Raw genomic sequence first — 72089 nt, 5'->3', positions numbered from 1 at the left:
GGGAAGTCCAAGTAGGTCATAGGAGTGACCGATACTTGGTACGGAGAGAAAAGTCTAAGTGGGTCTAAGGGATTAACCGGACACTTAGCGGGAGTCCTAGCAGTCAAGGAGTGACCGGATGCTAAGCGCAATGTACCAACAGTCAAGATTGACCGGATGTTGGTTTGGACTTGGTTTGGGCAAAACCAAGCTCGATCGATCGATGGATCGATCCGATAGTTGGTATCTCGATCGGTCCGGTGACCGATCGGGCGTGCTAAAATGCTGATCTTCGACTGTGGAGACCGATCGAGACGAGCCAACTCTCAGAGAGTTGGCTGATCGGTCCGGGGACCGGTCAGGCTGAGCGGTCTGCAGACCGATCAGAGTACGATCGATGGCTCTGTGAAGATATGGCTGATCGGTCCGGGACCGATCAGACTAGAGCCCGATCGGTCCCATGACCGTCGAGGCTCGACCGATCGGTGGAGCCCGATCGGTCAGTCTTAGCCGCATGCACACAACGGCTAGTTTCGTCTTCTTCTTCACAGTTATAAAAGGAGATCGAGCCTCTGCTTCTAGTTCTTCTACTTCTTCCCGATTACGGCGATTAGAGCTTTCGAGCTCTCATTGTGAAGCTCTGTGAGTTTCCTTGGTTTTCTAGCTGAGTTGGATCCTAGAAGCTGCTGTTTCATCTGGGTTCCAATCGACAACAAGAGGCAAGCAAGTGTTTTTACATTCCTGTTGTTCTTGTGTTCTTGTTCTTCTTGTACTCCTTATTGCTGTTGCAAAGATTGTGGTGAGGTTTCTCCACCCCGAAGGAGTTTATATTAGCCGATTCTCCGGGGACTCATCCACCGACGGATTGATAGGGCTCGTCCACCTTACGGACACGCCGATGAGTAGGAGTATCATCTCCGAACCTCGTACATCGCTGTGTTAAGGTTTGATATTCTTCCTTTCGTTTCTAGTTTAGTTTTCCGCTGCGCTAACGAATTGTAGGAAGAAACGAGCAATTTGGGGCGGCTATTCACACCCCCCTCTCTAGCCGCGATCATCGATCCCAACAATAGGTTCTTGTAACGTTGGCAATGCTCCTAACCCATTTAGAAGCATAAGTAATGAGCGGTATCTAGCAACACATCATTACTACCCAAGTTACAAGAATGTTGAGATCCAACATCACCTTTGTGACTACTAATTGTGACTCTTCACAATATATGATAATGTCCTTCTATCCTTGACATCTAGATTAATCAATTTGAGCCATAGACGGTGTCATCCTCTGACCAATCTAAATCTTGAACTCCAAGTAGACTCACTATAATCAAATGAGCTCAATATCTCATATTGACTCATTTGGGCATGGTCATGCACTTAGTGGTCTCACTCTATCAAAATAACGATGTCACTCCCGTTATATAGGAGGGATAGATCCCATCTACATCACTCACATCCCTCCGCATAATTTGTTACATACCCAGTAATCGCCTTTATAGTCCACACAGTTACAGGTGACGTTTGACGAAGCCAAAGTATGCAACTTCTTATGTAGGGAACCATGGTGACTTCAGGTCCAAGGACTAATAGTCATACTAATAGCTACATGAGAAAGTATATGACACTCATATAACGATCCATGATACTTTCTCATGGCGGGTCATTCAGTATATATTCTCCAATGCATACCCATGTGTCAACTTGATATCTCTATATCCATGACTTGTGAGATCAAGTCATCGAGTTGATCTATATGCTAGTCTTGTCGCATTAACATTGTCCCTGAATGTTAATACTTGACTATGAATGATTAAGAGTAGTGTTCTCTATATCATCTCACTATCGATTCAACCAATCGATTGATATAGATAAGAACCTTCTACTCAATGACGCTATTATACTTAGTTATTTGGCACCAATACAAGTAAGTATAATAACCAAAACAAATGTCTTTATATACATAGGAATATGATACAATGAGTCCATACAACAATCATCATATGATTGGCTCTAGGGCTCTAACTAACAGCGTCTGTCGCTCGGACCGCCACTACCGAGGCGGCAGGAGAGACCGCCCCGTCAGGTACTCAACTGGCCATTCAAACCGAGGAAGCCGGGTCTTCTGGTGATGAACTTCCGTTGTCTGGGCGCAAACACCGCCGAACGGGCACACCTACCCACTCGGCCACCTCAGTTGTGCGTGTGCCCGAGCAAACGGGCGTTCCCCCTCCGTTGGCCCCTGCGACGGTGGAAGCGCTATCTTCCGACCGGACCCCTTCTCAAGGCGATTGTCCTTCTGACCCCATCGTTGTCCAACCCCTTAGCTCACTCCCTCCTGCTCAACAGAAAATCAGACGATCTCTTATCCGTTCCGATCCGGTCAGCCAGTCCTCTGCCCCTTCAGCGTCTGCTCAGTCTACACCAGGCGGGCGCAGGATTATCAAGGTCATACTCCACCTACCGACGGAGGAATATCTGCAGGCGGCCAAACGGCCGGCGATCCCCGAACACCAAATAACCATCCGGGGACCCCTGGCGAAGGTCTGGGAGGACGCTCGGGCGCGCATTGCTCTGATGCCCCCGGGGCTGCTCGGCAACAGCCACATATAACAGGCCACCGGGGTAACTCTCCTCATAACCTTCACTTTTTCATTTCCGTTCGGCACTGACTTTTTCCCCTCTGATCTTGTTGCAGTATTGGGTGGAAAGCATTGCGGTAAGCAACCGCCTGGCGTTTTTAAAGGAGGAGTTCAAGAAGCTCAAGGTTTCTGGTGGGGCTCCCCCTCCAAGACCTTTTATGCCGAGTTGAAGGCGGACCTTGACAAGACCAAGAGACTGCTGGAGGTCGAGCAACACAAATCTTCTGGCCTGCAGACTATGGTGGATCAGCTCGAGACCCAGGTTAAGACATATGACTAAAAGATCAACTTGGCCACCACCAGGAAGAATAAGGCCATCGTCGACCTGGAGACGAAGAATGTCGAGGCTCTAGCGCTAGAGCTGAAGGTCAAGGAGTTGACTGACCTGCTCACCGCCGAGAAGGCTGGCCGCTCGGCGGAGGTGATCGCTCTCCAGGGTGACCTGAAGACCTTTCAGGATGCTCTTGAAGCCTCCCGAGCCACCCTTAAAGAATATCAGGAGGCCGAGCCTAGCCGGTTCGCTGTCATGCGGCAGAACTATATCCGTTGGGAGAAATTCGTAGAGAAAGCCTACGCTCGGCTTGTCCGTGCGTTCGAGTTGGCCGTTACTGCCACGGTTAATTATCTGAAGACAGAGGGTCGTCTCCCTGAAGACTTCACCATTCCTGTCTGTGACCATGCCGGGCTTCTTACCACGATCCCTGATCATATCTTTGATTATCTAAAGTGAAGTAGTTGATATGTACTTGTCGTTCGACCTATTTTAATATATGTACTCGTCGTTCGACCTATTTTGATTAATGAACTCTTTCTAGGCCTTCCATTGTTTGCCTGTTCTCTCGCTGTTTATATCCGAGTGGGTTACCTGTTCCCTCGATCACTACTAAATTCGTGAGAGTCTCGTCTTTTGATCTTTGAGCTGCTGCTCGGCAATCGATTTCAGGATCACCTCCTTTCCAGAGGACCCATGTTAGATTGAAACGATGCAAAGGCGAGATTTATAGTCGCCACTCGACTCTGGGGTTTAACGTCGCCGCTCGACGGTCATTGGGCGGGTAATTTATTGTCGTCGCTCCGGCCCTGGGGTTTAACGTCGCCGCTCGACGGTCTTCGGCGCGAGGTATTTATGGTCACCGCTCCGACCCCGGGGTTTAACGTCGTCGCTCAACGGTCTTCGGGCGGGGTATTTAAGGTCGCCACTCCGACCCTGGGATTTAACGTTGCCGCTCGACGGTCTTCAGCGCGGGGTATTTATAGTCACCTCTCCGACCCTGGGGTTTAACGTCGCCGCTCGACGGTCTTCGGCACAGGGTATTTATGGTCGCCGCTCCGACCCTGGGGTTTAACGTCGTCGCTCGACGGCCTTCGGACGGGATATTTATGGTCGTCGCTCCGACCATGGGGTTTAACGTCGCCGCTCGACGCTCTTCAAGCGGAGTATTTATGGTCGCCGCTCCGACCCTGGGGTTTAACGTCGTCGCTCGACGGTCTTCAGGCGGGGTATTAATGGTCGCCGCTCCGACCCTGGGGTTTAACGTCGTCACTCGACGGTCTTTAGCGCGGGGTATTTATGGTCGCCGATCCTGGGTTTAACGTCGCCGCTCGACGGTCTTCAGGCGGGATATTTATGATCGTCGCTCCGACCCTGGGATTTAACGTCGCCGCTCGATGATCTTCAGGCGGGGTATTTATAGTCGCCGCTTCGACCTTGGGGTTTAACATCGCCGCTCGACGGTCTTCAGGTGGGGTATTTATGATCGTCGCTCCGACCCTGGGGTTTAACGTCGCCGCTCGACGATCTTCGGCGCAGGGTATTTATGGTCGCCGCTCCCGACTTTGGCTTGTCGTTCGGCGAAAACTTTTCCATACTTTGTTTTTTGATTTTACTCCTGTAATTGAAAGCGCAGGAAAAACAGGAAACACACGGCACTGAATGCATTAACTCACCTTTCATCCAGCTCGGCAGGGCTGGAAATGGTTTGCGCTCTAGGGACGCTCCAGTCACCATCCATCCTCATCTTCTAGGTAGTAAGCCCCTGAGCGGAGCTTCTCCATGATTTTGAACGATTCACCCCAAGGAGCCTCCAGCTTACCGACATCGCCGACCGGCTTCACCTTCTTCCATACTAGGTCACCGACCTGAAAGGATAGGGGAATCACTCGCCGATTGTAGCTTTGCCGCATCCTTTGCCGATAGGCCGTCAGTCGAGCGGCAGCCTTGGCGCGTGCCTCGTCCACCAAATCCAGCTCCAACTGTCTCTGCTTGGCGTTGTTCGTGCCGTACTACAGCACCCGGTCAGATTCCATTCCGACCTCGACGGGAACGACTGTCTCACCTCCATACACCAGGTGGAAAGGAGTGACACCCGCCCCCTCTTTCGGCGTCGTTCGGATCACCCACAATACGCCTGGGAGCGTGTCCACCCAGCTGCCCCCGACGTGGTCGAGCCGAGCTCGTAGAATCCGCAGGATCTCCCGATTGGCTACCTCAACTTGCCCATTGCTCTGGGGGTAAGCTATTGAGGTATGGGTCTGCTGGATGTCGTATCCCTTGCACCACTCTCTGAGTTGTTTACCGACGAACTGTCTTCCGTTGTCTGAGATGAGCCGGCGCGAGATGCCGAACCGACAGATAAGGTGCTGTCAGATGAACTTTTTGACCATCTGTTCAGTTATCCTGGCCAGCGGCTCGGCTTCGACCCAATTGGAGAAGTAATCAACGGCAACGAGTAAAAACTTCCGCTGACCAGTTGCCATGGGGAAGGGTCCCACTATGTCTAAGCCCCATTAGTCGAACGTGTAGGATCGTAAAGAATTTAGATATCTAAATTCTTTTCGATCCTAGAATTGGTATCAGAGCGGGGTCGCTTCGAGTTGGTGCAACCACCAATCAAACATTTTTTTTCATGGTATTTTCAATTTTTTTCGGAGTCGACCGGAATTAGTATAATTACTATATTCCGATCTATTTCTCGCTTGAATCAATTTTTGCTCGAAGTTGGTGCAACACCACTCGAGTTCGTTTTTTTTTATATATATCCCGCACTACTAATCCAAGACTCAGTCTTGGAACAGATTTTTGTGTGTGTGTGTGCGTGCAACTTTAAAATGACGCTTCAAGAAGGTTATAGCACCGCTCGACCACCACTTTTCACTGGAGACGATTTCGGGTACTGGAAGAGCCAGATGGAGGCATACTTGCAAACCCAGTTCGAAGTCTGGATGATCACCAAGACAGACCTTGAACTCCCACTTGACGGCTCAGGTAAATTGGTATCATACCAGAACTATGACGCATCCTTAATAAAGAAAGTAGAGGCGAACGCAAAGGCAACCTGCATACTCTAGTGTGGACTGACCAAGGAGGAACTCAACAGAGTTGGATCGTTCTCCAGCGCAAAAGAGCTATGGGAGAAGCTGATTGAACTCCATGAGGGCACCTTCGATACCAAGGTAAGCAAAAGAGATTTGTTATTTAATAAATTATATAATCTAAAAATGCAGGAAGGAGAGACAGCAAGTCAATTCCACGCACACATACAAGATATTCTTAACTCCCTCCATGCAATCGGGTAGAAAGTCAAAAATCGGGACGTCATAAGGTACGTACTCAACTCTTTTCCGAGGAACACATTGTGGGCATCAATGGTAGATGCCTACAAAGTTTCCAAGGATTTATCTAGTATAAAATTAGATGAATTATTTTCTGAATTCGAACTACATGAGCAGACTAATGCACAGCCAACCGAGAAGGGCATTGCTTTGATTGCAGGTACAAGTAGAACACGTGAACCAAGAACACGGCGAAGAACCGAACCAGAGTCAGAAGAAGAACCCAACTCAAACGAAGAAGACGACGAACTGACAACCTAACTCGTGAACCTTGTGAAGAAGCTCTACAAGAAGAAGAAGGGCTTCAGCAAGAGAGACCTAAAGAAGGCAGTACAATCCAAGGAGGTTCAACCTAGTTCAAAAGTCAAGTTCGAGGCGATCTACTACGGGTGCAACTAGAAGGGGCACATCAAGGCCAATTGCCCAAATCAGAAGGATGCAAAGAAGCAGAGGAAGAAGAAAGTGCTGAAAGCGACCTTTGAAGAATCCTCAGAAGAAGATACCCACAACGAGCTTGAACAAACAAGCCTCCTAGCACTAATGGCCCAGGACCAAATCAACATGTCCAAGAGCGAGAGCGAATCAGAAGCAGACTCAGACAGAAGCCACGGATCCGTATCCGTTTCCGAAGGGCTCGATCCCTCTGTAAGTATCTCTCGTTTAAATAATTTAGTTAATTACTTATTACAAAAATTAGCAAAGTCAAACATTCGGGTCAAGTCACTTCTAAAGGAAGTAGCAGTCCTTAAAGAAGTGACTAACTCCAAAACCTTGCCTGACTAAGTTCAGACTGAAAATTCAACTCAAGTCCAAAAACTTGAGTTAGAAAATTCTAGTCTGAAAACTCAGGTCAAGGATTTGGAGAAGACCTTAGAACGGTTTTCTTTGGGGTCCAAGAACCTTAACTTAATTCTTGGGACTCAAAGAGTCGTTTACAATAGAGCAAAGGTGAGTTTTTCTAGACCGGTGTAGCGGGATTCAACATCTTTTAATATATGGCTTAAGAAGTACACAGGCTGTTCCTCGCCGTCCGACCTTACAATTGCCGAGCCAACAGCATGCTCGATGGAGGATAGATAAATCCTCAAGGGCTCACCGGCGACCGGCTTGGCTAACACTGGCAAGGAACTGAGATAAGTTTTGAGCTCTCCGAACGCCCGGTCACATTCCTCATCCCATTAGAACTTTGTGACTCGGCGCAAGATCTTGAAAAAAGGTAGGCTCTGGTCGACAAACTTCGAGATGAACCTTGATAAAGTTGTTATCCATCCGGTCAGATGCTGAGCCTCCTGTAAGTTTCTGGGCAGCTGCATATCCTAGAGCGCTTTGACCTTGCTGGAGTTGGCCTCGATGCCTCGCTCAGTAACAATGTATCCCAAGAAATGCTCACTTTTTGCGCCGAACAGATACTTCTGGGGGTTGAGCTTGATTCCGTACGTCCGTAGTGTCTGGCAGGTCTCCCTTATATCTGCGCAGAGATCAGTGGCTCGGAGGGACTTAATTCATATATCATCTACATATACCTCCATGTTGCGCCCGATTTACCGACGAAACACATTATTCATAAGCCTTTGATAGGTCGCTCCGACGTTCTTCAGGCTAAACGACATTACGTTGTAGCAGTAGGTGTCGTCTATCATGATGAAGCTAGCCTTCTCCTGATCCTCTCTCGCTGGCGGCACCTGGTGGTACCCCTGGTACGCATCTAGCATGCATATCAGCTTGCGCTCGGCGGTTGAGTCCACCATCTGATCGATTCGGGGCAGCGGATAAAAGTCCTTCGGACATGCTTTGTTCAGGTTCCAGAAATCGATGCAGACCCTCCACTTGTTGTTTGGCTTGGAGACGAGCACTACGTTCGCGAGCCAGCTCGGGAACTGAACCTCACGTATATGGCCGGCCTCAAGGAGCTTTTCCACCTCCGCTCGGATAATCTAGTTCTGCTTGGCGCTGAAGTCTCTCTTCCGTTGTTTCACTGGTCGGGCGTCCGATCGGACGTGGAGCTTGTGCTGATCTACGCTTGGGGAAATGCCTGGCAGTTCGTGCGTCGACCATGCGAAGACATCGTGGTTTTGTTGAAGGCATTTGATGAGCTCTTTTTTCTGCTCCCCTTCTAGGTCGGATGCTATGAAGGTGGTGGCCTCCGGTCGACCAGGATGAATCTGCACCTCCTCTTTCTCTTCATAAACTAAAATAGGAGGCTTCTCGGTTATAGCGTTTACCTCGATCCGGGGAGTCTTCTGTGCGACTTTGGATTCGGCTCGCACCATCTCCACGTAGCAGCACCGAGCTGCTAGCTAGTCCCCTCGGACCTCTCCTACCTGGTCATCAACGGGGAATTTTACTTTCTGGCAAAAAGTTGAGACGACCGCTCGAAACTCATTGAGGGCGAAGCGCCCCAGGATTACGTTGTAAGCGGATGGGGCGTCTACCACGATAAAGTTAGTGGTCCGCATCCTCCGGGCTTGGCCTCGTAATGCTGTCGGGCCCCCTCAGCTCGGGGCCCTCTAGGGGGTTGGTGGCTGATAGGTGGCCTCCTTTCAGTCGGCGTGGATGGTTCTAGCGGCACCTCCTTCCTTCTGGCCGCTTGTGCTTCCTCCACGTTGATGTATTCGCTCGCCTTCTTCAGCATATGGTCGTAATCGAGAGGCGGCTTTCGAATGAGCGAACGGAAGAAATTCCCATCGACCAGCCCTTGGGTGAAGGCGTGCATCATGGTCTCGGATGAAACTGTCGAGATGTCCATGGCTGCCTGGTTGAATCGTTGGATGTAGGTTCGGAGAGTTTCTCTGGGCCCCTGCTGCATGGAGAACAGGTGGACGCTAGTCTTCTGGTAGCGCCTGCTGCTTGCGAAGTGGTGGAGGAATGCTGTCCGGAAGTCCTTAAAACTCCAAATCGATCCATCCGGCAACCTCCGGAACCATCGTTGCGCCGAGCCGGATAGGGTAGTGAGGAAAACCCGACACTTAACTCTGTCAGTGTATTAATGTAGAGTAGCGGCGTTATCGAACTTATCGAGATGGTCATCCAGGTCAGTCGAACCACTGTATTCTCTAATCGCCAGGGGGGCATAGTGCCTCGGCAGCGGATCCTGCAGAATCACCTCTGAGAACTGGCGATTGATCCGCTGGGGAGAAGAATCGGTCCGAGGCGCCTTGCCTTTCTTGACGTCCCGCACGGGCGCTTCATCGGCTGACGATCCTTGGTTGGCCTGCGCGGGCGCTTCATCGGCTGACGATCCTTGGTTGGCCTACGCGAGTTCGGAGGGGGTCTGGAATAGGGCTCGATGGAAAGGAATTGGCGCGGGTGGTGCATCTCCTGGCGTGTCGGTCTGCCCTTTGTTCTGCACCCAAGTAGAAAATTGTTCCGGTCGATCTTCCAACACCGCTCGGCCACCCGATGCCGAGGTGGCATGCTGCGCAAGCCGCTCGGCTTGTGTCCTCTGCTGCTGTTCCACTATTTTTGTCGCTCGCGCCTGGATGAGCGCGTCGAGTTCTTCTGGAGAGAGCGTTACGGTGTGTGAGCGTCCATCTTTCTCCATCTTCTCAGCTTGGATTTAGGTGCGTTCCCATAGACGACGCCAATTTGATCCTGTCTGAGTGCTGAGACGACGTTCCCATAGACGGCCCTATGAGTGACGTAAACCTTCGGCGAGAACCTGCAAGCACAAAACCGAGCCGAGAAGGGGTTTTCGGCGACGGCCCTCCGACGCTCAAGTCAGCCTCCAACAGCAAGAAATCGAAGTAGAATGACGAGAACTATAGCTATAGTGATGAATCGCGCATACCTCCATCGAAGTCTTGGGGTCCTTATATAGGGCTCCCTGAAGGCGTGTACACACTTACCAAGACGTGCACGCTTATCAAAGCATACCTGCAATGGGTGTGTCAAAAAAGCACGCCTGACTCCATACCTTAACAGACCGGGTACATCCCTGACGTGATAGTGGAAACTTCCACCGTACGATTCTCTGTCTGACCATGCCGCCAACCATGCCGTTTGTCGGTGACACTTTCCCCGAAGAAGATATACCCTCCTGCTCTTCTTGTCATCTGCGAGGCTGAGCGGGGAGTTTGCTCGGCCGAGCCCCGTACTGCTACTGGAGTGACCGATCCGAGTGGGAGGCCTGCTCGTCCCCTAGTGCTTCCGCCCTGCCGCGCGTGGTCGAGCAATATCTATCGTCCGGCCAAGCGGGGATTTCGCTCGGCCCCTGAGCATCGGAAACCCAGCGTTGAGCTGGGCTATCGCACTGCCGCTCGGGTAGGTACGCCGACTGCACGACCGGGCACTGGATGTTAACCGTGTTGACTCTGATTTCCACGTATCATTGGCTGCTCTACCATCTAGGTCCCACTTTACCATTGAATCATATAGTAAAATAAAAAAGTCTACGATGACTTATATTGGCCCACGGGTTACTCATCTAGTTAACAAAAAATTATTCATGAAGTAAAATAAATTTAACACCTATTAATAAAAAAAAAGAAATATAAGCTAAGAAAGCTTATTACAAATACTTCTACATTGGTGTTCAACATTGAAGTTATAAAATTTAAGTTGTGTTAAAACTAATGTAAAATGGCGTTAAGCCCAATGTGGTATTAAATAGTAATGAACATAAAATGGCGTTAAGTCTGACACGATATTTAACAGCAATGATCGCGTTCAACTCTTTCAACGGTCAACGATATACGTGTTGTTATAATGAGATTTAGAGTTCGAATCTTAATAAAATTATGATAAATACCTTTTCTATATACTAGTCATTATTCCAAAAATTAATAACCGTCCATGATTTATCTCCTCCGTGTTGACCCTGAGATGGATTGACAGGGACATTAGGAACAAGCGTATTCACCTTTTGTCACAGTGTTCAAAGATATACGCATAAACGCACCAAAAGACCATGAGAGGGCCACCTTTTATTAAAAACAATTAAAATTTTAAAATTAAAAATTAAAAATCAATAAATTAAATTAAATTAGTGATATATTTTTATGAGATTAAAATAAAAAAAACTAAACAGCTAGTTAACAGTTAGTAAATTCACATGACTAGTTAATGGTTATTTCAATAAAAAAAAACCATCTATTAATATTTATCATCTTACACAACAGTCACGTAACAATAATGAAGGTGATGAATCCGTACAACCCGTCCAAGGCTCAAATCAACGATTTCATAATTATCTTCTAACAAATTTTAAACTAGGTGACGATCATGTGCATTGGTCCATTAACTTCGCACTGACTTAGTTAAATATATTTGATCACAATATAATAATCATCCTTAAATTAGTACTTTATAGTTTTTTACGTTGAATTTATATATTGGTTTTTAAGTTTATGCAAGTGTGAGTACTCCTTCCTTTCAAATTTATAATAATATTTTAATTTTAAATAAATGACACTCGTAAAATAAGAAAAAAAAATATTTTACATAATAAATATTTTTTAAAATATAATTATTTGTTTTAAATAATAATAATTTAAATTGGGTAAATAAAATTAAAATTATATTTATTTAATATAAAATAAGAATAAAGTTGAACGAGAACCAGACACATAAGTATTAATATTAAAATAAATGTAAAAGAATGAATATATTAATATAATATGTACGTTGCATGTCGCTTCTATAAAAATGAGGGTTAATGTTAAAAATAAATATGAGAGAATGAAGATGTTAATATAATATGTATGTGGTATGTGAACCTCATATTTTTTGATAAGGTGATAGTGTTATAACATCAACCAATATGGATGTCCTAATTATAAATCAATCTATTATTTCCAATTGCAGCAATGCACTATAAAAAAAGTAATTAATTATGCTCTTAGCTCTGATGAACACAAGAAAAGTGCCAAGGAATCTCAACAACTATTCAAGGTGCATGAATGTTTGCTTTAGTATTTCCTCAACTCGCAGATCAATCCAAGTCCGTCACTAGTCAACCTGTGCGGGTCGCAAGCGGCAAGCCTAAGTGGATTGGCCTGCCTTAATCCGCCTTTAAATTAATTGATAATATTTTAACCAAATTCATATAAATTGTTTGACTGAACGGATCAATTCCACAAATCTCATTTAAATAATTAAATTGATGGCTCTATCCATGATGGGCGTACAGACTAACATTTCAATGTTGCTATAACATTTGCACAAGTAAAATCCTATTAAGCTCAGTTAACACTATTTTATAGCAACTATCAATCGTAATTGATATAACATATGCATAAATGAGATTTTATTCCGGTGTGCAACGGCAAGACATTTGCCACAAAATCCAAAATGAGATAAGGGCATATTTTTGGTGGATTTTTTATAATAAAGATCGAATGTTGATGAATTGCCGCTCGCATAGTACCACAATTCAAAATCTAAACGAGATGAGGACAAGGTTTAATGGGAGTTTTCTATAAATATTCCGTATTGATTTTGATATACTCAACTAAGTTAAGTTAAGCTCTACGTATTTGATATTTTACATTTGAATGTGTAAAAATTTAGAAACGTAAAAAGTCGAGTGGAAGATGTGACGGACTAGAATGATGACACGGGAATAGAGTCAACGGATTCAATACATCTGAAGGACGAGAAGCTGTGGGAGAGTACATCGGTAGAGCGAAAACGATGTGTGCGACACTTCCAAGGGACGAAAAGCCGAAGAGGATGTCTGCTCGAGAAGAAAAGACCGGAGTTGGGTTCGAGTAAGCTCAACTCTAGATGATCGAAAAATCACCCAAGCGACCGAAGCGGAAGACCGGACAAAGTTAATCTAAGTTGACCACTTTACCTTGTTCGGGTGCCCGGACCACTTTCTTGCCTAACGGACACCTCGTCGCAGTGGATCAACTTCATGTCCATGTCAATAATAGTTTGGGTGACTGGAGATGGTCTGGGCGCCCAAGAGTGAATAAATACTTATCCCTTTACTGTTGCGAATCTAATTGAGACGACTTACTAGGTGACCAACTGGGAGCACTTGGGTCGCGCCACATCATCAAATGATCACTTCAACCAGTAGTCAGATGCTCAAGATTTCAAACAATACTTTTGTATTTTTAATTTTTTATTCAATTTATATTTTATGTACTTCCAATAATTGTAAGAGACTTCTCTACATATGATGAAAGAAGAATTTTATTATTATTTTCAATATCTTAGATTAAAAACCTCTCCAATTATAATCGAGTAAAATCTTTTAGCCTCTCTATTTCTATGCAATTTATGGCTGTTTTTATAATAAATGTTTTTTAATTTAAACTCGAAAGTTTTGTCAAGCATACGTTTGTTATTATAGGCGATTCATCTCTTTCTTACCTGCCGTCACAGAACCAACATTTTCGACTGTCCAAATAAACAAAAATTAACATTGATATTTTTTTTGTTTTGTTTTTTTTTGAAGGTATAGGTACAATGTGGACTAGAGTACAACAAAGAGAGTCGAACTGCCCGCACCTCTCGGACTCGAGACGTGCATCTTGAGCGGGAATTGGCGGATTGAGCAGAAACTCAGCCGGTAGGGAAGTGCTGGCCATGGAAATTCATACTCTACTTATTAATTAGTCCAGAGTTTTGTTTCTTATATGGTGAAAAATGATTAGTTTGTCTCTAGTATTCTTATTAATTTGTCCCTAAATAAATAGGGAGAAGATAGTGGCTACTAATCATTAATATAGATAGTTAAAGTATGGAGAATGACATATTCAAAAATGTCAAATTTCAATTATAAAATCTCATGTGGCAATAGAATACAGTTGTGCATTTACGTACTAATGAATAAAAGAAACACTTATAAATCATAATTGCTATAATACGTGTCACTTGTCTGAAAGTTGAGAAGATGATTAATTAGGAATGTGACTTTAGTGATTGGAAAAAAACTTCATATTATCCTATAAAATCAAGAGTATTAGTGTCAGATTAGGGAAGAGATCCTCGACGTTGGTCTTCTGATGTTCAAGTTAATCTTCGATTCCATGGAGAATAACAGTAAAAATAAATAGTATCTTAAAGCGTGTAGAATAATAAAGCATCGTATATATCTATCTGCGGATAGAGACATCCTTTTTGCTACCACTGTAGCATTATGTGCACGTATCTCAAAGCATATACACGTTTTTCAAAATGTCATAAGAAAAGACAAGTCGAAAAGTGTCTCTGATATCTTTTCTTAAACAAGCACGTAAATTTCCAGTGTGATAGGTTATAAGCTTCTAAAGTACTATTTGCTTGCTAGACATTATCTGTTGTCGACGGCACAAACTTTCAAAAGAGTACGGTAAAATATATATGTGGTGTTGGGACCTTTACATCCGCTAGAGAGGGTGAATAGCGTCTTACCCAAAACGTCGCTTCCTACAATGGTTAGTAGACATAATGAAATATAAAAACAAAAACTAACAATAGAAAGCAAACATAACACGTTGATTTAACGTGGTTCGGAGATAAAGCTCATACTCCACAGTTGTCCGTAAGGTGGATGATCCCGATCCGTCAGTGGATGATTCCTCTGAGAACTTTCGGCTAGCTCGCATAGCTCGTTCTAGCCTCCTCCATCAGCTTGCATCCCTCGGATATCTCCCCGTTCTTCACGTCTTGCCTTCTGGAGCTTCCATCGGTCTTGTCATTGTTATCGAGTCTTCCTTTGTCAAGAGGTTGTGTCTCCGAGACTTCATCCATTGCTAAGTTACACTTGAACTTACGTTACCAAGACTACATACTTGGACTTACACCGCCAAGGCTCATCCTTGGACTTTCCTCCTTTGCCAAGATCACACTTGGGCTTTCCTTGTTATACCTATATCCTGCACACTCACAATGCATATCAAATACAATAATAAATCTAACTTAAACCTTTGCTCAAACATCAAAACCTAGGACACCTAGATTGCTCCAACATGTGGATCCCATTATAGGCCGACCGGAGACTGTTCGGTCGAGACATCACTAGCTCGACTGTACAAATGGGGTATCAATCTGTTCTTCACTCGACCTTACTATTGTCGGAGAGGCGTATTACGTGCGATCAGGCCTCAGGTCAGATATGCTATTGCAGTCAATCGAATAACTTAGTGTTTGACTCTTAACCTCGGACGTAAGTGTTGAGGACGATTGCTCGGATGATCTGATCGACCTTTTACGTCCAATTAGCTCTGATGGCTCGCTCTACCAACTTTGCCCGATCAACACTCTTCAATCTCATAGTCCACCCAGTTCTATAATTTTGACTATTTAACTTTATCTCCATATCAACCACTGTTTACTATTTTGATTCACTTTGGGACGTCATCTTTATCGATGAGGGATCCTCTGGTCCGTAAATTACGGATCAATGAATGGTCTATTTTTTTAGATCTTTGATTTGGATGTACCCCACCTATTTAAAGGTGGAGTCCATCCAAATCAACGGTTCTCATGCGAGGGACCATCTCCTGATCCATAATTTACGATAGGCGGAGTCCATCCAAATCAACAGTTCTCATACGAGAGATTATCTCTTGATCTATAATTTATGAACTAGAGGATCCCTAGGGATCTTTATCAACGTATCAACCTGGATAAATGATTTATTTTTTATGCATTTGATTAGGCGAGCAGTAATTCGGATAATGTTCAAAATGGAATGAGCGTGTTGTTTTAATTAATAATTAATAATAATAAAAAAAACTCCCATAAAAAGGATGCGTTTTTTATTTATATCCAAATTTCCGTGGAGTTACTAAATATAATAAGTATTTCATTTGATAAGAAATTTGTCGTATTTCAATCATCATTTCAAAATCATGAAAGGGCATTTGTCGTATATATAATTATTATAATATATGCAATCATGTTAAATTTAAATTAATACTAGTTGATAGTATTTTGTAATAGTTATAAAATAGTAATGGCTATAGGTTGGCCAATAGTAATATTATAGTAATTATAAATTATAATAATTATTTTTTTATCAAATAAATTATAATTATTATAATATATAGATAAGTGGCTTAATTTTCATGTATTAGATTGGTCAAGTAAGAATAATTACGAAGAGATGGTTTAGATAAAAAAATTTAAAATTGACAAGTCTAATGTACCAAGTTTTTAATATTTCTGGAGGATCAGATCCTTTAGTCCTCTTATCCTAACCTGTTAATAGGTAGGGGTCCATTATCTCCCACTAATATAAAAATTAGATCATAAATTAATTTAATTTTTACAGATAGGAGGATCCATCCTCATTTCTAAGTAAAAAAGATCTATTATATGTCGTTTTATTTTACTTGATAAAAAAATTTACTTTCGAGAGTTGAATTAAAAAAGGATGGGTTTATTATTCTAATGATTAATAAAAAAAGGAAGCCCCATAAAAACATACACATTAAATACAATAAATAAATAATAAATACACATGAAAAGTCAATAAATAAATACACATGAAAAGTCGTTCTAAATTTGTAATATTTTAATTGTCATTTTACATAATAATAATAATAATAAATATTTATAAATACACATGAAAAGTCAATAAATAAATACACATGAAAAGTCGTTCTAAATTTGTAATATTTTAATTGTCATTTTACATAATAATAATAATAAATATGACCTTTAATAGTTAATTTTAATAAAACATATAAAATTAAATTAGGTTTATGTTTTTTTTTCTTTTCACATTAAAAATAGTTTTAAGATATATTATTAAATTTTTATGATTATATTTTATGTAAAAATATACACTTTTATGGTTCTTTTTAATTTCATATCTTATTATTGATAATATCAAGTTTCTATAAATATATTGGGTAGGTAACATTAAAAAGTATACCTTTCTCATATTTTAACTTTTAGCTAACATCAAATGCAATATATATTATTATCTATTATTATCAGTTTAATATATGATATAAATAATTAAATTAATTTTTTATAAGAGAGTTTATTATAGCAACTTGTTACTGTGGTTCTCAAGTGTCGCCCTTACGTTTCACTACTGCATGGCTTTAGCGTACCCTAACTAAATTCTGGTGGAATGATATACATGACAAAAAGGAAGTACACGGAGATGTGGGATGAGTAGGTAGTGTGCACAAATTGATCAATATACAATTGTAGGATCGAAAAAAATTTAGATATCTCTACGATGATATAATATTATCCACTTTGTGCCTAAGTCATTCATGGTTTTACTCTTGGGCTCTCCCCAAAAGACCTCATGTCAATAGAGATATCTTTTTCTCTAATAAACTCATGATCTTTCCCATGTACGTTTTCAATGTGGGACTATGTTTGCAACCTTACAACTCCAACACAATCAGATATGGGTATCTCTCGGAGACAGACACCATAAACCCCCCTCCGTTTCAATCTTATCATGTCACTCAATCGTAGTGAAAAATTCTTTAGCGACTTCAAATTCCACTTAAGGTTTGAATTTTTTGTGGCGAGCATCCAAAGATATTATTCCCACAATAAAAAATCTTAAAGCTAAGCATGTTCCGTTTGATGGTTTTTGCACTTTATGTAAGTCTCATGATGGGTCCACTAGTCACTGTATTTTTTTTATCCAGTAGTTCGAAGTGTATGGAAATGGACCTAGTTTTGAAGCTATCTTAGCAAGGCTAGTATGACTTCTTTTGTGGATTGTGGCATCTACCTAGCCATGATGGTTTCAAAGGATGAGTTCGGACTATTTGCAAGGATGTGTTGGACAACATGGGGAGAAATATGTAAAAAAAATTATAATTCGAATAGCATATTGACGAAATCAGGGTAGATTGGGTGCTTACGATGTTGAGGTATTCCGAGAGTCTAACTTGCCTGGAGAAATACTATACCCTTTGATAAAAGTAAACTCTGAACGAATTTGGAAATCTCTCGATCCTAACCAAGTTCAGCTAGATGTGGATGCAGGCTATAATGAGGTAAGGAACCTTTTTAGTATTGGAGTATCTAGATGTGGATGCGAGATATGATGATGTTAAGAATCATTTTAGTGTTGTAGCAGCTAGATGTGGATGTGGGCTAATGTTGGAGCAATTGTTCGAGATTGGCATGGACAAGTTTTGGTTGCTAAGGTGAAAGCTATTTGGTACTCGGGGTCGGTGAAGGGTATAGAGTTGACAACGATTTAGTATAGATTCCATGAATTTATGTGCTCACTTGAATATTCAAAATATTTATATCTATTCATATTCCCTACAGTCGATTCAAATTGATCTGGAGGTAAGGTAGGACCCTGCTCCGCAGAAGGTCATTGCCGTGCTGGAGGTCAAAGTCACGGTGGTCACGGGCCTCTTGTCATCGTTTGATCGGGTAACCCACTTGCCCGATCAGAATAAGGAATGTCTGATCCGACATTATCATAGCTCGGCCACACACCGAGCTTCCGACGCTCAGAGAATCAAAGTAACGGCAAAACAGAAGCCGAACGACTATCCCGCTTGGACTTACATCAGGTCTCGAAACCAGCATACGACCTTCAAAGCACGACCTCCTGCTCGTCGCAATAAGGAGCCCGAGCGGCAGAGAGACGGCCGAGCGGCCATTCCGCTCGGCCCGAAGACAGCAGGACGACCAGACGGTCCTCCCGCTCGGCCTAGAACAGACAAATTAGGGATCTTGCGACATCCTTTTGGGAACTCGTGCCACCAACAGACGACATTGTTGGCGCCATGGACAGGTGGAGGATCGTACAGCGGAAGCTTCCATTGTCATGTCAGAGATATGCTCGGGTCATTAAGGTATGATGTTAGAGACGCTTTCCTGACATGTCTTTTTCAGGGGAAACATTGAGAAGCGTGCACGCATCGAGGAGCGTACACGCGCTCCCCCGGAGTCCTATATAAAGGACCCCAAGCTTCAATGAAGGTATGAAATCTTTACTGTAGCTACTGTTACTCTGCTTCTTTGCTTCCTCGCTTACACATCGCCGGAGACTAACTTGAGCGTCGGAGGGTTATCGTCGGGGACCCCCTCTCTGGATCGGCACTGACACTGCTGTGGTTGCAGGTCTCTCTGACTCGAAATTCATCAATAGTCAACAGGAGCACCACGTCCTCCAACATCCATAGTCTCGACTCTCGGATAGGATCACCAACAATACCACAATTCACGGAAATCTAGGTTCAGGTGGTGTGCTTAAAAATTAAATCTTTATTTACTATCCTAAGTTTTATGTTCCTTACTCATATGAGAAAGTCAGCTACTATTAATATTGCTCACTTATTAATTAAAAAAGTTTTCTCTTCTTCTTCGATATTCGAATAGTAGAAAAAATCTTATACTACTTGGTTATGTCTCAAGTTATCTCCTTAACGAATGCCGTTTAGCTAAAAAAGAGTCTATGTGCTAAAATTTATAAAATTACTAAATAGTAAATACAATAAATAATGTCACAATGAAAAGTCCAATTGCTATTAGGAAAACGTCAAGGCCGCATAAACCGCATAAAAGCCATCCAGAATTTTACACGCACACGGAAAACATGCGGGGAAGTTGATGAACGCAGAAAGATCTCGTTTAATTTACGCTCTAAATCGGCGATCATCGGACGGTCAGTACTCACTTCAATTTTTCCACTCATCCCATCCACCACCTTTCAATCGGACGGATAGTATAAGGTTAACGATCCGTTGCATTCCAGGTAGATCGTTCTTATCCGTTAGATCATGAGTAGGTATTACTTGGCCCGGATTCGCTAGGCAGGTCACAGGTGGGTTACAATAGGAAAGTTCCAAAACCAATCGTTATTTCAATTAAACCTCTCTCTTCTGACGTAGTGACGTGCCTGGCCACCGCCACTATTTCTTTCTCCTGTGGAGTGCTCTGGATTAGAAGCAGAGGAGAAGCGGCTTCTTCTGTAGGGTTCCGATCTCTGTCCGGGAGTTGTCGGCGAAGAGGCGGAGGCGATGAACGCGGTAAAGGCCGCCGTCGGGGACGCCCTTATAACGTTCGTCTGGATGTTTTGCATCTCCGCCCTGGGCGTCGCCACCTTCGTCATCAAGGCCGCGTTCCAGATCCACGGCGAGGCTTTCTCCCTACTCGTCACCAGCTCCCTCGTATTCGTCATTGTTTTCGTCTTCAATGCCATTGCCGACGCCTTGGGCGGCGCCAGCTTTAACCCCACCGGCAACGCCGCGTTCTACGCGGCGGGATTCGGAGACGACTCCCTCATCTCCATGGCCATCCGCTTCCCTGCCCAAGTAGTGTTTGATCTCGCGCTCCGTCTCGATTTCGCTGGTGGATCGAGTGCCTTGATGTATTTTGCGTGTTTTTTTCTCAGGCAGCCGGGGCGATCGGTGGGCTCTTGGCCCTCTATGAGGTAATGCCGCCGGAGTACAAGAACATGCTAGTCGGGCCTTATTTGAAGGTGGATTTGCATACGGGGGCCATCGCCGAGGGTGTCCTTACATTCGTCATCTCTGTGGCCGTGCTTTGTATCGTCTTCAAGGGGCCTCGGAGCGCATTAGTGAAGACATTGATGATCACCATCTGCACCCTTGGGGTCATTATTGCCGGCAACGGTTACACTGGGCCGTCCATGAATCCTGCAAATGTAAGCGCCCCTGACTTCTCTGTTACCTCCCTCCTCCTGCCCCTCTCGGAGTGTACTGCTATTCCTAGGTCTTTGAATTTCTCTTAAATCTATATTAAGATATATTTCTACTCAATTCTTACTAAATTACATAGATTTGGACACTGAATCTAGAGGGATATATAATGAAATATACTGTGCTTTTAACAAACCAATCATATAAGGGTAGCATGGAGTATTATTTTGGAAAAGAAAAAGGGGAAAAAAAAAAAAGGGGTGAGGAAGAGGGCATCTTCCATCAAGTGGCCTCCCACATTAAGTGTGATCTTTTCAGCATTCAGCAAAGTAGAACTTTTATTGCCAAAGAATGATCCTTTAAGTATTGGTAGATTAAGGCTTACAACCAATGTACAACTTAGCTTCTTATAGTTTATTCTCAATTTCTCCTATTATTCCTGTTTATGTTATTGATAACATGGGTAAAAAATCATTATGATTCTTCGTATTGTCACAAATCTGCAACCAAATAGTTGCATAATCATTCACAAATCTGCTTTAATGGAATTCACTAAACATAAAGCTAGATTATATACTTGAAGGAGTTTTAGTGATATGTAATTATGACATTATGATTGTTTTCTCAAAGTAATTGGTCTGTGGAAAATTATATATATATATATATATATATATATTTTTAGTTTTCTGTTCCCATAAAACTGAATTTGAAAATTGAAATATAAAATAAAAAACTTTTCCCATCAACTTTTTGGCACCACTGTGTAATATAGTTATATTTCGGCAGAAGATGTTTGATGTTTCTGAAATGAAAAGGAAAATACTATGATAAATGTTGAGAAATGAAAAATGAAAAAAAAAACAATAGATTGTTTCCTTCACCAAACAAAGCTTCAGCTTCAGTGGGTTAGATTGAGTGTAAATGGGAACTGAGTACTCTATCTCAAATCAATATGGTAACTTCTTTTTTCTAATTGACTTTATTTCAGAAATCTTATTGATAAATCTAGATTCCTAGTTTGAGTAAGATTGACTTGTGAATCATCAATTTATTTTAAATTTCTATGAACTATATGTGTGTGAATTTGAGTGATCTAGTGATACCATACTAAAACCTCGGTATAACACTCTGATTATGTTACTTTTTGCAAATCTAATGAGTACATTGGCATCACCATTACAGCTGCAGGCTACCTCTATACCCCCTTCCATTATAAATGCAATGTTTCTATGTCAGTATCTAGCAGTAGTTAAATTGCTGATCAATCATAAAAAAAAAATGATGTTGGAGTTATATCCTCATTGATCATTGGAAGATGATAAAAATATATGGACAAAACCTTTCAGCACTTATGCTTAAATGAAGTAATTAGATACCATCGAGTGGGAACAAAAGGGTGTGGACCCAATGCCACATTGAAAACAAATAAAGATGCTAATACGGGCCTCATCAGAACAGCTGTTAGATTTCTGAACTGGCTGTATGAAACATTGCTCTATTCTATGCATTGGTAAACAAATGTGCTCACCTATTTTGTTTTCGGGAAAAAATACTTCTCGATCCCATTCTACATGACAGTATATGATGATCTTTGTATATGTTCAATTTGGATAACTAGCATTTCTCTTACAAAGATAAATCCATTTACTTACCACTTCTTGCTTGCTATGTATTATAATTTGACTTATGAGGTTCTTCTAATGCACAGGCATTTGGCTGGGCTTATGTCAACAATCGCCATAATACGTGGGAACAATTCTATGTCTACTGGATCTTCCCTTTCATTGGTGCTATTGCTGCAGGTTGGTTATTCAGAATCGTCTTCCCCCCTCGCTCACCAGTGAAGGCTAAAAAGGCATGAAGACTGAAGGGACCAAATTATTTCGGATCATTTAAGATTAAAATAAGTTTCTTAAAACAATAAGTTAGTTGGCGATTCTGCCAATGTTTGGACAGTTTATAATGAAATTAAGGCAGTGGATAGATTGGTCCAACTGTATCGAGAGTTTATTCATTTCAATACATTTATGCCTTTCTTTGTCAAAATTATAGAACTGGCCAATTTTTTAACTGACTAATTATGTGAATGATCGACGATCGAATCCTATAAAAATTTTCTACCGACTATTAAGATAAATTAAAAAATACTAATAAAGACTCACCTTAACCGTATTTTTTAGACCCTCGTTTTTATAGGAGGAAAATCTCCTATATGACATATATATTTTTTATCATCTGCTTTATTTTTTTACTCGCTATTAAGTTTTTTTTGAATAATTGTATTTTAATATTTACTCTAGAAGTGTCAAGGTTATTGGACATTATGCTATATTTTCTAAAGATTATAATTTTAGTATTCTATCAAAATACTCTCTCGTAGTTTCCCACTAAAATATGCTTCTAAAATTTCTTTAATGTCCAATGCTATAAATAATTCTATTTACAGTTAAAATATCACCTATTTTATGCAAACTAAAAGAAATCATTGTAACATTAATAAAATATTTGAAAAGTCTTAAATCTTTTAGCGTGAATTTGATTCAAAGTATACCTTAATTATCTGATTATCATTTGATTATCAGTGGATGCTTTTGGTTAAGAATTATCATTAATAACTTTGGTAGGTTATTAATAATAATTTATTCAGTTTAAGTAATCAATAATTCTCGTGATTTCTGGGTGAACAATATTTTTTTCTTAAAATTATCTTTTGAAGCGAGCAGGTCGTGACAGCGAGCAGCATAGGACGAGACTAATGCTATGTTTACTTGGGAGAGCAAAAAATAAAACTAACGAAAAGTTTCCGTAGTGAAAAAGTTTACGTTATTTACTTCATTAAAATTTTAAGAGGAAAGAGAAATACAATCCATTAGTGGATGAAAAAAATTATACTGCACCGGATGGGAAGCAAAAATCGGATGGGAAGCAACGGATGAAAAAAATGACACATATACCTTTCATTCACAAAATTACACCATATATAAAAAAGTGACATATATATCTTTTTTAACTCACAAAATTACACCATATACCCTAAAATGATGCATGTGCCATTTTTTAGTTATAAAAATTATACTGCACGTATTCACCTTCCTAAACAAGTATGCAGAGAAAAAGATTTCTTTCTCTTTTCATTATCTTCCTATGCCTCTAGGGTTAATTCATCCATGTCCACTCATTTAATTTAATATTCTAAAAATTTATTCTAATTAATATTATTAATTTAATTTATTCTAAAAATTTAATTAAATATCTAATTGAACAAAGGATAATATACTAAATATTAAATTAGATTATAATATTATCTCGATTAAACCAAACAATATTAAAAGTTATATTTTATTTTTTATAACTTTGATTATGAGATTACTTATTAATCATATAATCAAAGTTATATATATATATATATATATATATATATATATATATATATATATATATATATATATATATATATATATATAACTTAACCAAAAGTACCTCAAATGAAGGAGAATAAAATATAAATTGATTTAATCCTTGAAATACTAATTTTGAGAGAAAAAAAATTTAAGAATTTTTGTTGGTTAACCATGAATCATGTAAAATCTTACACTTTCAAGATAATTACTGATCCTGTCCAAAAATCATAGAGATGACAAGTTGGGAATGTGGTCGTTGCGTTAACTGGATGTAGACTCCGCTCTACTTGTAACACAAGAAATATCAGTACCGGGTCAAGGAAAGGGTCTTCGGCGTTGGCCCTTCGATACTCAAGTCAGTCACTGGAAAGAGAAAAAAGGTGGAGCAATAGTAGACACAGGCATGAATAGTGAATAATGCGTACCTCCGCCGGTATATGGATCTCCTTTATATAGTGTCCTTGTGTGCGACGTGCGCACTTCTCTTGCGACGTGGGCACATTCTCCAATTGATCGTGGGCACGTTCTCCAATTTATCCTATGAAAGGATGTGTCAGGAAAGTGCCTCTAACACTATACCTTAACAGAATATGCATATCCCTGATAAGACAGTAGAAGTTTTCGTCATACGATCCGTCTGTTGACTATGTCTTGTGTTAGCGGTGTTATCTTCCCGAAGGATACATCAGTGATCCATTTGCTCGACTTAGCGGGATAGCTGCTCGGCTAAGTACTCCTCCGCTTGGCTAGACTCAGTTGCTCCTCCACATGGTGACAAGTCTCGATAGTTTATTTCCGCCTGACCGAATTAACGCTCTAGTCATACGCATGCTCCTCTGCTTTGTAACGACCGTCTAATGATTTCGGCTGAGCGAACGCTTCACTTGGACCGACACTTTGCCGATCCAGCAAATACATGCCCAATCGGCTACTGCTGGAGCAGCCCTTTGTCGTTGATCTTCTTGACTTTAACCTTCACGTAAGTTGCTACTGTTAGGATCCTTCGTACGGCTAGAGAGGGGGGTGTGAATAGCCGACCCCAATCTTTCTCGTTTCTTCCTACGATTAGGTTAGCGCAGCGGAAAATAAAACAAAGAAACGAAAGCGGAAAGATCAAACCTCAAACTCGTCGATGTAACGAGGTTCGGAGATGAAACTCCTACTCCTCGGCGTGTCCGTAAGGTGGACGAAGCCTATCAATCCGTCGGTGGATGAGTCCCCGGAAAACCGGCTAAATCAAACTCCTTCCGGGTGGAGAAACCTCGCACAATGTCTTCACAACAAGATAAAAGATACAAGAATACAAGAAGAAACCTAAGTACAATACAAGAATGTAATAACCCTAGCTTGCCTTCTTGTCGACTGGATGAAGCAACAGCTCCAAGCGCCTACAACAGCAGGTGACCCAGCCGAAAGCTCACGCGAAGCTTTGGACGAGCTCAACAAAGCTCAAGCACAGCAGCACTTAGCAATCCGAAGGAGGAAGAAGAAGAAGTAGGCTCGCAGCAGCAGCTCTCCTTTTATAACCTGCGCCGCGAAAGAAACACGAAGAAATCTTGAGGAGTAGGAGGGCTAGTGCCCTGATCGGTCCGTGGACCGATCAGTTACCAGACGGTCCACGGACCGATCCATTCCTAACTTTGCTTCTGTTCCGTGATCGGTCCATGGACCGATCAGAAGCCTCGATCGGTCCACGCATCGATCAGGAACCTCCGACGGTCCGTAGACCGATCGCTTTCTCCCGAACTTTGCGCTCGATCGTTGTCCGATCGGTCCGCGCATCGATCAGAACTAATCTGACGGTCACCGATCGATCAAGAATCGAAAGAGCTTCGATCTCGATCGGTCACCGCATCGATCGAGCAAACAGATATCACCGATCGGTCCGGTGACCGATCCAGCTTGGTTTTGCCCAAACCAAGTCCCAAGACTTCCAAACCAATATCCGGTCAACCTTGACCTATTGGTACTTCATCCCTAGCATCGGTCACCTCGACTGCTAGAACTCCTCGCCAAGTGTCCGTCAATCCTTTCGACCTACTTGACTTTCCAACACCAAGTCCGATCATCCCCGATCCATCTGGATTTTCCTTGCCCGCTTCACTCACGGGACTTTCACCGGCTTCACTCACCAGGATTTTACACCGCCTAACATCCAGTTAGGACTTTCTCACTGCCTGGCTTCACTCACGGGACTTTCCATCTGCCTGGTTCACTTACCATTCCACCGCCTCGCTTCACTCACGGGACTTTCCAACCGCCTAACATCCCAGTTAGGACTTTTCCAGGCCAAGTCTCCATACTTGACTTTTCCAGCCAAGTCTCCATACTTGGACTTTTCCCAAGCCCCTGCTTGGACTTTTCCGTGCCAAGTCTCCATACTTGGACTTTTCCAGTGCCAAGTCTCCATACTTGGACTTTTCCCGAATCAGGTCAACCCGGTCAACCTTGACCTACGGTTGCACCAATAATCTCCCAAACATCTATTCTTGTCCCACATCAAGAATAGAACTCTCTCACGAGTGTCAAACATCAACATGCAACACAACTAGGTCAACCTTGACCTAAGGTTGCACCGACAATCTTCCCAAGTCAAACATCAAAATACAACTCGAGTCACGTCAACTCGAGTCGGGTCAACCAGGTCAACCTTGACCTAAGGTTGCACCAACAGCTACCTCCATCGTTTGACCTATACTTAATGACCCCCTTTTTTCACCGTATCAATTATATTCCATATTATATCCCTTATTTATTGATGGAGAAGTCTCCATTACTTAGAAATCATTAATTAAATAAGATTAAATAACATAACTTAGGTAGATAAATTATCAATAATAACCTTAATCAATAAAGATACCACAGATAATCTGAAAATTGCCCTAGGGCCTAGATCGCGTGAATAAGGGGTAGCATGAAAACAATCTGAAACAATAGGGGCATTTTGATGATCTTGAAAGTATGGGGGCATTTTAAAATTTAAGGTAAATCATAGGAAATCCAAAGAAATGAATTTTTTTTAGGTTCCGTCAGAGACCGACCAGAACCTTGAATCGGAGAAATAGCTCCGGCGGGCTTTCTCTGCTCCGCCCAGGCGCCCACGCCTACTTCTGAACTCGGCTCCTTCAGCATGCGCGTCCCCTGGCATGTCCTTCGCCCTCCTTCCCTCCTTGCTCGTTTTAGCCCTGCTTCTTCCTGCCCTCCGTCGGACCCCGTCGCCTCTGCAGTCCACGACCGCCTTCTGCAGTGCCGCTCCCTAGCCCACGCGAAGCAGGCCCACGTTCAGGCTGCCGTATCTGGTCTCCTCCTCTGCCATCTCCCCATCACCTCCTCTCTCCTCCTCTCCTATGCTGAACACGGCGCCCCCGCCGCCTCCATCCGTCTCTTCGACGACAGCCCCCTCAAGCTCCGGGAACCCTTCCTATGGAACACCCTCGTCCGTGCCCTCTCTAGATCCGGACTCCATGATTCGTCCCTCTCTGTTTACAACGGCATGCTCCGTGCCGGCCTCAGACCCGACGATCGCACCTTCCCGTTCGTCTTCACAGTCGCTGCTGTTGCCACGCAGGCGCGAAAAGGGTGGGAGCTTCATGGATCAGTGATAAAGTTTGGATTTTTGGATGATGTCTTTGTCGGGAATACTCTCTTGATGTTCTATTGTGCCATTAACGACGTGTGCTCCGCACGACAGGTGTTCGGTGAAATGGTGCACAAAGATACTGTGTCATGGAATTCAATCATTTCGGTGCTGTCGTCTAGTGGGATGTATGTGGAGGCAGTAAGATCTATTTCGGAGATAAAAAGGTGTGGCCTTCCACTGGATTCCGTGACGCTGATCAGTTCACTACCTGCTTGTGCTGCATTGCAAGATGAGGATTTTGGAAAGGGAATTCATGGAGTTTCTATTAAGCATGGCCTTGATTCAGTGGTAAGAGTTGGCAATGCTCTGATTGACATGTACGGGAAGTGTGGTGACTCAGAAGCTTCTTTGCGAGTTTTCAATGCTATGCTGGTAAAGAATGATGTTTCCTGGAACTCTCTTATTGGCAGTCTCGTCCATGTTGGTTGGTATGAGGATGCCTTGAAGACATTCAAGAACATGCACGCTAACAATGTAGAGCCAAACTCCATCACTATATCAACCCTCCTACCAGCAGTGGTCGAGTTAGAGTCTTCAAGTATTGGCCAAGAGATTCATGGTTATATTTTGAGGCATTGCTTGGATTCTGATATTTTTGTTGCTAATTCTCTATTGGACATGTATGCAAAATCTGGATTTCATTCCAAGGGGTCACATATTTTCTATAGAATGCATAATCGAAATGTGGTTTCTTGGAACACAATAATTGCAAGTTTTACACAGAATGGAACTGAGTTAGAAGCTATTAAACTAGTTATGGAGATGCAAGATCACGGCGAGTGCCCTGACTCGGTGACATATACGAATGTGCTCCCAGCTTGTGCTAGGATAGCTTCATTGAAAAAGGGTAAGGAAATCCATGCCAGGGCAATCCGCTTCGGTTCTGATTATGACTTGTTTGTTTCAAATGCTTTGATTGATATGTATGTTAAGTGTGGAAGGTTTAATCTTGCTTGGAGCACTTTTGATGTGTCAAAGAGAGATCATGTGTCTTATAATACCTTAATCTCAGGGTTCTCTGATAGTCCATGGTGTGCAGAAGCTTTGAATTTGTTCGTGGACATGCAATACGTAGGCCTTGAACATGACATCGTTTCCTTTGTTGGAGCATTATCTGCATGTGCTAATCTATCTGCAGTCAAGCGAGGAAAGGAGATACACTGCTCATCTATCAAGAAGTCCATCGACACTCATCTCTTTGTTGCAAATTCATTATTAGATGTGTACGCAAAATGTGGAAAGCTTGATCTTGGTAGAAAGATCTTTGATAGGATGCCGAACAAGGATGCAGCCTCTTGGAATGCTATGATCTTGGGACATGGAATGCAAGGAGAACTTGATACGGCAATCAACTTGTTTGATCTAATGAAAGATGAAGGTGTGAAGTACGACCATGTTTCTTACATTGCTGTTTTATCAGCTTGCAGCCATGCTGGACTTGTTGAGAGAGGGAAGAGATATTTTGATGAAATGTTAGGGCAAAACATCAAGCCAATACAGATGCACTATGCTTGCATGGTCGATCTTCTAGGTAGAGCTGGACGGATGCAAGAGGCTTCGGAATTGATAAAAAACATGCCCTTCGAGGCAGATTTCAATGTTTGGGGTGCATTGCTTGGTGCATGTCGCATTCATGGAAATCTGGAATTTGCAAAATTGGCAGCAGAGCATTTGTTTGAGCTGAAACCGGAGCACAGTGGATACTATATCTTGCTCTCCAATATGTATGCTGAGAATGGGAGATGGGATGAATCAAACCGTATCAGGGCGCTAATGAAACTGAGGAAGGTGAAGAAGAATCCAGCATACAGCTGGGTGCAATCTGGGAACAAGCTGCGCGCCTTTCTTGTGGGAGAAGGATCAGAGGGTCCCGAACTAGAGCCATGTTATGATACACTAGTTGAATGTGAAAGGATTCTCTCAGCATGTCATTAATGTGCTGGACTAATCATATTCATTGCAAGAAAAGGTGATAACCCTCATCCCCATCCCTGAGGCATGTGATTTGAAGGGAAGGTAAATCATGGTAGACTTTGCCTAGCACGGCCATTTGCATGTGTTAGACTAATCATATTCATGATTCATAGTGTTAACAAATTTGAAGCAGCAATTCCAGATCAAGAGGAAGTCCATCCATTGCTAAAGAGAACTACACATTGCTAAGAGATGATCAGAGACTTGCTGTAAGTGATGAATCTCCTTGTAAAAGAAGTTCAACCTTGTTATAAATCTCATCCTTTGCTAGGTCACTTATGCAACTTATCTTTTACTATTATTGTTAAAGCTATCAAATAAATTTAATATTTAATATTTTTGTGATCTTTTGGATGTCTCGTAATATTGTTTGTCCATCTTTAATGAATCTTTAAGCCATTGAGCCAAACATTCTCATGATCCTGTCAAATCAAACTTTACTAGCTTTGCTAATTCAACTTAATGTTTTGTATCTTGTCATTTCTTCACTAACCTCTCTCACCCCACCAGTATATCCTTTTGGGACGGTGCGATGGTTAAGACATCGAGCATTATCATATGAGGTCTTAGGGTCAAAACTCGATATGTCCGAGCATGTCTCTCCTATGTCTTGACCACTTGCACTAATGGTTAGTAGTCACATGTGATTTACCTCCTCCGTATTGATTTAAGAATGGACTGACGGAGGCACTGAAAGTGAACGAATCGTCTTTTTTTTATCGTATGTCATTTCATTCATCATCTTCCATAGACCTCGAGTGATAAGTAACACCAACTTTGCCTCCAGCAACTCAATAAACACAACCTTATTGAGTTATACCTATTTGGTAGCACCACTAGCTAAGAACGATTCAATCTCATCGAGTTATAAATTAGATTTGTGAACTTTATTTACATTCTATCAAATTGTTATAAAGTTCAAAACATGTTTGCATTAATTCCTAATCAATATGGATATATCATATTAAACATGTCTGTTTTTTTACTATTTAAAAAATAAAATAAAAAATTGATATTAATTTTTTAATTACATTATTTGTAAATAATGAAAGATACATTATTTTGTGTTTAAAAAATTATTAAAAATAGTTAACAAAATAAATTTTAACTAGGAAATATAAGGGTACTGGTTATTGATATTTTATCCATTTTAATAAATGTATTATAGCTTTATTGAATTTGTAATAAATTTAACATCAAGAATTATTTCAAAAATTTGTTAATATTATATATGAAAATTATTTAAAATAGTTAACAAAATAAATTTAGGAAATATAAGGGTACTGGTTATTGATATTTTATCCATTTTAATAAATGTATTATCTTACTATTTTATTAAAAATCTTCCCTCTTTACTAATTAATTTTGGTGAAGCCTAAAATATATTTACGTTAATGTTCTTTTTTCTATTTACATTAAAAATAATTCCAAGGTTTATTTGTAATTTCACAAGCGAAACAATCAGTGATCTAGAGAAAATATACTCAATTTGATAGAAAATATACTAGATTCTAGTTTAATGTACTGAATTTAAGAGGAATTATACTCATTTTTGGACTTTTTATACTTAAAAATATTATGGACAATTAGATAAATATGTTTAACTAGGGAGTAAAAATAAAGTTTTCTATCAATGGCAATGGAGACTACATGCATAATTTTGTTTATAAATAGGAGTTGTATGCAAATTTTCCCTAGATATAATTTATATTATATTTTCATTAAATGATTTATAAATCAATTGAATATTTTATTGTAATTTTGTTATATATTTTCATTTTTTAATTGATAATTATTTCTAATTGTGTTATGAGGTGCTGGGCTAAAATCGATAAATTTGACTAATTTAGGGTAAAATTTTTGGGATATAAAATTGTATAAAGTTTTTGGTATAGTGGTGTGAGAATTATAGTTTTTTAATTTTTTTATAATAAAAAATTATTTAAAAATCATTAACAAAATAAATTTTAACTAGGGTCAATTACCAAACCTACTGCTATTTTATCCATTTTAATAAATTTATTATAGTTGATGCGGCGATAGAGGGGAATTCATCCGGCACGGGTCAATTATCGAGGTGGAGGTCAAAGTCAAGGTGGTCAACATCAAAGTGTCAAAAGGCTCGCCTATGATGGTCGAGCGGAGGACGGCTACAGCAGTCGGTCGGGTAAATCAGGGTCCAATCGGCGAGAGGCTACAAAGGTCGGTCAGGTAATAAGTGTCTAGGCGGGCCAACCGTCTAGCTCAGATAATACGGAAAGACAGCCAGACGCTTAGTGTGGGGTAGCAGGATGCTAAGGAGACTAGAGAACTTGTCCGAACGGGAGAGGGCATGTTGCTACACTTAGTCACTGTAGGGAAGAGTAGATTGTTAGGATCGATGGTCGCGGCTAGAGAGGGGGGGGGTGTGAATAGCCGCCCCAAATCGTTCGTTTCTTTCTACAAATCAAGGTTAGCGCAGCGGAAATAAACAATAGAAACGACAACGGAGAATAGCAAACCTCAAACTCGTCGATGTAACGAGGTTCGGAGATGAAACTCCTACTCCTCGGCGTGTCCGTAAGGTGGACGAAGCCTATCAATCCGTCGGTGGATGAGTCCCCGGAAAATCGGCTAATAAGAACACTCCTTCTGGGTGGAGAAACCTCGCCACAGAAACTTCTTGCAACAGCAAGAAAGGTGTACAAAAATACAGCACAAAACAGAAGACAATATGAATGTACAAAACAAAGCTTGCCTACTGTTCTTGTCGACTGGAATCCGAAGCAGCAACTTCAGGAAACTCACAGCAGCAGCTGATCAGTCGAGGAAAGCTCACCCGAAGCTTCAAGAAGGAGCTCACACGAAGCTCAGTAAGCTAAGAGCTCAGCAAAGCTCGATCACAGTCAGGAGTAGGAAGAAGAAGAGAAGCATCCACTGTAGAAGCCCTTGAACTCCTTTTATAACCTGCACTCAACCTGCACTGCACCTGCGAAGAACAGAAGACAGAAGACTAGCCGTTGTGAGCCAACGGCTAGGGTTGGACCGATCAGAACATCTCCTGATCGGTCCAGGAAGACTCTGATCGGTCCTGGGGAACGATCAGAGCTTCCTCTGATCGGTCCAGGGACCGATCAGCATGCATGTCCCTTCCTTTTTTCTCCCGAACTTCTTGCCTTCTGATCGTTGTTTCCTGATCGGTCTGCAGACTGATCAGATAACACTCAGTATGTTAGCTAGAGCCCTAGAGTCAATCATTGGATGATTGTATGGACTCATTGTATCATATTCTTGTATATTAATAAAGGCATTTGTTTGGTTATTATACTTATTTGTATTAGTGCCAAATAGACTAAGTATAATAGCGTCCTTGAGTAGAAGGTTCATACCTATATCAATCGATTAGTTGAATCGATAGTGAGATGATATAGGGAACACTACTCTAAATCATTCCTAGTCGAGTATTAACATTCAGGGACAATGTTAATGCAATAAGACTAGCATGTAGGTCAGCTCGATGACTTGATCTCACAAGTCATGGATATAGAGATATCAAGCTGACACATGGGTATACATTGGAGAATGTATACTGAATGACCCGCCATGAGAAAGTATCATGGATCGTTATATGAGTGTCATATACTTTCTCATGTGGCTATTAGTATGACTATTAGTCCTTAGACCTGAAGTCACCATGGATCCCTCCTTAGTCAAACGTCACCCGTAACTGGGTGGACTATAAAAGCGATTACTGGGTATATAACGAATTATGTAAAGGGATGTGAGTGATGTAGATGGGATCTATCCCTCTCATATGACGGGAGCGACATCGGTATTCTTGATAGAGTGAGACCACTAAGTGCATGGCCATGCCCAAATGAGTCAACATTAGATGTTGAGCTCATTTGATCGAGTGAGTCTACTTGGAGTTCAAGATTTAGATTGATTAGAGGATGACACGGTCTATGCCTCATATTGATCAATCTAGATGTCTAGGATAGAAGGACACTTGTCATTATTTTGTGAGGAGTCACAATTGGTAGTCACAAGGTGATGTCGGATCTCGACATTCTTGTAACTTGGGTAGTAATGATGTGTTGCTAGATACCGCTCATTACTTATGCTCCTAAATGAGTTTAGGGCATTGCCAACGTTACAAGAACCTATAGGGTCACACACTTAGGACAATTAGATGGAGAATAGGTTCATATGATGAACCAAGAGATTTAGATTCATTTGATGAATCAAATTGGATTAAGAGTAATCCTAATTGGGCTAACTTGAGTTCGACTCAAGTTGATTCATGTGTTCAATGAGTCTAATTTAGATTTTGACTCATTGAATCAATTTAATTTAATGAATTAGATTCATTTGGCTCGAATCAAATGGTTAGATTAGATCAACCATGGTAGAGATTGGTTCAAGTTTGACTTGACTTGAGAAGGAAGACCAAAGGTCAATTTTGACTTGACCTTTTGCCACCTCATTGGTGAGTTGGCATTAGGTGGACCAATGATGATACTCCACATCATCATGGGTGCCACCTCATGGAAGTTACAAAGTCATTCTCTTTAATGGTTTCATATTAATTGCAATTAATGCAATTAATTTGGGTGTTTTTCACCATGGAGAGTGGCCGGCCACATTAGATTTTGAATGTGAATTCATTTTTCATTCAAGTGGTGTATCTTCTTCTTCCTCCTCTTGAAGCTCTTCCTCTCCCTCTCCTCCTTGCCTTGGCCGAATCTTACCAAAGTGCTAGCACACCTTTGCGTAAGTTTTTCTCCACCTACGTGTCCGTGTGGATACATATAGAGGTTGTCTACTTTGACAACTTGAGATCCGGCAACTCCTTGGACGAGCGGGAACGCGAAAGGGCTCGCTTCGAAGGTATAACTCTCATCTAGTGTAGATCTAAAGTTTTTACAAACTCGTACAAGAAAAAGGTTTTTCGATAATTTTTGTTTACGAATCTTTGCACGAGATCCATGGCTTTGGGTGACTCGGGGTTTCCGCGACGCGAAAAAGTGGTTTTCGCGGCCCGAAGAACCCAACAGTGGTATCAGAGCCACGTGCAAAGACTTGTACGAGTTCGTTTGTATTTTTATGAAATATATACCTTCTGTGATTTTCTGTAAAAATTAAGTTTTTAGAGTTTTTATGAGTAATTTTTCCGTAGAAGCGAAGCACAAGTGTCTCGCCACTTGTAAGCTTCGGCTACCGGAAAGTTTTCTTTTAAACGGCTTCGTTTTACCCCAAATGCGTTTGGGACAGCGGGGTCGGGTGCCATTAGATTGCAAAGGAGCAACTCACGATGGTTAGATCGTGGGTAGGGACATTGCCCCTAACCCCGCAAGGGAATTTGCTTCGCGATTGTACTCGAAATCGCTAAAAACGAACCCGCCGGGAAGATTTTTTCGAAACGGCAATGTCTCGACCCAAATCGTTTTGGGACAGCGGGTTTAGGCGCTGTTGGATCGCAAAGGAACCCTCGCGATGGTTAGATCGCGGGTAGGGGCGCTGCCCCTGGGCCCCGCCCGCCCGAAACCGCTAAACGGGACCGCCGGGAAATTTTACTCATAAAAATTGTAAAAATTATTTTTAAAATTACAGAAAAATTATGAAAAATATATAATTTTGAATTATATATTAATTTGTGATAGTCATGGCCCAAAATACCCAATAAGATTGGATTTGTGTTGTAATTCATAATACGGCCTGCGTGCCGTCATATGATTGTGTGTGCTGTATTTTTATTTTTTTTCCACGGCCTGCGCGTCGTGCCTTTCTCTTATTCTGGTTTTAAATTAGATTTAGACTCGAATGTAACTCGAGTTTCAAATTGTAATGTACAAATTGGAGCGGTGGAGTGTCCACATGAGACGGAGTTCCGAGGCGGGCACGAGCAACACAAGGTGGCCGGTCAAAGGGAGAAGCTTGGAGAAGCTGTTGACCCTAGGTTGACCAATCGATCTTCTCATTGGCTTGAGAAGATCGTAGTAGGGCCATGATTAAATCACAAATAGATTAATTAATTGCTTGTGTATGTGATGCATATTTAATAAGCAGTTAATTAATTAGTGTCTTACGATTAGATTAGATCTAAGTCGTGCACATGATGCACCCTTGCGATTAGATTAGATCTAAGTCGTGCACAAGATGCATCCTTTTTCGATTAGATTAGATCTCGATCGAACCAACTCTAAATGCCTAACCGTGCCGTGATACCTATCACTACCTCGATCACATGTATTGTTGAATCTGCCAAAGCAGAGCAATACATATTATCTTGGTAGGGTACGGAGGGACAATCTTGGTCCCGCCTATCAACGCATGGGTGAATACAAACTCAATTAGATTGAGTATTCCTAGTTACTCGGTTGGATCGAGTCAACTATAGGCATTATTCCAACGGTTGGAAAAGATAGGTCAAAATCACATCTATATTAACTCTCGGGCGTATTAGCCAAAGCTAACTCGAGTTTTAATATAAATGTGGATATTGATTCTATAAACAAGAGTTGCATAGAGATGTAATTGGTAATCGTTACCTACCGATCATACTAAGCCTTGGGCGTATTAGCCAAAGCTAACTCAAGGGTTAGTATGATGTGGATCTTGTCCCACATGAATTATAGTATTCAGTGGGAGCATCATTTAGTTAAAGGCCTAATTAAATGATTTTAAAAGAATATGATATTTATTTCTGCAAATTTTCTGTTGTAGATAACCATGACGTCGAACACGAATTCCTTCTCCCTGCGATCTGTCCTTGAGAAGGACAAGCTCAACGGAGCGAATTTCCTGGACTGGTACAGGAACTTGAGAATAGTTCTCACCCAGGAACGTAAACTGTACGTTCTGGAGCAACCCATTCCGGAGGCTCCTCCTGCCAATGCCCCACGAGCAGACAAAGATGCTTACAAGAAGCATCAAGATGATGCATTAGATGTGTCCTGTCTAATGCTCGCGACCATGAACTCTGAGCTTCAGAAGCAACACGAGTTGATGGGCGCTTACGATATGGTTGAGCATCTTCGCCAACTATATCAGGGACAAGCAAGGCATGAGAGATTTGAGATCTCTAAGGCACTGTTTCAGTGCAAGATGTCAGACGGGGCTCCTGTAGGTCCTTATGTACTCAAGATGATTGGGTACATAGAGAACCTACAAAGACTGGGGTTCCCACTTGGCCAAGAGCTGGCCACTGACTTGATCTTGCAGTCCTTGCCGGATAGCTATAGTCAATTCGTTCTCAACTATAACATGAACGAGATTGACAAGCCACTGCCCGAGCTACTTAGTATGTTACGAACTGCTGAGATTAACCTTAAGAAGGTTAAGCCCATTCTGATGGTCCAAAAGCACAAGGGAAAGGGTAAGCCCAAAGGTAAGGGAAAGTCTCAAACCAAGGGCAAAGGCAAAGAACTGAAGCCTAAAGGAGGGGTCGCCAAGGATGCTACCTGCTTCCACTGCGGTCAGACCGGGCACTAGAAGAGGAACTGCAAGGTATACTTGGAGGATCTTAAGAAGAAGCGAAGTGAGACTTCCACTTCAGGTATATATGTTATAGAAGTCAATCTATCTATTTCTACATCATGGGTATTAGATACTGGATGTGCTTCTCACATTTGTACTGATGTGCAGGCCCTGATAGGCAATGGAGCACGGGTTGCTGCTGTTGCTGTAGGAACTTATCAGCTATCTCTGCCCTCTGGGCTTGTACTAGATTTAGATGATTGTTGTTATGTGTCTGCTCTTACTAAGAACATAATTTCAGTTTCTTGTTTAGACAAGAAAGGATACTCTTTTATAATAAAAGACAAATGTTGTTCTGTTTATTTAAAAGATATGTTCTATTGTAGTGCACCACTAATAAACGGACTCTATATTCTAGACCTTGAGAGCCCTATCTATAACATTAGTACCAAGAGGTTCAAGTCAAATGACATGAACCAAACCTACCTCTGCACTGTCGCTTAGGTCATATAAATGACAAGCGCTTATCCCAGCTCCATAAGGATGGTTTGTTGGACTCATTTGATTTTGAATCATATGAGATATGCGAGTCATGCCTACGAGGCAAGATGACCAAGACGCCCTTTAGTGGGCATAGCGAGAGAGCAACTGATTTGTTAGGACTCATACATAGTGATATATGTGGCCCTTTCAATGTTGCTGCTAGAGGCGGTTATAGGTACTTCATCACATTTATTGATGACTTCGAGATATGGTTATGTGTACTTGATGACACATAAGTCTCGAACCTTTGAAAAGTTCAAAGAATTCAAGAATGAAGTGTAAACAGTTTGACAAGAGTATTAAGATACTTGATCGGATCGAGGTGGAGAATTTACCTTAGCCATGAGTTTCGTGACTACCTAGCTGAGTGTGGGATTCTATCCCAACTCACTCCTCCTGGAACACCACAGTGGAATGTTGTATCCGAAAGGAGGAATCGTACCCTATTAGATATGGTACGATCTATGATGAGTCACACAGATCTTCCGACATATCTATGGGGATATGCTCTAGACACGGTAGCTTTCATACTCAACCGAGTTCCATCAAAGGCCGTCATAAAGACACCATATAGGATATCGACTGGGAGAGATGCCCAGGTGTCTTTCATGAGAATTTGGGGCTGTGAGGCTTACGTACGACGTCAAGTCTCAGACAAATTAGGACCCAAATCCGACAAGTGCTATTTCATCGGATATCCCAAGGAAACTAAGGGATATTACTTCTACATTCCCAGTCAGCACAAGGTAGTTGTGGCAAAGACTGGGGTCTTTCTAGAAAGGGACTTTGTTTCTTGAAAGACAAGTGGGAGCGCGTTCGATCTTGAAGAAGTTCAAGATGCGAACAATAGCACTAATGCATCGATGAAAATTGAACTGGAACCACAAAGTGTTGTGGATGATGTTATTCCACAAGGAGTTGAGGAACAACAACCGGTTCAAGTAGACATACCTCTTCGCAGGTCTGATAGGGTACGTCGTCAGCCTGAGAGATACTCTTTTCTCTTGTCTAACCATGATGACATTGTGCTCATAGAGGATGAGCCTACCACCTATCAAGAAGCTGTGATGAGACCAGATTCCGAGAAATGGCTAGAAGCCATGAGATCCGAGATGGAATCCATGTACACCAACCAAGTATGGACTTTGGTTGATCCACCTGAAGGGGTAAAACCCATTGGGTGCAAGTGGGTCTTTAAGAGAAAGACTGACATGGATGGACTTATCTATAAGGGTCGCTTGGTAGCTAAAGGTTTCAAGCAGATTCATGGTATTGACTATGATGAAACCTTTTCTCCAGTGGCGATGTTTAAGTCCATTCGGATCATGCTTGCTATTGCAGCCTACCATGACTATGAGATATGGCAGATGGATGTCAAAACCGCGTTTCTAAATGGAAACCTACTCGAGGATGTGTACATGACACAACCTGAGGGTTTTGTAGATCCACAGCATACTAGTAGAGTATGCAAGCTGCATAGGTCCATTTATGGACTAAAGCAAGCTTCTCGGAGCTGGAATCTTCGATTCGATGATGCGATCAAACAGTTTGGTTTCATCAAGAACGAAGATGAGCCTTATGTCTACAAGAAGGTTGTAGGGGACATAGTTGTCTTCCTCATATTGTATGTGGATGACATACTACTCATTGGGAAGGACATCCCTATGCTTCAGTCTGTCAAGGCCTGGCTAGGGAGTTGCTTCTCAATGAAGGACTTAGGTGAGGCATCCCGCATTCTAGGGATACAGATCTATAGAGATAGATCTAAGAGATTGCTTGGCCTAAGTCAGAGTACATACATTGATAAGGTACTCCTTCGGTTTGCCATGCAGAATTTCAAGAAGGGATTTCTGCCAATGTCACATGGCGTGAGTCTTTCGAAGACTCAAGGTCCCTATTCTAGAGAGGAGAGAGATCGCATGGATCAGATCCCTTATGCCTCAGCCATAGGATCGATCATGTACGCCATGCTATGTACTCGACCTGATGTCTCGTATGCTTTGAGCATGACGAGCAGATACCAGTCAGATCCAGGTGAAAGTCACTGGATAGCGGTCAAGAATATTCTTAAGTACTTACGAAGGACTAAAGAATATTTCTTGATATATGGAGGCAATGATGAGCTAACTGTAAAGGGTTACAGTGATGCCAGCTTCCAGACCGATCAGGATGATTACCGATCGCAGTCAGGGTTCGTGTTTTGCTTAAATGGTGGTGCTGTGAGCTGGAAGAGTTGCAGGACACAGTAGCTGATTCTACAACAGAGGCCGAGTATATTGCTACATCGAGGCGCAAAGGAGGCGGTTTGGATCCGCAAGTTCATTACTGAACTTGGGGTGGTTCCTAGCATCGCTGATCCATTGAGCTCAATGGAGCAATTACGCAGGCGAAGGAACCTCGCTCACACCAGCGGACCAAGCACATACTACGGCGCTTCCATCTCATTCGAGAGATTATCGATAGAGGAGATGTGAAAATTTGCAGAGTACCTACAGAGGCTAACATCGCAGATCCCTTGACCAAGGCTTTGGCACAGAGGAAGCATGATGGTCACACTAGGTCATTAGGCCTTAGAACTTATACTGATTGGCACTAGTGCTAGTGGGAGATTGATAGTTAGAGCCCTAGAGCCAATAATTGGATGATTGTATGGACTCATTGTATCATATTCTTGTATATTAATAAAGGCATTTGTTTGGTTATTATACTTATTTGTATTAGTGCCAAATAGACTAAGTATAATAGCGTCTTTGAGTAGAAGGTTCATACCTATATCAATCGATTAGTTGAATCGATAGTGAGATGATATAGGGAACACTACTCTAAATCATTCCTAGTCGAATATTAACATTCAGGGACAATGTTAATGCAATAAGAGTAGCATGTAGGTCAGCTCGATGACTTGATCTCACAAGTCATGGATATAGAGATATCAAGCTGACACATGGGTATACATTGAAGAATGTATACTGAATGACCCGCCATGAGAAAGTATCATGGATCGTTATATGAGTGTCATATACTTTCTCATGTGGCTATTAGTATGACTATTAGTCCTTAGACCTGAAGTCACCATGGATCCCTACATAAGGAGTTATGTGCTTTGGTTTCGTCAAACGTCACCCGTAACTGGGTGGACTATAAAGGCGATTACTGGGTATATAACGAATTATGTAAAGGGATGTGAGTGATGTAGATGGGATCTATCCCTCTCATATGACGGGAGCGACATCGGTATTCTTGATAGAGTGAGACCACTAAGTGCATGGCCATGCCCAAATGAGTCAACATTAGATGTTGAGCTCATTTGATCGAGTGAGTCTACTTGGAGTTCAAGATTTAGATTGATTAGAGGATGACACGGTCTATGCCTCATATTGATCAATCTAGATGTCTAGGATAGAAGGACACTTGTCATTATTTTGTGAGGAGTCACAATTGGTAGTCACAAGGTGATGTCGGATCTCGACATTCTTGTAACTTGGGTAGTAATGATGTGTTGCTAGATACCGCTCATTACTTATGCTCCTAAATGAGTTTAGGGCATTGCCAACGTTACAAGAACCTATAGGGTCACACACTTAGGACAATTAGATGGAGAATAGGTTCATATGATGAACCAAGAGGATTAGATTCATTTGATGAATCAAATTGGATTAAGAGTAATCCTAATTGGGCTAACTTGAGTTCGACTCAAGTTGATTCATGTGTTCAATGAGTCTAATTTAGATTTTGACTCATTGAATCATTTTAATTTAATGAATTAGATTCATTTGGCTCGAATCAAATGGTTAGATTAGATCAACCATGGTAGAGATTGGTTCAAGTTTGACTTGACTTGAGAAGGAAGACCAAAGGTCAATTTTGACTTGACCTTTTGCCACCTCATTGGTGAGTTGGCATTAGGTGGACCAATGATGATACTCCACATCATCATGGGTGCCACCTCATGGAAGTTACAAAGTCATTCTCTTTAATGGTTTCATATTAATTGCAATTAATGCAATTAATTTGGGTGTTTTTCACCATGGAGAGTGGCCGGCCACATTAGATTTTGAATGTGAATTCATTTTTCATTCAAGTGGTGTATCTTCTTCTTCCTCCTCTTGAAGCTCTTCCTCTCCCTCTCCTCCTTGCCTTGGCCGAATCTTACCAAAGTGCTAGCACACCTTTGCGTAAGTTTTTCTCCACCTACGTGTCCGTGTGGATACATATAGAGGTTGTCTACTTTGACAACTTGAGATCCGGCAACTCCTTGGACGAGCGGGAACGCGAAAGGGCTCGCTTCGAAGGTATAACTCTCATCTAGTGTAGATCTAAAGTTTTTACAAACTCGTACAAGAAAAAGGTTTTTCGATAATTTTTGTTTACGAATCTTTGCACGAGATCCATGGCTTTGGGTGACTCGGGGTTTCCGCGACGCGAAAAAGCGGTTTTCGCGGCCCGAAGAACCCAACACAGTAGGCTACTGTTTGGTTACTGATCGGTCACCAGACCGATCCAGATACCCAGTGTATCACTGGATCGATCCACTGATCGATCCAGAGCTTGGTTTTTGCCCAAACCAAGTCCCAAACCTTCCAAACCAACATCCGGTCAACCTTGACCTGTTGGTACATCATGCTTAGCATCTGGTCACTCCCTTGACCTGCTAAGACTCCCCAACAAGTGTCCGGTCAATCCCTTTGACCCACTTGGTCTTTCCAACACCAGATGTCCGATCACCCTTGATCCATCTGGATTTTTCCCTTGCCCGGCTTCACTCACCAGGATTTCACCTAGCTTCACTCACTAGGGTTTTCACCTGGCTTCACTCACCAGGATTTCCAATCTGCCCGGCTTCACTCACCAGGACTTTCCAACTGCCTGGCTTCACTCACCAGGACTTTCCCACTGCCTGGCTTCACTCACCAGGACTTTCACCTAGCTTCACTCACTAGGGTTTTCACAACTGCCTGGCTTCACTCACCAGGACTTTCCCACTGCCTGGCTTCACTCACCAGGACTTATCCGTCTGCCTGGCTTCACTCACCAGGACTTTCCACATCCGGTCCAGAGAACGAGCTACCGAGCCCTCTCTGACCTAGTCCGTAGAACGAGCTACCGAGCCTCTCCGACTTCCACTTGCCAAGTTCCCATACTTGGACTTCTCCGTGCCAAGTCTCCATACTTAGACTTTTCCCGTGTCAAGCTCTCTGCTTGGACTTTTCACCAGATGTCTGGTCAACTCACCTCGGGTCAACCAGGTCAACCTTGACCACGGGTTGCACCCACAATCTCCCAAGCTTATATCCTTGTCAATCATCAAGATACAACTTTTCTGTTCACGTCAAACATTGTCAAACATAACTCGTCAAACATCAAAACACAACTCGAGTCAAGTCAACTCGAGTCTGGTCAACCAGGTCAACCTTGACCTAAGGTTGCACCAACAATCTCCCCCTTTTTGATGTTTAACAAAACCCATAATCAAATTCATAATCAAGTTAGGTTAACCCGATAACCTAACTTAGGTTTTCCAATGTTCTTCCCTGAACATTCTCTAGACATTCTCCATTCTCCAGACATTCTCCATTCTCCTTTCTACTCTCCCCCTTTTTGACACACATCAAAAAGAGTGAATCAAGGTCAAGAGTTTCTTCCTAATGAAAGTCTCATACCTTTCATTGAAACTCTTAATTTCCCCCTTGATACTAAGGTCCAACAATTAACTTAGTGATAATCTCATATCACTCAAGTCTTTAGGAGTAAAAACTCCCCCTAAAAGTCAATTCCCCTTGACTAATAGGTAAAATTCCCCCTAAAGGTCAACTCCCCCTTGACCATTGCACCAACAATGTCTTGGAGAGTTTCAAACCTTCAAAATACCAACTCCCGAGCTGAAATTTCAGACAACCAGTCGAATTTCAGTAATTTGGCACGCCCTGATCGGTCACCAGACCGATCAGGGATTCCCTGGATCGGTCACGGTGACCGATCCAGGCACCCCTGGACCGATCAGAATCCCCTCTGATCGGTCCACAACTCTGATTTCTGATTTCTGATTTCTTCTCCCGAAATTCAGAAACCTCTAGAAAATCACAGAAAATTCTAAAAATTGTAAAATTTTGAGGATACACTCCTCATAACATATACTATCATGGAAAAATAGTTTTCTATGAAAATAATTTCCATTTTCAAATCTTGATACAAAGTTCAAAAGTCTTTGAAATAGCTCAAAATTAACTCATCTTTGTATCACTTTGCTCAATGATGAATGCTATCACTAGAAAAGCTTCATCAAGGTTTTTTAAATCAATTTTGAAATGATTTTAAACCCTTCAATTTAGGATCATAATCTTAGGGCTAAATGTACATGACTTGTACAAAGGCTTTCCCTATGATCCCCAATTAGAATTAGGCTCATCTAGGTACAAGAACTATGCACCTTGATCCTAACTCACAATCCTAATATCTCACACACATCTAAGGTGTATCAAACACATCCAAGTCAATTTTGATATGAGATATGGGTTTAGGTTAGCTTAATCTAAGTTCTCATTCATTTTTCTAAATAACAATTTGATCTCCATATCAAATTGTGTTTTAGTCCTTAAATCAATTTCATTGATTATAAATGCAAGAAATGATGACATGACATAAAATGATATCATAAATGGAAACATGTGCCAATGTCATGATGTCATGACATAAAGTATGAAACTTAAATAAAGCATGACATTTGACTAACCTAAGCATTATCATGACATTTTAAATGATCATAAAATAAATATGATGTCATGACATGGCATATGGCAAACAATATATGACAAATAACATGTAAAGGTATAGAAAATACCTAATTCTAGCCTTAGTTGCCATTTTTGATAATTTTGATCATTTTACCATAAATTCTATATTCCTAAGTGTAATAGACCTAAAATCACATACCAAGGATGTTTAGATCACTATATGCCAATTAAATTGACCTAAGAGAACTCCTCAAATGTGATTGACACATCCTAATCACCTTAGGAATAATTCTTAATTTCATTTTCAAGGCTTGATTATACCTTGAAAAATCCTAAAGTGCCACCTTTTGCCATGATTAGGTTAACTACCTATTCAAGTAAGGTTGGCACACCCTAACTAATCTAGCATGATGAAATCACGCTCCTAGGAACCCAATACCTATTGGAGCTCATTGCGTTCACTAAATATTCACTAGGGATGACTTCCCTAGTAACCCTCCTAATGACCCTCCTAGGCTTTAAAGCCTTGGTCATTTGGGACTCATCAAGATCAACTATAGGGGTGACTCCCCCTGTGACCTTGGTGATGGTCTTCCTAGCCCTAGATTTTGTTCCATAATCGAATGGAACATTGTGATAAGTGGGCTTGACCACTTGGGACTTAGGTTTGTGACCCAAATCTTTCATGTCCTTGGACTTGGGTTTTTGACCCTTAGACCCTAGAGTTGACTTCTCTAAATTTTTAAGGGTCTTTTCTAAAGTGTCAAGTCTTGACCTCAAGACTTGATTCTCCTTTTCTAATACCTCAAGTTTTAATTTGTCATTGTTCTTTGAGGTACTCCAAGCCTCTTCAAGGCGCCTTCAAGCCTTGGTCCAAGGCGCCTCCAGCTCCATCCGAGGCGCCTCCAGCTCCTCTGGACAGCTGACTCTGGCTTGCACCCGAGGCACCTCCAAGCTCCATGGAGGCGCCTCGGACACTGTTCATCCGAGGCTAAACTCTAATTTTTGGCCCTGCAAAACATATTAGTCTACAACTACAAACATATCCTGCAAAACCAAGTTAGTACAAATATTAATAGAATATTCCGACAGTCTTCGGACTGTCTGGGTCTGACTTCGGATTTTCGACCGGAAGTCCTAGGTCGACCCGACGCCTACTGTTCCCTCTGCGGGGAACACGTCCTCACCTACTCCACTTAGGAGATTTACCTGTTGCCAGTACGATCCTCCAGATCGACTGGACTTTTGCTCGACGCTCGATGTTTCCGGACTTTCTGCTGGACTCCCGCTTCCCGGCTCGTCCAGTCTTCCACCTGGTTCGCGACACCAGGACTTTCCACCTAGGATTACCACCCCCTAGGACTTTTACCTGAAGCCTTCGACCCGCCGAGACTTTCCGCATAGGGTTACCACCCCCTATGACCTAGGGTTACCACCCCCTATGACCTAGGGTTACCACCCCCTAGGGTTTTCCACCTGCCTAACCGTAGCTAGGACTTTTGCCTAAGTACCACTTAGGATTTTCCTGCAAGCTCCATGAATCTTGTCAGATAACAACATAACCTTAACTTTGAATTCCTTTATCATTATCAAAACAACGGTTCGATCGTCGGATGCTTCCCGTACCAACAATACATGCCCTGTTAAGATATGATGTCAGAGATACTTTCCTGATAGGTCCATTTATATGACATATTGGAGAACGTGTTCATGCCTCGTGGAGTATGCACATCGCCCACCAGGGCTCTATATAAATGGGGTCAATCACCGACGGAGGTACGCATTATTACTGTTGGCGTCATGTGTTACTGTTGCTTTGCTTCCTTCTACACTTTCAATTACTGATTTGAGCGTCGGAGGACCAACACCGAGTACCCCTTCCCTGACTCAACACTAACATTACTTGTTTTACAGAGCAGAACATATTCTATAGTCAGTCAACGTAATAATCACATATCCCCAGTATTCCACCCATCCATTTTCGGAGAGAACAATAGCTCTATGAATTTGTAATAAGTTTATCGTGAAGAATTCTTTCAAAACTTTGTTAATATTATACATGAGACATAGATAAAATTTATATTATATTTTCATTAAATGATTTATAAATTAATTGAATAATTTATTTTAAATTTGTTATTTATTTTAGTTGATAATTATTTATATTTGTGATATAAATAAGTGGTATAAGCTTGGAGTAAAATTGATAAATTGGATTAATTTATAGTGAAATCATTCTAGAACGGGGACACGAGAAGGAAAAATTATGTAGGTTTATCAATGCATGTCCGATAACCAACCGATCGAAGGAAAATTGATTATCATTTTCTCTTGTACTTCGTGGATCCATGATTTACTTTCACTCAACAATATCGGCAATCAAGTGAAGCCGTCAGCCAGTACAGATAGATTTTCACTGTTATACATATATATTAAAATTTTATACAGTATCAATATGATTTTATAGAGAAGTTTTCGGTATAGTACGAGATCTCGGTATCCATACATCGAACAAGCTTTATCCATAAAAAAATAAAATAAAAAACTGATATTAATTTTGTAAATATATTTTAATTTGTAAATAATGAAATGTACGATATTTTTAAAAATTATTTTGTGTTTAAAAAATTATAATAAAAAACTCGTTAACAAAATAAATTTTAATGAAGGAAATGAACCCGAAGAGTTTTAATAAATTACTAAACCAACTCTTATTTAAATGATTTATAAATTTATTGAATACTTTATTATAAATTTGTTATACATTTTCATTTTTTTTAGTTGATAATTATTTCTAATTGTGTTATGAGAACATTTATGGTGGAATGTTCTAGATCAAGATGATAAAATCGTATACCCAAGTTTTTGGTGAGATATATGGATTTTTTTTTTTATTTTCACAATTTTAAAAATAAAAAAACTGATATTAATTTTTAAATATATTTTAATTTGTAAAAAATGAAAGATACGATGATTTTTTAAAAATTATTTTATGTGTTAAAAAATATTAAAAAATTATTAACAGAAATAATTTTTAACCAAGTAAATGAGTTACCAAAGATGACTAATTTTATCCGTTTTAATAAATTTATTATGGTTTTATTGGATTTATAATAAATTTATCATGAAATTCTTTCAAAAATTTACTAATATATATATATATATAATGTGGAACCGTCACATCAGCGACCCCTAGAGCCAATCCCAGGGATATGGAGGAGAATATATATATATATATATATATATATATATATATATATAAGACATGGATATAATTTATATTGTATTTTTCTTAAATGGTTTGTAATTAATTGAATAATTTATGCTAAATTTATTATTTATTTGCATATTTTTTTAGTTATAATTATTTATATTTGTTCTATAGTATATCATTAAAAGCTTTGGAATCCAACCAACCAGTTGTCCACATCCCTCCCTTGCATTTTTCTCATGATGAATTCATTTCTTCAACATACTAATTGTTTCTATTGGTGGTTTGATCTAGGAGTCGAGCTCAGAGTGCCAGTTGATTAGGCCAATGGCGGAGTCAGGCTTTAGACTACCTGGGCTATAGCCCGGGGACCCGGTTAAAACTGTATTAAATTTTACCCTTTAATTGTATTGATTTTTCCATTTCCAAATAGAGCAAAGGAATCTCTAGCCCGGGTACCCCTTTGGAGGACATTTGTAGCCCAGGTGGACTATAAATCCTGGCTCCGCCATTGGATTAGGCCTAAATCAAGCTAGCGTTTCAGTGTGATTGAGATCGCCATAATAGAAAATTCGTTGGTAGCATTCCATGAAGAATGATCGTGTCGAGGGTGAGTTTCAGTTTCTCTGAAGGACCCAAAGTGAATATGGATGAGATAGACTCAACATTTGCTATATTTGATCCTTTTAGATCCTTCATATGTGTCCAGTAATAGTTGATCCAAGAAGTTTAACTTGTTATACATCTTATCCGCTAGGTCACTAAAAGCATCCACAACGACATTAATATCGACGTGGATATTTTTTCTGAAACTACAGTATTAACAATTCAAATTTTTGAACACGTTAATACTATAAATTTTAAAAATGATAATAAAAAATAAATATTAATGTATTTCACGTTAAAAGCACTACAGATGCTCTAATGCAACTCATTTTTACTATTGTGTCAAAGCTATCAAATCAATTTAATATTTAATATTTTTTTGTGATCTTTGATGTCTCATAGTATTGTTGGTCGATTAAATGAATCTTTAACCCATTGAGTCAAAAATTCTTTAGATCGTGTCAAATCAAACTTTACGAGCTATGCTAATCCAACTTAATGTTTTGTGTCTTGTGATTTCTTGAATGTTATATGTCATCATTCATCGATCTTCAATACACCTTAATCGCATTTGTAAATTAGATTTGTAAATTTTAATATATTTTAAATTTATTTATATTTAGAATTATAATTTTAAATTAAAAATAATAAAAATCTAGCTTGGAAAAAATATCAGAAAATTTGATATATATAGTACATACTATGTGAATTATATTGAAAATTCGGTATACTATTTAATAGTTTGGTACCAAATCAAAATTTAAGTGTAAACGATATAAAAATTATACCAAAATCAATATACAGAATATATATTTAAAAATAAAATAAAAATTAATATTAATTTTGCAAATACATTTTAATTTGTAAATAATGAAAGATATGAATTTTTTAAAAATTATTTTATGCTTAAAACATTATAATAAAACAAAATTCATTAACAAAATAAATTTTAAAATGACTCATGATTATCACCTAATAATAATTTTGACTGATTATATAAGTTTAAATTACTAAACCTATTATTATGACTTCATTGAATTTGTAATAAATTTATGGAAGAATTATTTTAAAAAATTGTTAATATTGTATATGAGACATAGATATAATTTATATTATATTTTCATTAAATGATTTATAAATTAATTGAATACTTTATTGTAAATTTATTATATATTTTATATCTTTTTAATTGTTAATTATATCTAATTGTGTTATCACTTATCAAAAGCATTATAGGTGTTGTACTAAAATTGATAAATTGAATTGTTGTAGTCGTATGATAAAATTGTATATCGAAGTTTGTTTATATGTATACAGAATGAGATTTCGTGGATTTTTTTATTTCTCTATTTTAAAAAATAAAATAAAAAACTAATATTAATTTTTAAAATACATTTTAATTCGTAAATAATGGAAGATAGGATAATTTTTAAAATTATTTTATGTTTATTTAAAAAAATATTGTTAAAAAAATAAATTTTAACTAAGAAAATATGAGAGCTGTTTTCCCCATTTTATAGTCAGCAGGGATCTACTGGTCCGCAAATTGCGGACCAGGGGATGGTCCACTGATCTGGACCTTTGATTTGAATGGACCCCATCTTTAAATAAGTGGAGTTTATTCAAATCAAAGGTCCACATGTAGTGGACCATCCCCTGGTCCGCAATTTGCGGACCAGGAGATCTGCTCCCATCCCCTCCCAGCTTCTCTCTCCGTTTCAAATGGCTATTCTAGTCTCTTCCTTTTTTTTAAAAAAATATATTTATTTTTCATTTAATTTTATTTTTTTATTAATGTTATTTAAAAATAGCTCTCATATTTATATATTTTTAATTTTATTTATTTTTTATTTAATTTTATTTTTTAATTAATTTAATTTATTTTTTTTTTTATGATATTTTTTAAAATTTTATTTTTTTAATCAATTTTATTTATTATTTTGTAATCAATACTTTATTTTTATAATTTTATATAAATTTTATTTAGCTTTATTTTTTAATTAATTTTGTTTATTATTTTTATCAATAATTTATTTTTTTATTTTATATAAATTTTATTTAACTTTATTTTTAAATTAATTTTATTTATTATTTTTTTCATAATACTTATATTTTTTCAATTTATTATTTTTTAAAATTTTATTTTTTTAATCAGTTTTTTATCAATTTTATTTTTTGAATATTTTTTTTATATGTTTATCATATTTTGTTTATTTTTAGTTATAAATTTTAGGAGTTATTATTTGTAAAAATATATAAAAAAAATAAAAATATGGATTAAAATAAAAATTATATATTTAAAACTAAAAAAATACTAACAATTAATAGTACAAACATTTATAACTTAGGAACAAACATTTTTTTTCAAATGAAGAGTATATGTAATAATACAAAAAAAGCACGGAAATATATAAAACTAGAAATTTTAATCAATATTGTCTCGAAATTCAATAACATATGTCAAGGGTTGGAAGGGGGGCGGTAATTTAAAGGGAGGGGAGATTCTGACATATGTCAAGCGTTGAAGAGGGGTAATTTAAAGGGAGGAGTATTTTGACAGGTGTCAATGGTTGGAGGATAAGTAATTTAAAGATGATGAGAGATTCTGACATGTGTTATGTGTCAAGGGTTGGAGGGAAGGATGATTTAAAGGGAGAAAAGATTTTGACATGTGTCAAGAATTAGATGGAGGTAATTTAAGTGTCGAATTAGAAAGGTAATTTAAATGAAGGGAGAGATTCTGACATATATTAAAAATTATATAAAATTTTTAAAAAAATTTGATAAAAAAATAATAAACAAAATTGATTAAAGAAATAAAATTAAATAAAATTTAAAAATAATAAATAAAATTAATTTAAAAATATATATAAGTATTAATGAAAAAATAATAATCAAATTAATTAAAAAATAAAACTAAATAAAATTAAAATATATATGAGTATTAATGAAAAATAATAAACAAAATTAGTTAAAAAAATAAAACTAAATAAAAATAAAAAAAATTAAAAAATATATATAAGTATTAATGAAAAAATAATAAATAAAATTAATTAAAAAATAAAGCTATATAAAAATTTAAAAAAATTTAAAAATATATATAACTACTAATAAAAATAATAAATAAATTTAATTAAAAGATAAAACTAAATAAAAATTGAATAAAATTAAAATATATATATAAATATTAATGAAAAATTTATAAACAGAATTAATTTAAAAATAAAATAAAATATATTTTTTTTTTAAAAAAAAAGGATAGAAAAGACATTTGAATGGGAGAGGGGGAGTGCGTGCGGAAGAAATGTGCAAAAATATATGAGCAACTTACCAATTACTATTTTATCCATTAAAATTTGTTATATTTTTTTTATTCGCATGTTTTTTAGTTGATAATTATATATATTTGTGTTACAATGAGTACTTGGTGAATTAAAATTGATAAATTAGATCAATTTATAGTCAAATTGTCCTAGATTGGCGATGTGGGATGACAAAATACGTTGGTTCATTAACACATACTCTAGAATCAACTGATTGAAAGTGTTCGTCAGTGTTTGCTCCCTCGATCTCTTTGTTTTCTTGGTTATTGTTTTCTCCTACATTTCATCCGTGATTTCCTTTCACTACTGACGAAAGATGGACTCTCTTTGAATTAAATTATGCGAAGCCACCACTCAACACAACTAGAATTTCTTGTCAAATATTACCGACGTGATATATTAAAGTTTCGATATATTAAAATTTTAGTAAGTATCAACATATTTTTTTTTTATATCGATATTTTTGATACAATATATAATATATAGTATGAGATTACAAGCTCTAATCGGTAATGTCTATTTTTTTACTATTTAAAAATAAAATAAAAAACTGATATAATTTTGTAAATACATTTTAATTTGTAAATAATGAAAGATATCATATTTTTTAAAAAATATTTTAGGTTTAAAAAACTATAATAAAAAAATCGTTAATAAAATAAATTTTAATAAAGAAATGAGCCAAGAATTTTGACGATAAATTAATAAACCTATTCCTATTTTATCCATTTTAATAATTTTTTTATGACTTTATTAAATTTGTAATAAATTTATCATTAAGAATTCTTTCAAAAATATGTAAATATTATATATGAGAATAGATATAATTTATATTATATTTTCATTAAATGATTTATAAATTAATTGGATTTTTTTATTATAAATTTGTTATATATTTTTATATTTTTTAATTGATAATTATTTCTAATTGTGTTATGAGAAGCAGTATAGGTGTTGGGTTAAAATTAATAAATTAGACTAATTTACTGTGGAATTTTTCTAGATCGGGATGTGATTTCCTTTCACTCAGTAATACCGACAAAAGGTGGATCCTCTTCCAATTGAATCAAGTGAAGCCACCATTTAGTACAGGTAGAATGGATTCCCAACTGAATAAGTGAAGCCACCACTTAGTATGAGTAAAATAGATTCCCAACTGAATAAGTGAAGCCATCACTTAGTACGGATAGAATTTTCTTATCTATCATTACAGATACAATATATTGATGTTCAATATATTAAAATTTTAATATTATATCAATATAATTTTACATATAAAAGTTTTCGGTACAATATATTATAATATATAATATGATATTTTGGTATCTATAGTCACTTCGGTAATGTTATGTTTTTTTTACTCTTTTAAAAAATAAAATAAAAAACTGATATTAATTTTATAAATACATTTTAATTTATAAATAATTAAAGATGCGATATTTTAAAAATTATTTTATGTATAAAAATTATAATAAAAAAATTCGTTAACAAAATAAATTTTAATGAACAAAATGAGTCCGAAGAATTTTGCCTATTACTAAACCTACTAATATTTTATCTATTTTAATAAATTTATTATGACTTTATTGAATTAGTAAAGATTTTTTTTCAAAAATTTATTAATATTATATATGAAATCTAGATATAATTTATATTATATTTCCATTAAATAATTTATAAATTAATTGAATATTTTATTATAAATTTGTTATATATTTTCGTAGTTTTTTTAGTTGATAATTATTTTTGTGAGATAGTATGAGTATAAAATTGATAAATTGTACTGCAATTGTTTTTGGTATGATAAAATTGCATACTAAAGTTTTTGACACGGTATATGATACGAGATTTTGATATCGATATATCATACCTACTTTATTAATGTGATTTTTTTTATGTTCACTATTTAAAAAAAATAAGAAACTGATGTTAATTTTTAAATACATTTTAATTTGTAAATAATGAAAGATATGATAATTTTTAAAAACTTTTTTTTTTTAATTATTAAAAAAATCATTAACAAAAATAAATTTGAACAGAGGAAATGAGTTATCATTACCAAAGAATTTTGACTAATTATATAAGGGTAAATTACTAAATTTACTGCTATTTTATCTTTATTGAATTTGTAATAAATTTATAATGAAAAATTCTTTCGAAAATTTGTTAATATTATATATGACATAGATATAATTTATTTTAAATTTGTTATTTATTTACGTATTTTTTTAGTTATAATTGTTTATATTTGTCTTAATAAGCGGTATATTAAAAATTGGTCGCATGCCCTAGAACCCGGTTGTCCGCCGGCGTCTCTCCGTCTCGTTTCTCTCCGCTCCGGGTAAATACGCGAATCCACTCCTTCAGCGATTCAACGAACAGGTAGAGTTGCCCTGTCTCTCTTGATTGTTTTTGATCCTGGAGTCTAGTTTCGAGGCTGAGTTGATTAGGCCCAAATCAAGCTAGCGTTTCGGTGTGGTCGAGATCGCCGGAATAGAAAATTCGTTGGTAGCATTCCATGTTTATCTTGTGAGGGTGAGTTTTAGTTATCCTTTTAGATCCTTCATAGGCGTCCAGCAACAGCTGATCTTGGAGAAGACATAAGGGCACGATGCCATTGTGTTATTGTGCTCTTATGTCGTGTCACGGTGGTGGGCTTTGTGTCACCCTTGCCTAACTACGACAGTCAGCTAGTCAGTCTTAGCAGAGAGTGATAATTATGACTAGTTATAGTGTCTATGATTGACTTGGCGTGTCGAATGAGACGGATACATCTCACAATGGTGCTGTTATTTTTGGTTGGCAGGTTATGGTTACATTTGTATGGTTATGTTGTATATTATGTGCAGTTAAACTGAATTTCATTATTGTGTGTGGTTGCAACCATTTAGAGATTTGCATAAGAGTAAAAGATAGGTTTTTATTATTTTAAAGGAGAGAGTCTTTGGTTTAAGGTTTTTATTATTTTAAAGGAGAGAGTCTTTGGTTTAGTTATGCGCTTGTGTCACCAATTATGACCTTTTGGGTTATGATTTGGCTCAAACGTGAGTGTGTTGGTCTTACGATGAATGTACCCCTGGCCAACAAAGTAACCTATTCATTTTTTTTAACTTCTTTTGCATTTTTAATTCAATATACTTTTGAACTTTTATATTATGTTTTTGTTCATGCTTATTGGTTGTTGTGATCATACTTGTGATTGGTGCACAAATGTGCAACAGTGTTCCTGTTAAATACTAATATATTCACTGGTTTATTCTATTTAACTTAATACATGTGAAATATTTTACGGTCTTACAAACTTGTAATAATGGAGATACGATGTTTGGCATATGATATGTATTGGACAATAATACCATGTCACACATATTTAGGAGCTGAGCACATTTCTGTGATGGCTATGCCTTACTAGCCTTTAGCCTAGACAATCATAGATTTATTGTAGTAGCCTCTTGGTTGGCATCATTTTGATGTTATAGACCCAGGTTAGCTTAGTGACACAGAGTTCTTGTACTAGCTACAACAATTGACAATAAACATTAGTGTTGTTCTCAAGCTACTAGTCTGTCAGCATCAATGATCATCCCATACTCAAGCAAGCACAATGCAATGCAGAGGGGAAACCCAATGGTCTTACACTTGTTAGGAGGGAGGTAGATGCATTCAGTTGTTACATTAAGAACTCATTAACTGAATTTACATCAACGTATAGATAGGTGAAGATGATATTGGGTGCTATATTCCATCATGTGAGAGAGTAAGGGTGTTGGATTCATTGAGATTTTTCTCATATTCATTGCTTACACATCATACTGTTTGATGGTGTAAAGTGTTAGGGAATCAATGCTTGATATTGGCAGAAACTATAATTTTTTTATTGATATGCGCATTAAGTGTGCATGAAGCTAAAATAGTGCAAATAGAACTTATGGAGAAATTAAGGGACTTTCTACGTAACATTTCCTTAACAAATGGTTAAGGATTAAATTGAATTCCACAATGCATGAAAGATGGTAAAACACCTAGGGCAAATTGTAATCCTATTTATTTATTTGTTTCAGAGTAAACAGCTGAACACCATTGTGTCCTCATGGAGAAGGCATCTTCTCTACTCTTCTCCGGTGTTCACATAGATAGGAAGCGGTTTGCTCATGACATTGCTCGGTTTCAGGTACTATGACAGCTGATTTGTCTCGCATCATAATCAATTTCCTGTACTGTTGATTCCTTACTTTTCAATTGTGTTCTACACTTCTGCAGCCGAAGAAGGAACTAATTAATCCTGAAATCCCACCTGACAAATTCATGCTATCTGCAGTGGAGGTAAAGGATAACATGAAGCAAAAGAAGAGGAAGCGCAAGGACAAGGATTCTGCTGGTGATTTTGAAATCATTTAGATAATCATAATAAACATTGTTTCTTTAATGTTTGTTTAACCTTTATTTACACGTCAGACTTTCTTATTTTTGTGTTCTTTCATATATCAGAAGCTGTGGAAGGGTTCAGTGTATTCAAGAGTTCTGAATCTTTATCTTCCATTCGGGAAAAGAATGTTATGGATGCTGATTCTATTGAGCAGAAGAAGGAAGCAGCAAAACAGATTGAGGTGGTGCTTGGTTTAACTTTGTAATAACTTTTTTTTCCCCTCTCGACTCCCTCTAAAATGGTAACTTTACATCTGCAGAGATCTTCTATTCTTCGGAAAAAGTATAAGATACATGTTTCTGGGCATGGTGCTCCTTCTCCACTTGAAAGTTTTGCAGAGCTTAGCTCAAGGTATGGTTCCTGTATGAGTGAATATTGCATTTTTATCAAGGTTTTACATATGCTTCTATCTATCTGGAGATTATTGTATGAGATAAATCTGCATGTACAGTTTGTTCAATTTACATATTGACATTTGTGTAATGCGGCATGCACTGTATGTTGTCTTGCAGCATGAATAATGCTAGTGGAGTGAAAATGTGCTGGGAACAATGATTCAAATCAGAGTAATCATGATTTTGTTGAAATTTTGATTAAAAAAATCCAGTTGGGATCAGTTGAAACTATTAACAAACTGTGGCACTTTTATTAATCAACAAGGGCATCAAGCTATGATGATATAGTAATAAGGATCAGAATGGCTAAAAATAAGAAAAGAAAAAGGATAACTCAGAATTTAACTGGCAAAAATGCTGATGCAAAATTAAAACTTTTTTTGCCTAAATAAGTAATGAATTCTTCATGAAATAAAGTTGACCACTTTAGAGTAAATTTATTAAAAAAATGCATGCTTGATGAAAAATAATGAATCTGATGTATTCTCCAACAAGCTTTTGATAGTTGGCAATAGAACTGGATGAAAATGATGGTGACAACCATGGACCACCCAAGTTTGAAGAATTCCACATAGTTGCTCTTGCTCCTCCGTAAGAAACCCAAGTTCAAAGTAATAACCCTGCTAGACCCAACTTAATATAAAAGTCATGTAAAACCCTTGTTTCTAAACGCACAGCACATTAGTGGAGCATTCTCTCAAGTACAAAAACATTCTGGACTCATTGAGTGAAGTAACTTAATGTTTAGTAAAGAAACTGTGTTTTCATGCGTAGCATCATTAGTACATAGGACAGTACAGAAATTGAACTATGATCCTCTGAGAAGAAAACATAGTGATGTTGAAACCAAAAACAATATTTTGATGATATTAAACAAACCTGTTGAAAACATGTGGATAGGCCCATCCATCGGAAGGGAGCATTAATCACATTTGTCATTCTAAAACAATGCCGTGTGTTACTGGTGCTTCTATCATTGCTAGTTGGTGTTATTGAAAATGCTGTAGACAATAGCATTGGGATGATATTTACTCAAGTGGAAGGTATTTTTGAAAATGTTTTAAGACAATAGTACTGGAATTGTTATTTCTCAAGTAGAATGCTGGCACTGCTATCGTTGCTAGTTGGTGTTATTGAATATGCTTTAAGACCATAGTAGTGGAATGATTGTTACTCAAGTAGAATGATTCTTTTTCCTAAAGAACAGGAAGAAATAACAAATCCAAAGTCTAAAAAAAGCTACTTTAGCCCTTTTTTCTGTTCTTTGGTTCTCCATTTTCTTTTATAATAAGTTTGTATTCAGGAAACAGGTTTTTCATCCAACCCTAGATTTCTTTTTTTTTTGCTTCAGCTTGATGGGATAAATATGAAGGGGAGCCTTGGCGCAACGGTAAAGTTGTTGTCATGTGATCAAAAGGTCACGAGTTCGAATCCCGGAAACAACCTCTTGCAAAAAACAGGGTAAGACTACGTACAATGGATCCTTTCCCAGGACCCCGCATGGCGGGAGCTTCGTGCATCGGGCTGCCCTTTTTTTGATGGGATAAATATGCATGGTAGTATTTAGATTGGTCAGATTAGGAACCCTTTTCAATGCAAAAGATTGATTGTGTTTTAAAGATCCAAATGTCAAAGTGGAAACAAGACCATTCAAGTCAACTCTTGTAACATTGTTTACTTTGTTCTATTTTCAATAACATGTATGTTATTATTTTTGGTGTTCTTGATTGGTTCTCACCAATCAGCTAAAATTGTTTCCTATTGGGTATCTACTTAAGTGCAAATTAGCTTTCTCCCAAATTCATGGAAACATGTCATAATATGCAGAACACAAGGTATCCAATTACGACAAATATGCATTATAGCAAATTTTATATCCACAGAATAGAAAAGAAGGAAGTGGATGAATTTGCAGAATTTGGATGTGGATTGATGTTTACTTTGAAATTAAAACATGAGGAACCAGAAGTCAACTGAAAACCACAACAATATACCATAACACAAAAAGCTCAGGGCTATTAATGAGTATGTAGATAGGGATGTAAACGAGCCAAACCGAGCCGAACAGTATTAGGCTCGAGCTCGGCTCGTTTAAGTTATATTCGGGCTCGAGCTCGGCTCAAGCTCAAATCGAACTTTTATTACAAGGCTCGAGCTCGGCTCGTTTTGGAATTATCAAGCTCGCGAACAGTTCGAGGTCGGCTCGTTATTAGCTCGATTATCATAGTTAACGAGCCTAATTCGTTAAACTAGCTCGGGCTCGTTTTCGGGCTCATTTTAGAGCTCGTTTTTTTGGCTCGTTTTAAAGCGCGTTTTAAGGTTCGTTTTAGAACTAGTTTTTTGGCTCGTTTTAGAGCTCGTTTTTTTTTTGCTCGATTTAAGGCTCGTTTTTTGTCTCGTGAGTCTACAAATGAATATGTTCGCGAGCTCACGAGCCGAATATCCTTAAGCTCAAGCTCGGCTCGATAAAACTGCCGAGCTCGAAATTGAGCTCGAGCTCGGCTCGATAAGATAAACGAACGAACTTGAACAAGCTTTTTATCGAACCGAGCTCTGAATAACTCGCGAACCGTTTGGTTCATTTACATCCCTATATGTAGATGATGTTAAGTAGCTAATTTATGACTTATATTTAATTGTGTTGGTATGTAAACATTTGAAACGCTGACAAATTCAATTGATTGCATGGGTCTTTCTAATTGACATTAATGACTCAAGACTCAAACGTTAGAAACACAGATGTCGCTCTATTATTTTGCTAAATGACACTGATGGCTTAAGGCTCATAAATAGAAACATAGCTAGCATTGAGAGTAGTGCAAGATTCCTATTTTCTGAAATTTTGTTCTTTTAAGGTTTGGTATAGGTTGTTGTGTTGCTTTACTAAAAATTCATTATTATGGATTATATGGGTCTAAAAGTTTTGATAGCTAGTTCTGTAAATTATAAAATTTCTAATTATGAACCAAAATAATATTAATGAATAATGAGCTAAGATTTAAATGAAAGTTGACCGCAAAAGTCTAACAGCATTAGGCTGGAATTGGTGATGATGCATATGATGAAACACTTCTGTATTCCAACTAATGCCATGCTAAGAAATCAAATTTCATAGTAAATAATAAATCTAATTGAATTTTTTTGTTCATATGTAGCAACTAGAAAAATTTTCAACTATCTCCTGAAATTTCCTTGCAGTTAAAATGTCTATGTTGTCCATCCATCAATCTCGTTCAAAAGAGTGACAAAAAAGTGTTTATTAGACTTTGATGTAGTTGTTAAGTAACTTGGCTGCAGATGAAACCTTGGTTAAAAATTACTGAGGCTTCAGCTAAAAACTGGTCAGTGCTACTTAGTTCCAGAAGTAAATTAAACCAAACTTTGTCGGATTTCTTGTTTATTGTTTCTTTCACGTATATGTGATGGATGATGGTGGTCTAATGAAATCTGTTCCTCGATTGCTGAAGGTTTTTTGTTTCTAAAGTTATTGCAAATTTGCCTCCTGAAACTTCTTATTTACTTCAGCTTCCAATCAAAGAAGGCTATTTATGTCACAGTATGTTGTATGCATTGGTGTTCCCAAACCACCAAGTGCTTCAAACTGTAGCATTTCTATTTGCCATTATGCTCATGGTGGCATAACTTTATTTTCTAGTTTACCTTGATACTATAGTACATGATCTAGTTTACCTTGATACTATAGTGCATACCCAGTCTAAACTGATTTGGTATATATTTGTGTTGGACTCTAATTTTCCTTCCATCTACTTGCATTAACTTTATTTTCTTCTTCATTTACTAAAACCTGTATTTTTCATTGTGTGCAGGTATAAGTGCAAACCTTATTTATTGCAAAACTTATCTGAACGTGGTTTCAGAGAGCCTACACCTATTCAGAGGCAGGCTATTCCAATTCTCCTTTCCGTATGCTCTAAACTTGGCTTCCTCTTTTTCTTTTTTTTTTAAGCAAGTTATTTGTTACTTTCAATACCTAATGCTTCTAGCTACATAATTCAAATTTGACATTTCATGTCTTGCTTATTGCAGAAGAGGGATTGCTTTGCATGTGCGCCCACTGGTTCTGGCAAGACATTAGCCTTTTTGTGTCCAATTCTCATGAAAATTAAGGTAACTTTCTGTGTGAATTTGATTTAGTCAATGTTTTTTCTTTCTTATTTTGTGTTTTCCTAATTGCCTTTAGCCAGGATCAAAAAATGGTGTGAAGGCTGTTATTCTCTGCCCTACTAGAGAATTAGCTGCTCAAACTGCTAGAGAGTGCAAGAAGCTGGCCAAGGGGAGGAAATTTTACATCAAGTTGATGACCAAGGAACTTTCCACAAGTGGGAATTTTGAAAAGATGCCATGTGATATAATCATATCTACTCCCCTTCGATTGGATTTTGTTATTCGTAAAAGAAAGCTTGATTTGAGCCGGTATGATCAAAATACTCACTCCTTGTTTGTCCCAAGTAAAAACAATAAGAGTGAGCTCTTTTACTGAGTTAACAAAAAAAAGGTTATTATTGTATGTGGTTGTAGAGGTTGTTCTTGCAACGATGTATTTGATTGTCTCCATGCTAACAATTAATATCTCTGAATATATTTCTTTTCTATTATTTGCTCTGTCTTCTTATTGATTAGTCTATTAAATGTACATCTCTTTTCCTTTTGTTGTGACTGAGTTGTTACCAAAGAATGGTCTGCCAAGTGATTTCTGTGCCAATTGATTTCCTATTAACACATGATTCAATATGGATTAATGTGGCGTTATCAAAATGATACCGTAGCATGTGCAGGTCCACATTGTGAGTAATCATGATCCTGTTTCATGCTAGTATTGCAGTTTAGTGTACATAAACAATTGATATTTTCTTCAAATAGTGTTCTTACAAAATACTTAGGTAAAAAATAAGAGCATGAAGTTTATTGAACAGAATGCAGAGTTAATGCAACAAAATACACAACTGCATTAAAATCTTGGATATAGGTAATTTATGAGAATGTAATAGGATAAGCGAGTTTTGTATCAGTGTTTCATAATTTAACTATTTGTTTCTTACAATTGGAGTGAATGTTTACAGTAGGTCTAATAAGAATCATGGAACTGCTGTACATATTGGAAAGTTTATCACTGGATTTGAATGGACTGGTAGTTTGTCATTCTACAATTTCTTGACTGTTGTTTTGTTGGTATGAGAATCATCTTGTGGTTGTCATTATCACACTGCTACTCTCTTTGAAAGGAATGGTGGATAAAGTACCATAATTTTTTTCATAATTTTGCATATTATCTTGTTGGCTGTTATTTATTTATTCTAACCTTTTGCAGGGTTAAATATCTAGTCATGGATGAAGCTGATAAGCTTTTTGAGCTAGGTTTTATGGAACAAATTGATTCTGTGGTCAAAGCCTGTTCCAAGACCACTGTAGTTCGTTCACTGTTTAGTGCAACCTTGCCAGAATCTGTTGAAAAACTTGCAAGCACAGTCATGGTTGATGCAGTCCGAGTGAATGTTGGTAGAAAGTATGACAAATAATAGTATTATCTAAACAATAAAAATATCTAGTTTCATAGTCATTGATGTTTTGTGAACTTCTGACAGAAATTCTGCCTCTGAGTTGATTAAGCAAAGACTTGTTTTTACTGGCAGCGAGAAAGGAAAACTGCTTGCTCTTCGTCAATGTTTTCAAGAGGTACCTCTGTTCATATTTTCTGTGGAGCTGAGGCACATTTTGAATATTTCCATGTTAAGCAAACATGCATTTCTCTACTGCCTTTCCTAATTCCTCCAGTACTTAACCCTGTATGTGTTTTTCGCTGGTAGAGTTTGAATCCTCCTGTACTAGTGTTTGTCCAAAGCAAAGAAAGAGCAAAGGAACTTTACAGGGAATTAGCATTTGACGATATAAGAGCTGATGTTATTCATGCTGACCTTTCCCAGCAGCAGGTTAGAGTTTGAATCAGTATTTTCTTCTGCGATACATTGGATTTACAATTTGCTTTGTGTTTTCGAATTCTGACCATACAATCTTCTGTTCCCATAGAGAGAAGATGCAGTTAACAACTTCAGATCAGGCAAGACATGGGTTTTGATAGCAACAGATGTGGTTTCTCGTGGGATGGATTTTAAGGGCATCAATTGTGTGATTAACTATGATTTTCCTGAATCTGCAGCTGCTTATATTCATAGAATTGGTAAGTCGTTTTTCTATTTTCGTTTTAATTATAGCACACGGACCAATCATATGGAACTCTGTTGAATTCTACTGTTGATTATCTAATTTGGCTGCCAGAATCTGAACTCTCCCTTGTGAGCTTACCATTTTACATCTCTCAAACTTACAATCTTCTTTCTTGCACTTCCAAATTACAGGTCGGTCTGGTCGAGCTGGAAGACCTGGAGAAGCTATAACATTCTACACTGAAGAGGATAAGCCTTTTCTGCGCAACATAGCGAATGTGATGGCCATATCTCATTGTGAGGTTCCTGCCTGGATATTAGCACTGCCTAAACTCAAAAAAAGAAAGCACCGGCCACATCGAGACTCAATATCAACTCTACCCGAGGATAACACATAAATCTGTTTGAAAGCTTTCAGGATCTCATCTCCCATCTTGTCTTTCCAGGTTGGTTCTGCACATGTTCACAAGTGAATGCCTGCATCGCTTTTCTTTAATCCGATCAAACGTTATCTTTATGACTCGCACAGATTTCCTGCAGTTTTCTATTGCTGCTCTGTGTTCCATGATTTCAATCAGAGGCTTTATTTAACGGAGAATCAAGTATTGGTTCTTGAAAACATACTTCAAACCTCCTAGATACTGTACTTATGCATTTTTGATTTTTTTTTCCCCTTCCATTTTACTCTATAAGTTCTCTAGTATGTTCAAATGCTGCATTTTATGACGATCAGGAACATAGAAGCAAATAGATTAAGAGTTGGCCTTTACCTTTACATTATATCGACAATCTTGCGATCCTCATGGCTTGCCATTGTGCACTGGCATGGTAGATATGGATTTCATCTTGCTGCAAACAGGCTGAACAATTGTTACATCAACTAACACAATCTCCACAATTTTGAACTACATGTGGAAATTTCTTGTTCCTTGAGCTTGCAAGATATCGATATATGTAAACATGAAAACAAAACCTCAGACAGCAATATCAAGTATAAGTAGCAACTAGTTGGTATATTGTTTCTTGTTCAAGAATCTGCTGCCATTTTTCTAGATTGAGAGTTAGCCTTTACCTTTGCATATCTGCTGCCACTTTTTCAAGAATCTTGAAACAAAATGTTTAGATTAAACTGTGAGTTTCTGCTAGGAACACAATGACTAAAGGCTCTGCGATATTCGATAGCTGATAAGATACAAGTTCTACAATAATATCATGCTATTTCTTACTCAGGGTTCGAGTAGTTAATATTTTCGCCATATCATACAGAAGATATGGCCATCATATTCGATTCACTAAACTCTCATATGTCTCTTTCAGTGGCACACAATCTGAGTTTGGATGAATGAGTAGAGAAAAGGATCCAAAAACATCCAATGAAGGATCGTCCTTATAACAAGATAATGTTAATTGTCTTTTTTTAAAAGAAAGATTTTTAATATCATAAAGATAACTTGATATCACATTGATAAAGAAAATAATTATTTTATTAAATACATATGTCACAGGTTTAAAGGATAATTTGAAAATTTGAGGATTTTGCCTAACACTTGTCGTTTGTATTGATTCTTATTCAATTGTGGAATAATTGGGCAAAATATGACAATGGAAAAGAGGCAATTTACTAAAATTATTTTTTTTCCCTGTAGTTTCAAATAATTTGTGTAACTTATGAACTCATATTTCTTTGGAATTTTTAGTTATATATTTTTAATCAAATTATTTTGATAAACTTTTAGGAGCAAAAAATTAACAAATTAGAGTATGAATGAACTCCTATGGGCATCATAAAAATAAATAAATTAAAAGCATGAATAAATTCTAAAAGCTCTATGCATTTAATAATATTCTCATATTGTCATTTAACCATTGGAAATCTCATATTATAAGAGTGTTAAGATATTTTATTCAAAACACTTTAATGATTGTGCTTTACAAAAATATATAAGCGAGCTTTGTGTTCAAAATAATAAGTTAAAACAATAATATAAGATTCATGCTTCTACAAATTTATTCATATCTACTTTTAAATTTTGACCATTACAAAATCATCAAGATATTGTAATTAAAACATTTTGACAAGTGATTTAATTTGTCAATCAGTGATATAATTAAATATTATGTCATTGTTCTATAGAATCAAAGTTTGAATTCTAATGCCTTGGAATATGATGCAGCGGTAAAATATCTATGTATTTTTCTATGTATTCGTTATAAGTATTTTTCTTTGGTGAAATAAAAATTTAAGATGTTAGGCTGTTCGTTGTAAGTATTTTTAAATTTATCATGACGATTAGTAATAATTTTTTTAAGATTAAATAAGTCATTCTCAGAATTAATTTGTTCAAAAAGATTGAATAAAAAATTATCTATTTTTATGAAGTATGAACATTTGAATTCTCAGAACAGTATGAACGTTGTAAGTTTTTGATGCCTTGTGCACCGGTAGAATGGATAGTCCGTTCGGTCCTGAAATCTTTTTACCTTGAGCATCGGAAAGACGGAAACCCAATCCCTAGTCGGGTTGTCTTTCATTCGGCTCGGAGGAAACCACATTTGCAGTCCGGTCGGTCCTCTCAGTTCGATCGGTCGGGTCTCGGGGTTGAATCTCTTAACCTTTGACTCCCATGTGTCGTTGATCTTTCGTCAGCTAGGGTTCCCCGTCCTTACCATCCGATCAAACCCTATGATAAAATATAAATAAATTATTGAAAATATTTTATCCTAGTACAATAATTTTTTACATGAAAAAATCATACGTCCAATGAGATATTTTCTATCTACTAGAAGGTGACTTTTAGATCAATTAAAATAAATATCTACATAAATACTATCTACACCAATCCGTGGGCAACTAATTTCAAATCTATTAAAATGATAGTGGAAACCAAATTGGCTTTTGGAGCATGAGAGTGACATGGCATGTTCTTCATCATTCATATTAATACATGATACATTAGCCGCCAGGTCACAAAAAGAGATGAATTCTCATTCGTCACGGAATCTCCCATTGGATTTTGCATGGAATTCAGAGGACAACAAATTAATGAAAGCCCACATGTCCAACTCAGCAATAACCATCATTGCACAATTAATTCACATAAAACATCTTAGGATTATAATTTTTTTTTAAAATAAAAAAATTAATACTTTAAAAATCACCATATTTTAATATTACTATAGTATATTTAATTTAAATAAATAACCATCACATGGGTCTGCCTAACAAGCCTTTCAAAGTTGTCATTCCGACGTGGAAAATGGCCATTAACTTATTGAGTGTGACATATCGTCAAAGGGACTTTGCTGAACATTAATAGTTAACTAGGGAACAATTATATTCTCGTGCTAAGATGAATGAGGGGGGTCTACACGATGTGATCACATATGGGCGGTTTGTACTCATCTAGCTAACCCTAGCATCATTGAGAGGGAAATGAAAAAAAAGACAAGTGGACAAAAACTAAAATATTTTAGTGGAGAGCTCTAGATATGACATGTATATCATCATCGCGCATAAGCTTAGAAATCTTTAAAGGTTGGAGTTTATGTTAAAAAAACATAACATATATTGAGAGCGGTGAAATGAACCGATCAATGCATAATGATCCAGTCTGAGATCAAAGGATGAGATGAGTTATTAACGTAATCACGACTGAGTAATTTCGATCGACTAGATGCAAATCAGGTCGATCCTCGGTAGGCTGACTTCCTTCAAGTTGAGATTACTTCATGTCATGCTTCAATCAAATCGGATTTTGGTAGACCGATTTCCTTCAGGTCAAACTTCAATAAACCCGAATTCCTTCATATCTGCTTTCTAGAACGTTAAGTAACTAAGAGATCCTTGGAACAAAAGTCTGGAAAGACTCAAGAAAGCAGTTAGAAGGGGGATAGGATGAACCTTGGTTAGATTCCTCCAACACTCAAGTCAAACTTCGGAGAAATGGAGAAACCAAATGAGAAAAATAAGAAGAGTAGAAAGTTATGAGATTGCTTGCCTTGGTATTGCAATCCGTTACCTTTAAATAGACAGTGAAAGAGTGACCTTAGTTTTCAAAGGGCACATCTCTTCCTTTTGTTATTAAGAGATGACTCTCTAGATGATCGATATTTTAACTGTCATACCTTTGGTGATAAGTATTTCAGCATCCGTCGTCGAATCTCAATTTGGATAAATCATATTCAGATGAGACTCGGATTGAATTAACTTGAGGTGTTTTTTAGGTTGCTTTGGTTGGAGCTCAATTTGATCTGACTTGAACTCGGTCTAAACTAATCTGAGCTCGATCTGACTCGACCCGAGTTAGTTTGACTTGAACCGAGCTCTATTTTAACTTGTCGTCTAACATTTCTTGACTTTTGACTTGAGTATGTCACGTGATGATGGTGATGATGGTGGTGGTTATCTCCGTAGCATCACATAGTATAACCATTTTCATTAACAAGTTATTATTCAATTGTTTTTTATTAGTGATGACAAAAGAAAAGAAAAAAGTTTTGAGTTTTACAAGTTTGCATCATCAACAAGGAAAGTTAGAAAGGGTGAGGCAATGGGTAGTGGGGTGTCAGAAGCAATGTGAAGGTGAAGATGAAGTTGAGGATGATCATTTTATTTTTCTATATTTATATGTAGTATTTTTTATATTAATGCTTTTTAAATTTGAATTTTATTGTTGCAAATTGAACTGTAAATTTCTCATCCCAATTTTGTTCTTGCATTTTAATGACTTAATTACAAGTTATTAAATAGTGCATGCCTACTCAAAGAATCTAAATGAGACTATCTTGATCAAAAGAAGACAAAAAAAAAAAAGGGGATAAAGCTTATGGAAAGGCAGAAAAACCAAAAGCATCGAAGAGAAAACATTTCGATCGTTCAATAGAATCATCATCCCTAAAGTTTCTAATAATTTTATTTTAATAATTCATTGCGGCTTGAAAATCAAAACTCTGATAATGACTCTTAAACAGTGTGGACCAAAGAGAATCTGAAGAACTGCCATGTTAGCAGTTTTGCTTCCGAGCCCTACTAAATTCACAATTGCTGAACTCCGGTGGTAAAAGATGAAACCGTCACCTTAGCAGTCTCTCCAGACCAACTCCACATAATCACACCCACGGATGCTACATTTGCTGAACTCAGTACTTCACTAAGAACTTCTAAAACAATTAATTATATTTAATTATCATTTTCCATTTAAATTCATTTCCTAACCATTCTAAACTCACTGATCTTTAAGAAAAACAGAGCTTAAATACTTCAAAGAATCAGTATTCTGTCTGTATGCATGAACGATGCCAAATATTTGGAGGTTTTCCAGAAAAGTTTTCTTTTTCAGAATTGGAAACTGAAAACAACCTTTTTTGTTTTTTTTTTCTAAGACTGTCATTTAATGTGCATTTATATTTCAAGGAAAAGAAACACAATTCAGATATATCTTAATAAAAAAAAAAAAAAGAGGAATACTAATCTGGTACAATCTTTGTTGTCCACAACGTGATGAACCTGCCTTGACTGCCTAACACATTAAATAGAACAAAACAGCAAACTATCAAAGGAGTCAGATAAGTTTGTTTGTAGGTTCTTTAAGTGGAACCATAGATTTTATGTGAACTATGTGGACCAAACTGAGAAACAAATATACAGTGAGAAACCAACCAAGGAAGGATCAAAAGATTAAAGTTCATTAATATTTTTTTTTAAAAAAAAAAACTTTTTTTGAGTGAATGGCCTGATCAAGCTCTCATCATTGCCAGCTCATGGCTGATATGTTCCCGTCTTTCTCCATGATTGGGAGGAGCAGCTCCTCTGGCGTTCTCTCTCTATTACTGTACAAAATTTTCACTCTCTCTCTCTTCTTTCTCCTCCTCTTCTTCCTCGAAGCTTGAGCTCTTCAGGAGTCCATGGATTCTGAAGCTTTGCTTCCAGATCAAACGACAGATGGGGTATTTGCTAGCTCTCTGCCCTTTCATTTCCTTCCATTCCTGTCAGACATTTTCTCTCTCTCCTTTTCGATTCTTGGGATGTGTTAAGTGTATTTTCCTCCATTTACAGCTCCTCTTTAAGGTTTTTGCTATGTGATGATACTGATTTTTTGCTGCAAAAACTTTATATATTTTAAGGAGATTGAAACAGATTAATTGATATATATTATATATATTTTAAATTAGTTGCCTTTGATGGTTCCATCCTTCTTCTTGTTCATTTCTTAAGTATATTTTATCTATATTTAGGGTTTTTTTTATTGTATATGTCTCTTTCTTTTAGTTCTCACTCCAGATTAAGCACTGATCTCCTTGTTTTTTGTAATTCTCCTGCAAAAACAAAAGAAAAAGTTTTTGTAAGATATGTGCAAGCACTCTGTGCTTTAATTTTCATTTCATTTTCACTTTTCATTGATAAATTGTTTCTCTTATCTAATTTCATGAGGTTTTGATCGCGAGAAAATGTTTTAGGAGTTCTTAATTTTGTTGATAAAAACATTATAAAATGAAGAACACTTTTAAATCCTTCAATTATTTTGTAATTCATTCTAACTACTCTCCGATCGACTAACTTATATAATACTTTCGGGTGGCAAAAAACTATATATTCTCCAACCTAATGTGATATTAATTTAAAGTAAATTGGTGCTTTTATTTATTGAAAACTTTATTCATGAGTTTTTTTTTAAATCTTGGATTATTGAATTTGGGCTTATTTCTGATTGTAAAAAAGATAGTTCATTGGCATATATTCTTAAAATTAATTAAATGCATGATTCTTTTGGTGTTTTTCTTTTCTTTTCTGAAGAACATAAATTAATTTATTGCAGATTTGATCACTTGGTATTCTTCTGATCTGTCTACGGTTGTTTTCTTCTTCCATGTGCCACTATTTTTATTTTTTTCCCCATTTTTTCTTATAATTTTTTAGTGACACTATCAAGTAAATTATTAAATCCATAATGTTTATTAAAAGAACAGAGTTGTATTTTTTTTTTAAATGAACAGTCTAGCTTTCGATATTGATTTTGTAGTTGATTCTATAAAAAAAATATTGATAAACAAATTTGATAAACACAATTGATAATCAATGCCTTTTTTAAGTTTTTAGAAGCAGGAATTAGTTTGTATAAACGTTCTTAAAAAGACAGAGGAATTTCTAAATACTCATTTGAGACTTTGTTGATTTTTTTTTTTTTTTTTTGCTTTTGATTTCTTAAAAGAATAGAGCAATATGAATTTAATTTATAATTTAAAATTTTCATCACAAAATCTTGAATTACTTTTCTAGAACAACAACAACAAAACAACAGCAACAAGATATCTTTTACTTTCTTGATTTGATTTGAATCTGCATCTCAAACAGAAAAATTCATATGAAAACCTTCCAAAAACTGAGTGCAGGAGAATAACTCCATGCAGATTGCCGACGAGAAAACAATTGTCAGTCAGAAACACTTGAATGGAGGAGAAGAGCTCAAAGACAAGAATGCAACCATTGCTGAGCTTGTGCAGAATACCACAGAAGTTACTAATCATGGTGAGATTTCTGATTCAGGGGTTTCAATCTCACCAGAAACTTATGTTCATCAAGAATCAAAAGACCTGCATGAATCAGTTGTCGATTGTTCTAAGATGCCAAGTTCAGCATCAGAAAAACAGGACAGTTCAGAAGAAGTTGATTCCTTCAGTGTAGTAGCTGTGGATGTTTCATCCACAGAAGAGGCTACAAATAAGACAATTGAGATCGTCAAGGACGAGATTGAAAGCTTTGAAGACAAGAATGGTGAGCTCAAAGAAGTTACATCTGCCAATGGTAAGCTTGAGGCTTTTCCGGTCGAGTCTGATAGTGCTAATGGGACTGGAGATGCTGAGGAAGCCACTGAGCTAGAAGATAAATCTGCTATTGCAACTGTTGAGGAGGCTAAAGATCTAGAGGCTAAATCTTCAGATCTTAATAAAGAGGTCGGAATCCATGTCGAAGAACAAGTAGTGACTCAGTTGGATAGTGTGACTTCAGCAATTTTAAAGGTTGAGGAACAAGTTCCAATTGAGTCAAATTTTGCTGAAATTGCAGAGGAAACGAGAGAAGTAGAAGCTAAACTTGAAGATGAAAAGGAAGTATCTTCAGCAATTATTAATGTCGAGGAAAATAGAGAAGTTGAACAAGTTTCAACTGAGTCAATTGTTGCTCCTTCAGCTGCTGTTGTTGAGGAAACGAGAGAAATGAAAGCTAAACTTGAAGATGGTGAGGAAACTACAGGAGTGGAAGCTGAACTCACAGATGATAACCGAGAAACGACGACAAATGTTCCAACTGAGTCAATTTTTGCTACTTCAGTTGGTGCAGTTGCTCAGGAAACTAGAGAAATCGAAGCAAAATTTGAAGATGAAGGCAATGAACTCATCACAAATGATAACCATGAAACACTGACAAATGTTGAGGAACAAGTTCCAACTGAGTCTATTTTTGCTACTTCAACTATACCAGTTGCTGAGGAAACAAGAGAACTAGAAGCTAAACTTGAAGATGAAACGAAAATATCTTCAACGATTGAAGCAGAAGCTGAATTCACAAATGGTAGCAATGAAACGACAACAAGTGTTGAGGAACATGTTCCAACTGAGTCAGTTTTTGCTACTTCAGTTGGTGCAGTTGCTCAGGAAACAAGAGAAATAGAGGCAAAATTTGAAGATGAAAAGAGAGTATCTTCAACAATTGTCAATACTGAGGAAGCTACAGAAGCAGAAGTTGAACTCACAGATGATAGTCTCGTGACAATGACACATGTTGGGGAGCATGTTCCGACTGAGTCAATTTTTGCTACTTCAGTTGGTGCAGTTGCTCAGGAAACTAGAGAAATCGAAGCAAACTTTGAAGATGAAAGCAATGTATCTTCAACAATTGTTAATGCTGAAGGAACTACAGAAGCAGAAGCTGAACTCGCAGATGATAACCATGAAGCAACGACAAATGTTGAGGAACAAGTTCCAACTGAGTCAATTTTTGCTACTTCAACTACTGCAGTTGCCGAGGAAACAAGAGACATAGAAACTAGACTTGAAGGCGAAAAGGAAGTCTCTTCATCAATTGTTAATACTCAGGGGACAACAGAAGAAGCAGAAGCTGAATTCACAGGTGATAACCACGAAACGACGACAAATGTTGAGGAACATGTTCCAACCGAGTCAATTTTTGCTTCTTCAGCTATTGCAGTCACTGAGGAAACGAGAGAACTAGAAGCCAAACTTGAAGATGAAAAGGAAGCAGGAACAGAAGCTGATCTACAACTTCCAACTGATTCCTGTAGTGCTACTTCAGTTATCGGAACTGATTCCTGTAGTGCAGACAGCATCGAAGTAGTTGCAAATGAAATCGAAAAACAAGTTCCAGTTGAATCAGTTGTTGATTCTTCATCTGCCGAAATTGTTGAGGAATCAAAGGAG

General features: G+C 38.0%; 4 protein-coding genes across 9 annotated transcripts in view; all 4 read left to right on the top strand.

Moving 5' to 3' along the window:
- Positions 1–20001: 20001 nt before the first annotated feature.
- Positions 20002–22813, top strand: LOC121985904 (aquaporin SIP1-2-like). The gene is made up of 3 exons (XM_042539618.1): positions 20002–20419; positions 20500–20772; positions 22476–22813. The coding sequence occupies exons 1-3, from the start codon at positions 20126–20128 to the stop codon at positions 22626–22628; spliced, it is 720 nt and encodes a 239-aa protein (XP_042395552.1). The 5' UTR covers positions 20002–20125; the 3' UTR covers positions 22629–22813.
- A 4248-nt stretch (positions 22814–27061) lies between these two features.
- Positions 27062–30129, top strand: LOC121985903 (putative pentatricopeptide repeat-containing protein At3g01580). The gene is made up of 2 exons (XM_042539617.1): positions 27062–29824; positions 29896–30129. The coding sequence occupies exon 1, from the start codon at positions 27299–27301 to the stop codon at positions 29741–29743; it is 2445 nt and encodes an 814-aa protein (XP_042395551.1). The 5' UTR covers positions 27062–27298; the 3' UTR covers positions 29744–29824; positions 29896–30129.
- Positions 30130–53900: 23771 nt separating this feature from the next.
- LOC121985901 (DEAD-box ATP-dependent RNA helicase 57-like) lies at positions 53901–64148 on the top strand. 3 transcript variants are annotated; one of them, XM_042539616.1, is made up of 14 exons: positions 53901–54036; positions 55716–55825; positions 55915–56032; positions 56143–56261; positions 56340–56431; positions 60303–60399; positions 60523–60603; positions 60677–60909; positions 61805–61999; positions 62079–62169; positions 62301–62423; positions 62521–62671; positions 62850–63103; positions 63975–64148. In XM_042539616.1, the coding sequence occupies exons 2-13, from the start codon at positions 55745–55747 to the stop codon at positions 63053–63055; spliced, it is 1587 nt and encodes a 528-aa protein (XP_042395550.1). In that variant the 5' UTR covers positions 53901–54036; positions 55716–55744; the 3' UTR covers positions 63056–63103; positions 63975–64148. The 3 variants fall into 3 exon arrangements, with proteins under 3 accessions (XP_042395550.1, XP_042395549.1, XP_042395548.1); XM_042539615.1 differs by lacking the exon at positions 63975–64148 and adding an exon at positions 63187–63437; XM_042539614.1 differs by lacking the exon at positions 63975–64148 and having other exon boundaries at positions 62850–63437.
- Positions 64149–68419: 4271 nt separating this feature from the next.
- LOC121985900 (microtubule-associated protein futsch-like) overlaps positions 68420–72089 on the top strand; it is a 17563-nt gene continuing 13893 nt past the window's right edge. For 3 of the 4 annotated variants that reach the window (XM_042539612.1, XM_042539613.1, XM_042539610.1), the window contains exons 1-2: positions 68420–68603; positions 70047–72089. The exon at positions 70047–72089 is cut by the window's right edge. In XM_042539612.1, coding sequence (XP_042395546.1) covers positions 68562–68603; positions 70047–72089 — 2085 coding nt within the window. In that variant the 5' untranslated portion in view covers positions 68420–68561. The remainder of the gene's footprint in view (positions 68604–70046) is intronic. The other variant, XM_042539611.1, reaches the window with a different exon arrangement.

Source organism: Zingiber officinale, chromosome 5B, assembly GCF_018446385.1.
Source record: "Zingiber officinale cultivar Zhangliang chromosome 5B, Zo_v1.1, whole genome shotgun sequence".
NCBI classification, from domain to species: domain Eukaryota; kingdom Viridiplantae; phylum Streptophyta; class Magnoliopsida; order Zingiberales; family Zingiberaceae; genus Zingiber; species Zingiber officinale.
This window is presented reverse-complemented; position numbering and strand designations above follow the sequence as displayed.

Bases quoted from the DNA above. Each gene is read 5' to 3' on its own strand.
- LOC121985901 (XM_042539616.1), top strand. From the start codon at position 55,745: ATGGAGAAGGCATCTTCTCTACTCTTCTCCGGTGTTCACATAGATAGG. The intron at 62,000-62,078 runs GTATGACAAATA...AACTTCTGACAG, and splicing joins CGAGTGAATGTTGGTAGAAA to AAATTCTGCCTCTGAGTTGA. The intron at 62,424-62,520 runs GTTAGAGTTTGA...CTGTTCCCATAG, and splicing joins CTGACCTTTCCCAGCAGCAG to AGAGAAGATGCAGTTAACAA.
- LOC121985904 (XM_042539618.1), top strand. From the start codon at position 20,126: ATGAACGCGGTAAAGGCCGCCGTCGGGGACGCCCTTATAACGTTCGTC. The intron at 20,420-20,499 runs GTAGTGTTTGAT...TTTTTTTCTCAG, and splicing joins CCATCCGCTTCCCTGCCCAA to GCAGCCGGGGCGATCGGTGG. The intron at 20,773-22,475 runs GTAAGCGCCCCT...TCTAATGCACAG, and splicing joins CGTCCATGAATCCTGCAAAT to GCATTTGGCTGGGCTTATGT.
- LOC121985903 (XM_042539617.1), top strand. From the start codon at position 27,299: ATGCGCGTCCCCTGGCATGTCCTTCGCCCTCCTTCCCTCCTTGCTCGT.